General features: G+C 42.7%; 6 protein-coding genes, 2 long non-coding RNA genes and 1 other non-coding gene across 13 annotated transcripts; 5 read left to right on the forward strand and 4 right to left on the reverse strand.

The window, feature by feature from the left end:
• The first annotated feature begins 1,074 nt into the window (after positions 1-1,074).
• Positions 1,075-4,892, forward strand: LOC134072773 (proline-rich protein 15). Of its 2 annotated transcripts, XM_062529611.1 has the most exons (4): positions 1,075-1,185; positions 1,571-1,697; positions 2,559-2,632; positions 3,011-4,892. In XM_062529611.1, the coding sequence occupies exon 4, from the start codon at positions 3,027-3,029 to the stop codon at positions 3,471-3,473; it is 447 nt and encodes a 148-aa protein (XP_062385595.1). In that variant the 5' UTR covers positions 1,075-1,185; positions 1,571-1,697; positions 2,559-2,632; positions 3,011-3,026; the 3' UTR covers positions 3,474-4,892. The 2 variants fall into 2 exon arrangements, with proteins under 2 accessions (XP_062385595.1, XP_062385594.1); XM_062529610.1 differs by lacking the exons at positions 1,075-1,185; positions 1,571-1,697 and having other exon boundaries at positions 2,354-2,632.
• Positions 4,893-13,274: 8,382 nt separating this feature from the next.
• LOC134072453 (uncharacterized) lies at positions 13,275-15,718 on the forward strand. Its single transcript, XR_009937170.1, has 4 exons — positions 13,275-13,340; positions 13,850-14,008; positions 14,209-14,310; positions 14,594-15,718. It is a non-coding gene; the product is annotated as an uncharacterized LOC134072453 (long non-coding RNA).
• Positions 15,307-20,878, reverse strand: aste1b (asteroid homolog 1b). The gene is made up of 5 exons (XM_062529151.1): positions 20,683-20,878; positions 18,634-20,072; positions 18,121-18,334; positions 17,171-17,363; positions 15,307-16,904 (listed from the first exon to the last, which is right to left on the reverse strand). Exons 1-5 carry the CDS (start codon positions 20,744-20,746, stop codon positions 16,532-16,534), a joined length of 2,283 nt encoding a protein of 760 aa, XP_062385135.1. The 5' UTR covers positions 20,747-20,878; the 3' UTR covers positions 15,307-16,531.
• Positions 20,879-21,663: 785 nt separating this feature from the next.
• Positions 21,664-38,733, reverse strand: topaz1 (testis and ovary specific TOPAZ 1). Of its 3 annotated transcripts, none has more exons than XM_062529189.1 (20): positions 38,260-38,733; positions 36,129-37,641; positions 35,962-36,017; positions 35,286-35,368; positions 34,898-34,935; positions 32,956-32,999; positions 32,662-32,717; positions 32,163-32,252; positions 31,734-31,797; positions 31,403-31,554; positions 31,191-31,283; positions 30,326-30,441; positions 28,786-28,852; positions 28,484-28,655; positions 25,486-25,586; positions 24,515-24,680; positions 24,061-24,213; positions 23,083-23,286; positions 22,713-22,896; positions 21,664-22,299 (listed from the first exon to the last, which is right to left on the reverse strand). In XM_062529189.1, exons 1-20 carry the CDS (start codon positions 38,630-38,632, stop codon positions 22,089-22,091), a joined length of 3,936 nt encoding a protein of 1,311 aa, XP_062385173.1. In that variant the 5' UTR covers positions 38,633-38,733; the 3' UTR covers positions 21,664-22,088. The 3 variants fall into 3 exon arrangements, with proteins under 3 accessions (XP_062385173.1, XP_062385174.1, XP_062385172.1); XM_062529190.1 differs by having other exon boundaries at positions 35,313-35,368; positions 38,254-38,733; XM_062529188.1 differs by having other exon boundaries at positions 38,254-38,733.
• On the forward strand, positions 33,711-33,782 carry trnaq-uug (transfer RNA glutamine (anticodon UUG)). Its single transcript has one exon. It is a non-coding gene; the product is annotated as a tRNA-Gln (tRNA).
• Positions 38,734-41,742: 3,009 nt separating the features above from the next.
• Positions 41,743-45,022, reverse strand: rpl14 (ribosomal protein L14). Its single transcript, XM_062529191.1, has 6 exons — positions 44,907-45,022; positions 44,034-44,135; positions 43,842-43,936; positions 43,095-43,194; positions 42,262-42,315; positions 41,743-41,841 (listed from the first exon to the last, which is right to left on the reverse strand). The coding sequence occupies exons 1-6, from the start codon at positions 44,907-44,909 to the stop codon at positions 41,779-41,781; spliced, it is 417 nt and encodes a 138-aa protein (XP_062385175.1). The 5' UTR covers positions 44,910-45,022; the 3' UTR covers positions 41,743-41,778.
• A 700-nt stretch (positions 45,023-45,722) lies between these two features.
• sgo1 (shugoshin 1) lies at positions 45,723-51,441 on the reverse strand. Of its 2 annotated transcripts, none has more exons than XM_062529193.1 (10): positions 51,318-51,441; positions 50,570-50,741; positions 50,252-50,433; positions 50,097-50,140; positions 49,893-49,978; positions 48,782-49,714; positions 48,426-48,623; positions 48,020-48,172; positions 47,437-47,614; positions 45,723-46,022 (listed from the first exon to the last, which is right to left on the reverse strand). In XM_062529193.1, exons 2-10 carry the CDS (start codon positions 50,715-50,717, stop codon positions 45,887-45,889), a joined length of 2,058 nt encoding a protein of 685 aa, XP_062385177.1. In that variant the 5' UTR covers positions 50,718-50,741; positions 51,318-51,441; the 3' UTR covers positions 45,723-45,886. The 2 variants fall into 2 exon arrangements, with proteins under 2 accessions (XP_062385177.1, XP_062385176.1); XM_062529192.1 differs by having other exon boundaries at positions 48,020-48,175.
• Positions 51,442-53,312: 1,871 nt separating this feature from the next.
• On the forward strand, positions 53,313-59,506 carry LOC134072915 (uncharacterized). Its single transcript, XM_062529798.1, has 9 exons — positions 53,313-53,415; positions 54,588-55,373; positions 56,215-56,321; positions 56,464-56,540; positions 57,102-57,211; positions 57,598-57,736; positions 57,905-58,209; positions 58,896-59,293; positions 59,387-59,506. The coding sequence occupies exons 1-8, from the start codon at positions 53,397-53,399 to the stop codon at positions 59,282-59,284; spliced, it is 1,932 nt and encodes a 643-aa protein (XP_062385782.1). The 5' UTR covers positions 53,313-53,396; the 3' UTR covers positions 59,285-59,293; positions 59,387-59,506.
• Positions 59,507-62,139: 2,633 nt separating this feature from the next.
• LOC134073210 (uncharacterized) lies at positions 62,140-63,912 on the forward strand. The gene is made up of 3 exons (XR_009937252.1): positions 62,140-62,626; positions 63,282-63,420; positions 63,510-63,912. It is a non-coding gene; the product is annotated as an uncharacterized LOC134073210 (long non-coding RNA).
• Positions 63,913-69,877: the final 5,965 nt, after the last annotated feature.

The following is a 69,877-nucleotide window of genomic DNA, read 5'->3' on the forward strand; positions in this document are numbered from 1 at the left end:
GGGACATGAGGGAGAGGGAGAGGACAAATACTTTCACAAGAGGAGGGGGGCAGAGACAGAAAGAGCCAAACGAGTGCTTGACATTCACTTCATCCTAATAATGATACATTTGGCACATTCACACACTCACAGAGAGAGACAAGAGAGAGAGAGAGGGAGGAAGAGAGGAGGAGGGAGGGAGGGAGGGAGGGAGGAGTGTTCTTTGAAAATATCTCTGAAGTACAGTACTTCATTGTGCAAGTCTTGTGAACACAGTAAGTAACTCTACCAGTTTAGCAGGCTGTTTTCTCTATCATGATATAATCTTTGTGTTTTTTGTCTACAGACAAGCTTACCAGCCATGCACAAAGGGACAAATACATTCTCACTAACCTTTCTCTACAACCATTTGACCTCATATTGACAATAATTTACAAATGTATTGTCCTTTTGGTGAAGTGCAGCAACAAGCTTTGTGTATCACCATGCAGTAATTCTTCTGAGTAATTTGAGCTTTGGCAAAAAACTTCCCAAAGTCTTATAGACCGTCAATTTTGCCTGCACAAAAAAAAAACAGATCATCCTGCCCTGCTCCCTCCTGCTTGCAAAGAATACAACATCTTGAGTGGATGCAAGTTGCTCTTTGATGGATATGCAAATGTTGAATACTGCAGTTTCATAGAAATAATCATATAACAAAGAATGTGTCTGGTCTTCCCTGTTTTTTTTTTTTTTTTTTCAAAAGATACATCCCCAAGACAGACATCCCCACTCTCACATTCCATCACCAATGATGAAATCAGCACGTGTGAGGTGGGAGTGTGTACAGAGGAGGTTCCATCTAGTAGGATTCCTCTGTGTGCATGTGCGTATGTGTTTTGTGCGTGTGTGTGTGTGTGTGTGTGTGTGTGTGTGTGTGTGTGTGTGTGTGTGTGTGTGTGTGTGTGTGTGTGTGTGTGTGTGTGTGTGTGTGTGTGTGTGTGTGTGTGTGTGTGTGTGTGCAGTTTCTGTCCAGAAGGGAGTTCCCGAGGTATGTAGAAGGGCAGGTGCTGTGTAAATCATGAGCCGCATTCCACGCGCTCTATCAGATTGTTACCGAAACAAAACGTTGGATCCGTGACATTTCTCTCTCTTTCAACCTTTCTCTTTCAGCCTGGGAAATGGAGGGGGATGTAGCAACAGCTGTCACTAAGGAGAAGAGTCCTGGTAATTAATAACCTGACGGCATTGTCAGAATGTACAGTATAGGCTATCACTGGTTTCTTGTTTATAGTGCAGGGAATTTTCACATTTTCTAATATTGGTCAACTGTTTAAAGGAGTTGACTGTGATGCATATTGAGACAATATTCATTATTACTGCTGATGTTATAAATGTAAAAAGTTATTAATGCAATTTAATTGAATATGGTCTGTTTTGACAAATAATAGTAATAGGCTACAACAACTGAGTTCGTCTAGCTCAAGTGCCAGCATTCCGAGGTAGTGGTGTGGCACTGCCACTACAACAGTAGATGTTCGAGTTAGATCCATGCATTGCATTTTAAGTGCAGAATATGAGGATGTGTTTTTTTTCTCTGTTTGTGTCTTAGTGGGTGGCTTCTGGTGGTGTGCTGAATTAGGATATTTGCACCTGAATTCCCATCAGGCTCAAGCTGTGGTCTTATGTAGCCTACCCTCCAGCCAACCTTAATCACTACACTGCTTTAACCTTTGCAGGTGGGTTATAAGTTGAAATAAATGTAAATTGCAATACAAGGATTTATTTTAAATACACAATGAAAATTAGGACAATTCAGAGTCCCATTGCTGACCTCCTCAGGTGGCTGACTGAATAAATAAATAAATATCTCCCTCTGTGTGTGTGTGTGTGTGTGTGTGTGTGTGTGTGTGTGTGTGTGTGTGTGTGTGTGTGTGTGTGTGTGTGTGTGTGTGTGTGTGCGCGCGCGCGCGCGTTTGTGTGTGTGAGAGAGAGAGCGAGCGAGAGATACAAGAACCTACGCGTTTGTTAGTAACAAGAAGGAAACCCCGTCCTATTGGCTATCCGTCTGGCTATTTATTACAATGATAGCCTTCATATTCTTCATCAAACGATCGAGCACAAGATCGAGGTGTCAAGACTAGAGTGTCCTCATTTTGCATTTGCAAGATAGCCTCTCCATGCATATTTTCTAAACTTGGCATCTAGTATAAGTTTCACTGAAGACTACAGAATCACAAATTACAAGAGGTTCCTTAGCAACTGGCCCTGCCCAATCTGTTGTTAGAATACCTGAATGTAGACCTGTTCCACGTGACCGATTCTTTGGCCTCTCGACAAATGAGAAAAGAGGACAGGTGTTCTCGTGCTGGTTTCGGAGGCGGAATCCCGGTTAAAGTTGTCCGGTAAAATGCGATACCGTGCAGCTTATAAAGTTGTGGACTACATCGTAGTTGTTCAGTGATAACTCGGGTCTTGACTTATGGTGCAACTTCATCACATCAACTACACGCGTCTTTTAACTGTGACACTGTCACTATCAGAACAAAACATCAGTGAAGATTTTGACTGCGCCTGTCTCTCATTTCTTCAAATCTTAGTCCAGTTGTGATCTGGAGGCGACCCTATCAGTGACCTATTCATTGCATCCTGCTCTCCGATTGCAGTGTCTGAGGTAGGCTACTTTGTGTACGTGTGGGGGTGTTTTAGGCTAGCCTACTATGTTTATAGAACTAAGCTGACTTAAACTAACCACAGATTTGTAGACTATACATTTCCTATAATTTCCTATACATTTCCTAATCACTGATCACCATTGAATCAAAGTAGTTTAACACAAACATTTTATAGATACACATGGTGAGGATGCTGAGTGACATAACACCTTCTTGACAATGATGATGATATGGTAATTATATAGGCTACTATTGACAGTGGCATGCTACTACAGCCTCTGATTGTAGTTCATAGGAGTGATGATCTTAGGCCTAGGTTATTATTTTGATGGAGGAGAAATGTAGCTGAGTATGTGTGTGTGTTTGCATGTGTGCAGATTTCATCCCTCCAAGATGGCTGACAAAAGCCCTTGGTGGAGGTCATTCGTGGGCAAGAGAAGGAGTGCTGCCCGAGAGTCCGCCAGGGAGGCCATGCTCGCCCAGGAGCAGCAGCAGGCCCAGGCCCAGCTGCCCGCCCAGCCTCACACCTCCACACAGGCCCAGTCCGCCGAGAGCCCCCAGCAGGCCTCTGCAGAACTCACCCACACAACCGCCGCCGCGGACCACCCTCCGGCCACGGCCACAGAACCACAGAGGCCCTGCTCGGAGAAGAGGAGCAACAGCGTCGACGACCTGGAGCCCACCTTCAACGAGTCCACCAGCCGGCGCAACCTGCGCGTGTCCCGCTCGGGACGCTTCAAGGAGAGGAAGCGGGTTCGGGTGAGTCTGCTGCAGGACGAGGAGGAGCACGCCGAGAAGTCCTCCGATAAAGATGGTGCCAGCGCGCCACCAGGCCAATAGCACGGCTACAACTATACTGTCCTTCCTGCAGAGCGAGGCAGCAGAACTGTGCACTGTACCGTCCCCTCTGTCCCCCCAGGACTGTAGGACTAGCAGGGGGGGGAAGCCACAGCACACATCCATCCAAAGACTCTGTGAGCTATTTATGTACTTCTCAATTATACACTTAAATACTTAAATGTGTTTTTTTAATGAATGAGTTTGGAATGCTCCATACATCTGTCCATATGTGCGTTTAATTGTGAAAAGATGTTTAACTGAATGTTCAATTTAAAAGTGAAATGTTTTGAATTATAAGGGGTCATGGGTCATCCATGGGGTGTTACGTGTGTCCTCCAAACTCTCAACCTGGGATTTGACACTGTTTACTATATGGAATGGTAGATTATAATGATAGTCACGAGTCTTGAACAATTGTATTTCTCATGGACAAGACAACAGGAGTAGTCTACCTATAGAAATATTTCTGTCTCTGAGCCCACTACTAAATGTGTTTCTGTAGTCAGGGCTCTCTGGATTTATAAATCAAAACATGACTTGAAGATGCTTTGAAATTACATGACACTATCTTGTACAACTCATGAACTACTACACAGCTAACCTAGGGTTAATCTAGGATAAAGCGCTTGACAAATAATGTTAAACTATCATGTTGGTGCCTATAAATGTAATTGAATTGACATTTGATAGGATTATGTTTGAGAGATCTTGGGCACTGGTTGCATTCAGTAGATAGACTGTCCTAGGCCTGTGTGGGTACTTTGCTTTTCAGAAACATAATTTAAACCAAGTCTGACACAAAATACTATCAACTGTTTGTGTAACTCATTGTCTGCCTTTTAATTAGCATGTTTGTGAGTTATGAAAGTAATTTCATAGAAAAGCACTCAGAGAGCGCAGACCTCCGCCAAGCGAAAACATGACCGCCTCCTGGATCCAGACGTTGATACGGATCACTCCTAAAATGTAATAGTTTTTTCCTTGGGTTATTTCAAACCTTTCCTGAAACTTTCATCGAAATCCATCCATAACTTTATGAGTTATCTTGCTAACAGACAAACAAACCCTGATGAAAACATAACCTCCTTGACGGAGGTAATGAAATGTTATTAACTCATAAAGAACAGAAACCGTTCCAATGGACTGCACAGACAGAGGCAATGAGTAGATACAAGTTGCACACATTACCAAAACACAGAGATGCTTCAAAAATAGTACCTCAACGATTTCAGGAAGTTGAACTGTGACAAGTGTCCCTCAATATCAGACTGTACTCTCTATGGTCCATCCAAGGTTTTTTTTTATTTATTTTTTTAAGTGCATTCCCATTAGAGCAAATTTATTCTGCAAATGTTGGATTGACGGCACCACAACATTGGTGGATAAGAGTATCATTGATTAGAATGTAGACTTTGTTTCTTCATAAAATGAACAGCATAAATAAATGAGGGACAGATGCTTCATATGCTCAGCTTATGTCTCTTTGTGTGGCTCAAGAAATATAAACAGCTTACTTTTCAACTCAACTTCACATGCAGTGTTTTTCTTCCAGCATATTCAGGTCCTATATGGATTACTCATAAAACAACGTAGGCTATTACAATGTGTATTAAGAGTGTAATAACAGGTCTGCAGTCCCACATGAAAATAAGTAATATTGTAACCCCTGCAAAAGGTATAGGCCTATTTCAGCACCCCAGTCACGTACTTTACCTGTTGACAAAATGTGGACCAACAACAGTTTCCATTATCGCACACATTTACAATACAGTAAAGGTTAATCGTTTTACGTTTAGATTTGAAGGTTGGTGTCCAACAGACCGCAATGGCAAGTCATCTTTGCACACCCACTTGTAGCTTCCATTATTTGTTGGTGTGCAATGGTGTGGTTCAGGCCCCAGGAGTCGCAGTAGTCTACAGGCCCGTGTCGTTTATAGCATAGTGGTGCGTTATGTGGGAGAATTATTCAGGTGTCAGTGGAGCTGCCGTAGAACTGCGACAGCGTAGTAAGTGTAGTGTAATTGAGTAGGCTATATCATATCGGAAAATAACGTTACAGTCAGACGAATATTTGGGGCAATAACAATGCCATACGGTCTGTTTTGGACACGAAACTCGTCGTCGTGGGCTATTAATAACTCTGGCGTTGACACGAGTAAGTGAACTGTGTCTGGAGTGTCTGTTGCCTTCATCTCTATGCCCGGTTACTAGAAGCCGCTCCTGCTCAAACAATCTTATCTCGTCGACAAACGGAACACCGACAGTGTCTGAATTTAGGTGAGTGTTTTGAACACTTTTCATGAGTGCAAAATAGACCTGGAACGCGAGGGTATTCTGTTTCACATGCGAGCTTTCCACTCGTACGCTACGGGACAACTATGTCTTACCTTTCGCTTGGCTGCTGCAGCGACAGCAATGTCTATGGCAACAGTAGCCTAATGCATAGCTGTTGGCATAAATAACTTAAAAAGTTATGACAATTAGGCTACTTGTGAATGTCAGTGGCTGTCAGTGAACATGCAGAATATTTACGATTATTTGACGTATAGGCTACTGCAACTTACTCGGGCTTCGTTTCGACTATTTGTAATTTCACCCCCACTTCATGTCAATTAAGTTTTAGGAGTGTACGTGACCAAAGTTTAGGCTTACCTGAATACTGTCGCTAAAGGTATTCCGTGCGTAAATGCGCATTCCTTGAAACACTCGCAAACTTATCGAAGGGTGTTAATGTCGAAAATGATAGGAACTGACAGTAGTCAAAGCGCAAACCAACTTATTTGGTCAATGTGATAACTAGGTCTACTCAGTTAAATTTTTAATTAGTTTATTTGACTGAGTTGGGCCATCAACCCAGACCATCAACTATCATTCATTTGCAGAGCTAGCTTAAAGAAAAGATTGTATATTATATTGTATGTTTATTGCATTTCGACTTGTTTGGTTGTCTGTATCTTATCAGTAATTCCTTTATGCTTTAATTTAGGTCCAAATTCTAATGTTGTTATATTTAATCAATTTCATAGCCTTTGTGTGCATGTGTCTAGAGTTAGTCTTAAGAATATACATCTGCCTCTTCCTTCAATTGGGAACAGTTCCTATACGCCCACAAAAGATGGGCTCAAAAGGATCCAGTGTGTAGATTCTTCCAAAACAACCCTCATGGATTCGGACACTCACTGAATCCTCTCTGTATATGGACATCAAGTATGTGAGAGGCCTATCTAGAGGGCAAACAGCATCACTTCCCAAACAACACACTCCATTGTTCCCAGCGCCTACACTTCTACAGAGGGCCAGGGCCAGGCATTGTGGGAGTAAGGGGACGGTTCATCCTGAGACAGAGGGCGGTGTTCCTGCTGCTGATTCCTGTTGCTGTTGAAATTTCCTCCTGCCTCTGGTTCAATGGCGGCCACATAAGAGGCAGATGAGACCTGAGGGAGACCGTGATTGGCCCAGAGCTCCAGACTGTGACAGCTGACTCTAAAACAGCTACATCAGGTGTAGATCTGTAGCTGAGTCGGCTGCTCTGTGGAGTGTGTGCACTAATATATGCACTGAACCAGTGTGTGTGTGTGTGTGTGTGTTCTGCAGATTCTGGTGAGCTGTGATGCCTCTCCCACCACCACCACCCCCTCCTCCACCTGGTCCTCCTCCACCAGCGCCAGGCCCACCACCCCCACATCAGACGGCAGCAGCACCACAGGTAACAAAGCCAGGACACATGTAAAGACTATACGTGCACACAGCATGTGGCTCTGCTCATCCACCCAGCTAGAGTCTGTATTATTAATCAGAGATAAAATTACCTGGTCGCTCTCTCTCTCTCTCTCTCTCTCTCTCTCTCTCTCTCTCTCTCTCCCTCTCTCTCTCTCTCTCTCTCTCTCTCTCTCTCTCTCTCACACACACACACACACACACACACACAGTCAGTCAGCAGAAGGTATGCAGTGGCAAAGTGGTGTCAAATTTCCCTCTCTCCCTTTCCTTCTCTCTCTATCTGTGTGTCCCTCTCTTGTCCCTGTCCCCCTCCCTCAGCCATGGGAAAACGCCCTTTGCTTCTTAAAAGCCATTCATCCAACAACAGTGGAGCTGTAGAGTACTCTAGAACTAGGAGGTAGTGGAAGAACACTTGGTAACTGTCAGCATTGGAACACTGGGGTGTTGATACCATCCCGTTTGTCGTCTCTCATGTCATGTGTACAGTATGAGAGCAAACTCCAAGGTCCAATGCACTTTTGAGAAAACATACAAAACTGTCAAATAGCCACAATTCAAGTGTATGTATCTGTTTAAATAATACATAATATAATGTGTTAAATGTGTGATGGACATGTCAGATAGACCTTTTTGGTTCTCAGTCGACAAGCTGTGTGTCATAACCTCATAACAACACTGTGTTGTAATACTTGTGTGGAAAGCGTATAACGGTCTCTCAGCGTATAACTATCTCTCTCTCTCTCTCGCTCTCTCTCTCTCTCCCTCTCTCTCTCTCCCTCTCTCTCTCTCTCTCTCTCCCTCTCTCCGTCTCAGCCCAAGGCAGGCCATTCTACCCTGGGGTCATCAGAGCAGGGCGGTCGCAATGCTCTCCTGGCGGACATCCACAAAGGAATGTGTTTGAAGAAGGTCGCACAAGTTAATGACCGCAGCGCCCCGCAGCTTGACAGTAAGTGTCCACAGCCACTTCCTGTTTCCTGCCCACCCCTCCACAGCAGCTGATTGGGGGAAAAAACAAGCTGGACTATGAGAGCATGTTTTTAGATGGAGACTTCCTATTGAACTTCTAGGAAACCTCCCTTTAGTATATTTTTTGGCTTTTTGCCTTTATTAGTACAGGACAGTGAAGTGGTAGACAGGAAGCAAGTGGGAGAGAGAGATGGGGTGGGATCGGGACATGACCGCAGGCTGGATTCGAACCTGGGTCCCCGTGGGCACTCGGACCCGTAAATGGTACGAGCGCTGTAGCCTGCTGCGCCACAGCGCCCCCCGAAGAGTGATCCACTTCTAATACACATTTGTTGTCATACAAATATGAATATTTGATTAAAAAAAAAAGAAAACTATCTGCAACGATTTTAACGTATTGCTCCTGCTCATGTTGAGAAAAAAGTCAAACTCACATCTCCAGGTCTCCAGAATCAGCATAGTGCTCATGTGTACACAATACACAGACAATACATACTATTTTGAGAGAGGACACAATAAACAAGTAAAGCACAGATCGTATGCATGTTTTTTTCCCTTAAAATATCAGCTTCAAAGTCATAGATACCTTTAAGAGACAGAAGATAGCTGTCCTCACTATTGGCTGCAGTCTGTTCCTTTCTTGTCTCATGGCTGCTCTGAACCAGACTGTGATGGAAGTGCACAGGACAGGTTCAGTGTCTGCACTGTGTAACTGGCTCACCAGCCCCTATGGCGGACCATACTTCATCATACTTCTCAGGAAGTACGTCCTCTGCTGGGCTTTCTAAGGATGGAGTTAATGTGGGACCTCCTCAGGTCCTGAGAAATAGCTAGTTCCCAAGAACCTGAAGGTCGCCACAGTTAACAGAGGGGTGTCTTATTTTTTGAGTAGCAGGTGTGTGGATGCGACTTTACATTAATGAAAACATGTGATGTGAAGTGTAATATTTAGCAGTAATACAACATTATAAAAGTAATTAGGACTTGATGCTCTTTTAAACCATATATTTAATTCCTACTGCCAGACATGTTTCATGTTTCAAGCTCAATCTGTTTATGCATGTGTGTTGAGGTGTGTGTGTGTGTGTGTGTGTGTGTGTGTGTGTGTGTTTGTGCACACACATTCTAGAGATTCTGTATGTAATTGCTTTCACATGCTGTTGATGCCTTGTGGGATGGTGAGTGAGTCATGCGAGGGAAGGTTGGTTGCAGAGAGAGGAACACAGACTCCTTGTGGCATAGTTTCATCTCGATGAATAAATGTTAGTGTGCCCACATCAGCTCCTGGAAAGGAGAATCACGGCATGGAGTACGCCAGTGAAGCATAGCACGGGCACTCTACATCCCCCACGCTGATGCCAGTTACATGGGCATCTGTAATGCCCACAGGGCACCATATCAATACTCAAATGTAGGTTATAGAATAGAAAGAATAGAAAGAAACAAAAGAAAAAAGAAAGAAAGAAATCAAATGTTCTATTTCTTTACAATGTACTGAAGCAGTTACAAAAAGGGATATGGAAATCGAGTAGCACATTTCCACCCTAGACTGGGACCTCAACGATGGCAGTGAAGGCACTCTTGACCCTTTGGGGACTCAATGCCTGTTGATGTCTCCCTTCCCCTGTCCCTTCTTAGACTTGATCTTCACACCTCTCTTCTTTTTAACCCTGTGACATAGATATGGGTGTAGAAGACATTCAAATGAGATTATTTTTTTAAAATGGATTCATTTTGAATATTTTTTTAATTATGTATGTATGTTTGTATGTACAGTACCCTCCAGAATTATTGGCACCCTTGGTAAAAGTTGACTAAAAATAGGTCTAAAAAATTATCTTTAGGTGATTTATTGTACTCCCACAATGACAACAATGAGGAAAAATACACCCTGCAAGGGAAGCAAATTTATTCTGAGAAAAAGGAAAATCTCATAAAGAAATAAATGTTTTTAATAAAAACACGTCACTCACAATTATTGGCACCCCTACTTAAACCTCCCTTTGTCAATAAAACAGCATGTAATATTCTTCTCTGACACCCCATAAAGATTGAGAATGCAAAGTAAGGGATTTAAGACCATTCATCTTTACAAAACCTCCCCAGATCGTCCAGATTGCTAGGTCCATACTTGTGCATTCTTCTCGTTGACTCATCCCACTGTTTTTCTATGGAGTTTAGATCAGGGGACTGCTATGGCAATGTCTGAAGCTTGATTTTGTGTTCAGTAAACCATATTTGTTTTGATCTGTGCATTTGTTTTGGTTCATTGACCTGATGAATGATCCAATCATGACCAACTTTTAGGGCCTTGGCAGAGATTGTTTGATTTCCTTTGAAAATGTTCAGGTTTTTCTTGGTGTTCATGATGCCATGCACCTTAATTAGGTTCCCAAGGCCTTTGGGAATTAAAACAGCCCCACAATAGCACAGCCCCTCCACCATAATTCTGATTAGGCATGGGGTTCTTTTTAGTATAGTCATTCTTCTATGTACGCCAAAGACACCTTAAGTGTTTTTAGCAAAAGAGCATAATTTTATTTTCATCTGACAATAGACCACACTCCCAGACATGTCATGGTACCATTCAGTAACTCCTGCCATTTACATTGTTCATTAAATGACTCTACTGGCTTTAATCTGACATGCTGTCTAAATAATCTATTAGCAGTGAGGTCACTTTTGAAGATTTTTGGGGGGGACTTGGTGACCCCAAGATGATAGCTTTGTCTGTAACTCTCAACAGTGGTTCTTATGGATTTTTTTGCCTATCATACCATCCTCCATACTGTGCGTGGGAGCAAAATAGCCATGGGTCTTTGTCCAAGCATGTTTGCCACATTTCCAGATGATTAGAACCTTTTAGTCATCATTTTAACTGGAAATATAGGCATTTTCAACAAAATACCTAGTTTCCATAGACATTCTCTTACTTACAAATGTCAACACAATTTCTTTTCATTTCAATTTAGTGTATTCTCTTGTCTCTCCAATGTTGAAAAATTACTAGAGGATTTAGCCTCAGAGTGACTTCATTTTCATACCATAGTGAAAAAGAACGTCATGAACTACTTCTGAAAGTTCACAGACACTCTGATTTACTTTAAAACGTTGCATTTACATAGGAAAATGCTCCTGTTAAATGTTGTACATAATATGTTTCAGGGGTGCCAATAATTGTGAGCAAGCTGTTTTTGTTAAAAATATTTATTTCTTTATGAGATTTTCCTTTTTCTCAGAATAAATTTGCTTGCCTTGCAGGGTATATTTTTCCTCATTGTTTTCATTGTGGGAGTACAATAAATCACCTAAAGATTATTTTTTATACCTATTTTTAGTCAACTTTTACCAAGGGTGCCAATAATTCTGGAGGGTACTGTATGTATGTACTGTATTTGTTGGATGTTTGTATAGCTGCTGAAACACTTCAATTTTCCCTTGGGATTTATAACATATATCTATCTATCTATCTAATGCTAAATGTACTGTACATGTGTTGTTGCGTGCCAAGTACCATCATGCTTATTATTTACACAGTTGCATTGCGGGGCATGTCATAGAATACTTTGTAGTAATGGGTGTGATGGACTCGTGACAGTATACTGTATGTGTGTGTGTCCACAGACCCCAAAGGGACAGGCCAAAGATCCTTAATTATTGACAAGATAGAGCAACGTAATGCATCTCTATGGAAGCAAAATTCGAACAGTTCCGGTCTGCTTAAAGAGGCGTGTCGCAAAGACGTCATAGTGGGATATCGATCTCTGTCAGATTGGCAAGCAGTTCAGTTCGAATGTTAACAGGTCTGCTTAAAGGGGGATTTCGCCCCCCTCCCCTTTGCGAAGACAGAACGCGGAAATGATCGAACGTTTGCGCCTCTCGCTCCGCTTTAACCCTCTCTGGACAGGCCCAGTGCAGGGAGGCAGCTCAGGGTCAGGGGGGTCAGGAGGCTCAGGAGCGCCCCCTCTTGGAGGTCTGTTCGCTGGAGGCTTCCCCGTGCTCAGATCTGTAGCAAAGGGGGAATCTAAAACACCGCTGCACAACCCTGGTAAGACAAGCACACATGCAGGCGCGCACACACAACACACACACACACACACACACACACACACACACACACACACACACACACACACACACACACACACACACACACACACACACACACACACACACACAATGCAACAGCAAGAGATTACAATTATATGTCTATGTCTGTGTCTGTGTGAAGCTCTTTGAGTGGCCATTGTGCCAAAAGAGCATTACACATTCTTACTTACTAACACAATACATAGTTATACAGGCACATACACTGATGGAGGAAATACTTCAACTATTGAATGACTTGTGTAAGGGGAAAGTGCCAAAAACCTGCATGCAGAGAAGTTAGTCACAAGTGTCATGAGAATCTTATGTGTTTGTGCACTCAACTTGCTACTCAGACATAATAAAAAGGTGTGTGTGTGTGTGTGTGTGTGTGTGTGTGTGTGGGTGTGTGTATATCAGTATCCCGGTCAGGCTCATCTCTATGTCTGAGGCAGCCCCTGTGGAACCCTCCAGTGAATTCCGGGGATTTCCGTGGCAGTGCTCCAGATCTGTCCACGTCCCACAAGCCCCTGGAGAGGAGATGGTCTCGGCCCTCCCCGACTACGTCAGCCCCTCCACCCCCTCCGCCCCTGTCTGCGCCCTCCAGACCTCCATCCTCAGGCCCTCCGCCGCCTCCTCCATCCTATCTCTCCTTAGAGAGACCAAAGACTTGCCCTCCACCCTTACCCACCTGTCCTCCTCCTCCACCCCCACCAGCCGCCACCTACGTCACCAGACCCAACTGGTTACCCGTCCAGCAGCCCATCGTGCCGTCCACTCCCCCTCCGCCCCCACCCCCACCTCCAGCACCCTCCCTCCCACCCAACTACTCCGCGGGTGCCTACTACCCCTCTCCTGAGCCCCAGGAGCGAGTAGATGCATTCCCCCCTCCACCTCCACCTCACCCCTCCTCATACACCCCGAGCTGTCCCTCCTATCACCCCCCTCCTCCTCCACCTCCTCCTCCGCCGCCTCCTCCATCTAAACTGCCTCCTTCCCACCCGGCCCCCTACAGGCCTGCTGTCCCCCCCCTGCCCCCCACCTACCCCTCCACAGCTCCCTGCAGACGGCCCCCAGCCATACCATGCCTTTCAGGTAGGCCTACTACGCTACTCTACTCTATGGAAGCCTGTATATATTAGGGCTGTACAATTAATCAAATTCGTCAAATTAATCAAATTAATCGAGATTATGATTTCCAACAATTATGAAAATAACATAATCAAAATATAATGATTATTTTGCAACATTCAGTTTCATAACAATACTCTCCTTTTGTCATGAGTTGTCGTGTGCATTATATCTTAACATTTTTCCTATTAGATCATATTCCAAATTCAATTTAAAAATGAAAATTTTTTTTTTAATATGGATGATAGTTACAAAATCACTGAGCAAACACGTTTAATAATCATGATCTCAATATTGAACAAAATAATCGTGATAATGATTTTTACCATAATCGAGCAGCCCTAGTCTATATTGCCAGGGCAGCATGAGTAAATGTACAGTACATCTCTAGTGTGTTTATCATTTCCATATTGACTGGTATTTGTATGACCACTAGATGTAGCTTGATCATGTGCCATGTGACTGTGTAACAGGTGTTGCAAGACTAGGCCTGCCTCCTGCTCCACCTGCACGATCTCCAACCACAGAATTGTCTGGCTACGCTTTCTTGCCTCCTCCTCCTCCACCTCCCCCTCCACCTATCTACCAAACCCAGTTTTCCAGTCAGGGGAATGGCCATCTGCACAGCCTGGGTAAGCAATGCGTCTGCTGTGGAAAATGATTCCAGCATCAGCGGCATATTTACACGGCACATTTTTAATTGCAAGGCAAAGGTACTAAACGTATGCATTGCATATGTGTAGGCTGACTTATACTGTGAGCCCACAGAGTTAGTGAGAGTGAGAGACTTAGAATGTTTTAGACAGATAATTATGTTCTGATTCTTTTTCAGATGACTTTGAGTCCAAATTTCAGTTTCACCCCTTGAAAGACTTGCCGCCACCCAAGGAGTTCTTTCCATTTCCACGGATTTACCCGAGCAAGTTGAACCGAGGTAATAAAGCACAAAACCAGCTGTTTCTCTCTGTTTATAAGCTCATCCTCTCTTGTGGACTGATGAACACTCAAATACAGTATCACAAGCATTAAGATATGATGGGTAGAAAGCTTATTTTAAGACAGTCATCTTTCTAAACATTCCATGTTTGTCTCCTTGATATTAGATGGGATGATTGGTTGACAACATTGGGTTTGCAGTCATTGTGTCAAAGAGGTTTGTGAAAATGTATTTTACAATAAATCTGTAGGAGACGTAAACCCTTTTACTTTTTTAACAGTGTCACCAAAGCCACCGCCAATCAGGACTCACCTACGTTGAATGGCTTTTGGACTTACCTGCAGTGAAAGGCTTATAGACTCACCTGTGGTGAATGGCATGTCTTCCACCTCCTCCCCATCTCAGAGGCATCGTCTGAAATCAGCCAGCGTCTGAGTAACTGACATCCACATTTACAACTTCACAGCAAAACCAAAGAACTGCAGAATCTAGTAGGCAGATGAGTGATGTCTGAAGGCTGTTCAAATAAGTAGAGTGAAGTGAGAAATGAATAACCTCTGTTGATTTGTAGCTACAATCAGCACCTTGTAAGCACACAAGACATCTCTTGGGCCAATACTGACTAGCAACACTCAGGTCTACATGATTTTGATACTCTATGGGTTTTATGTAGTCAGTTAAATTGTCCAAAATGTAACTACTTTTATAAAAGTTACAGCAAGAAAGCAGGATGTTTCCATTTTATAGGTCGTTATGCATTTCAGCTCCTTGGATATCATGTGGTTCTGTAACAGTAGATTCTTTACACTGGCCATTAACAGGAATGATGAATCCTGCATTTTGTTGTTGTGACTGATGAATCTATTTTGTCTCTGTACTTATTTGTTTGTGACACATATTGCTTGTAAGGCAGAAACTGAACTGACTTCTGTATATACGTTCCCCGTTCCACCTTTGTGATAATCAACCAAACAGATTCATTGGAGGCAATGCCACCTTCTGGAATACATTTTTATTTCAGGGGATGTAAACCACATTTTTCACCAGAGTAGATACAAGTTTGAGCCCCTCTCATCCAAACAATATTGTACTCTGATTTAATAGCTGTATTGTCAAAATGGTAATGCAGGAAAAGCTGAATTATTATGAATACCAAAAAAATATGAATACCATTGGTGGTCATATGAATTTCTGGCTTGAGAGTTTATATTGACTATTTGTTTTCATCCATCCTCATGTAATGTGAAGTTTGTTGTTGATGTTAAGATTATTCGTTGACATAAAGATATTCATTTCATCAGTAATAATTAATTGTAATGACAATAACAATATAATTACATGATTAACATTTTTAAAATGTTTCAGTAAGAGAATAAATGTTAAATGTGAATTTGATTTTAAATAATGTGTTTTACCTGCTTCACAATGAATGCATTAACTTACATGTGATTGTGGATAAAGGCATTTTTGTATGACATAAAACATTGCAATAGAAATAGGCAAAGATCAGAGGCAAAAGCACTGGCATGGATAACCAGCCACATTTGGTCCATAAGATGCCAGTAATGTGTAAGTATTTTATGGCAAAGGTTCTATAATCAGGAATAATCAGGAAGGACATGAGGGATCAGCGCACCATGTGTTCTTTAAAATTCCCTTCGGAAGACTTGAGCTCATGGGTTAAATTAATTCTGAGATTCTGCACACTAAAAAGCAGCTATTCATGAAGAGCAGATGGAAGTACCACGAAAGGCACAACTGGCTGCCAGAAAAAAATTAATAGCATCAATTTGTAAACAAACAAAGCTTATTTGTAGGCAAATTCTGGCAGCTGCAGCCTGTGGGCACATCACGTCTGAAAAAGCACCTTGTACTTAACAACTCGTAAGGCCAAGTTGTAGACCTAAAATGAAAGACATGTAAAACCACAAGACAAGTAGGTCACTTCTTTTCCCGCAGATAAAGTGTCAATCCTTGGTTGATTAAAACATACAACATTGTAGATATAAAACCCACTGTATTATTTTAGCTGCCCAGAGATGCCCTGCATTAACCTACAGTATACCACTGAGCTGCTGTCATAGGCAGTGTGTATAAGACTGGGTTACTTTAAGAAACTTGATCGACAGTAAAGTCAGAGTCCAGCACGCCTCACAGCCCTGCTCTGAGAGAACCCGTTTCAAATGTCTGTTTAAAGGCACCAACAGAATTAACAAGCTTATTCGTCTTCGTCATCTTCGTCTTCATCACTCATCAACATGGCAAAGCGGTTGTTCAGACCACGATCATCAGCTCGTTGGCCTCTTCCTCTCTGCCCTTGACCCCTCCCTCTCTGCCCTTGACTCCTCCCTCTTGGCCCCTGGCCTCTCCCTTGCGGCGGTTGCTTCCTCTTTCCCCTTCCCCTGCTCCTGACCCCCGAGGAAGATGATCCAGGAGGGCCGTTGGGGCCCGGGTCACCCAGCTGTTGCGTGGCCTCCATTAGAGAAGAGAAGAGCTGCCCAGGTAAGGGATCCCCGGCCAAGAGAGCTTCTACAGGAACCCCCTGTCTCAGCGCTGCCTGCACGGCATGAAGCAGAGTCCCACTGAACAACCTTGAGGCCAAACAGAATGAGAACAAGGGAGATAAAAAAAAAAAGAGAACGAGTTGAACTTGTGTAACGGCAACCACTCGTCACAACAAAACTCTGCTCAGATAGACTTGTTTTCTTTGTAACTTGTGATTCACAGCCCTCTGGCTGAAGCACACTAAAGCCCATACAGAGCTAGAGAGTTGACACATTAAACCTTGAGAGGGCACAGTAGCGATTGGGTAAAGCATCACTGGAAAGTGGATTATTGTTGGGACTGGATACACTACCAGGCACATGGAGGATCTGGAAGGGGGCAACACAGCAGCTGGTTGAGACAGAGCGCTGCCCACATGCAGGACTGCCACTGGCTGAGAGCGTGGGCCACCTCCAGGTTCAGCCCTCGGCGCTCCTTCCTCTGGAGGCGGAGCTGATGGAGCCGCTGGAGAACGGAAGCAACACCAGGCCTGCTGCACACGGGATCTGACAGAGACACACATCAGAGAGAATGAAACATACAGAACATGGTTATGGTTATGGTTATGGTTATGGTTATGGTTATTTAGCAGACGCCTTTGTCCAAAGCGACATACAAATAAATAACAATACAAATTAAATAACAGTGAACAATTACAAAAAGGGGGAATAGCAATATTATCAATAAAACAATCAATTAAGCACTAACCTAAAGAGAAATAAAACAATGAAATGAGAATAGCAATCAAATAAGTCACTCAGTTAATTATATAATAACAATAACTATAGCATGGTAAGGCTAAATTTAAGGACAATAGCAGAATAAATGTCAAATTCTAACAATGGACAAATTATAACAAAACAATACTATAATACAAACCATAACACATAACAAACGCTCAAAAGACTACATACAGTATATAGAATATATACTATACTGTATATACTATGCTATATACAGAACACCCAGTGATATCCGCTACGGTTCTTACTTACACCAAGTTGAAAAACAATGGATGGTTCATCCACTAATAGGGAACGTGAGCTGGGTTTAGACCGTAGTGAGACAGGTTAGTTTTACCCTACTGATGGTGTGTTGTCGCAATGGTAATCCTGCTCAGTACGAGAGGAACCGCCGGTTCAGTGGTCTGAACAATGACACATACAGAACACCCAGTGAAATCCACTACGGTTCTGTCTCACACCAAGTTGAAAAAACGACTGCAGAGTAAAATCAGTAGGACACTCGGGCTATTTTTTTGACCTGCTGTGATGGTCCTGCGGTAGCCCAGCTCCCCAAACGTAAGGCCCAGAATCACGGCCTGTAGGATGGTGGGCTCAGGCCGAGGCTTGGAGTGCTGCAGCCAGAAAGAGGTCACACACATGGGGAGCCTGAGGGTGGAGGGCACTGTGGCCAAGGCACGCTCTTCAATATGAAGCACTCTCAGCAGCACCTGCACACGCACAGACACTGGCGTCTGGAGAGGGAGAGAGGAAAAAAAAACAAAGTCTGAAACCAGAGGCTGTTTTTTTAAAATGACACAGCTGCTCTGCCATTTAAGAGTAAAAAACATGTACCGATATACATTATTCACATAGCAGCCAGGCACATATTTTCTGTGCATATTTTCATACTGTTACCATGAGTCTGTGTATGAGTATTTGTATATTAGACCATACATACATACATACATGCACACATACATACGGCATACAACATTAATCAGTTGTAAAGAGTTCTGTGAGCAGGCACATTGTGTCCATTCATGCGTAGTACCTGGTCCATCATCTCCATCATCGCGTGAGGAGAGCCGCTCGGGTGAACAGGGTGGACTGTGCTTTTGGACAGGTTGAGATCACAACGGTCGTACTCCACCACGGCGGGGCCGATGTGACCACAACTCTCCGCTTCTGACTGGCCCTCGTGTCCACCACCACCACCACCACCACCGCCGCTCTTCCCCCTGCTGCACCGTCCTCCTCTTCCTCCTCTTCCTCGGCTCGTAGGAGCCTGGGGCGGTGATGAATGCGGGCGCCCGAGGAGAAGCAGCCCGTAGAAAGCCTGCCGAATGGCCAGCGAGGTGCAGTGGCTGCTGGGTAACCTGCAGTTTTCCACCTGGGCGAGCAGCATCACCCTCTGGAGCACCAGCACGTCCTGGACCACAGAGGGCAACTTGCCTGTGACGATCCCCCGCAAGAGCCACTGTGGCTGGGCAGCGAGTATTTCAGGGACCTCCATGGAGCCTGGAAGTGGGTTCAAACCTCCGGAGAAGAACTGCGCCAAGCTGCTTCGAGGCGGGAGAGTGTAGTCCTGCATCCCCGCGGAGAACACAGACGTGGCGTCTCTCTTCGGCTCTCGTCCTCCTCCGTCGAGCTCCAGCACCTCCTCCAGGGCCTCGGCAGGGCTGCGGAACTGAGCCAGCCACAGGAGGAGGCCCTCGGCCTGGGGGTTCCCCTTCCTCCCCGCCGCCACCGCGGGCAGCTCCACGCGGCTGAGGAACAGCTGTTTGAGGTGAGCGGGGGTGTAATCGTTGCCCATGATCACGGCAAACAACGGCAGCATCTGCGGGGTCAGCCCCTTGAAGTGGGAGCAGAGGCGCTGCGCGGTGTAGCAGCGGGCCGAGACGAAACGATGCGACGACGGGGCCTGCTTGCCTACCGCCACACTGGCCCACTGGAAGTGCCTGAAGGGCAGGTAGCCCCCGCGCAGGTCAAATATGTAGAAGTCACTGTCATTGGTCAGCACGGGGCAGCCCCACTGGCTTGCCAGGGTCGCGATCTCCATGTCGGCCTCTGCTGGGCACTGGAAGAAGGGAACGGACAACTCCGAGAGCAGCTGCATGAAGACGGCCTTGGTGAGCAGGGGAAGCACAGACCCGTTGGTTCCGCGGGAGAGGTTGTTGGCGTCGTGGATGGACCGGTTGGCGCGCTGCCGGAAGGTGGCGAACTTCTTGTCGCTCTCGTCCATCCCTCCGTCCAACACCACGAAGGGCTGGATCCTGCAGGTGAAGAGCGCGGCGAAGAAGTGGCGCACCTGCTCTGCGAACGCCTCATACTCCCCGCCGCACTGCTGGTCTGCGCCACAGCCGAAATACAGGCTGTAGTACAGGCTGCTGCCATCGATCACCAGCCGAGTGTCCTGCAGACGCACGTTAACGAGGAAGCGGCGGTCCTTCTCTATGTAGGTGGTGAGGCCATGCACCCCCATGGCATGACCTTGGACAAAAAAAGAGGCAGAGAACAGGAAACTCTCAATGATCAAGCAAGAAAAAAAATGCTGACTTCACCTGGCCAATCAACCAGTGCTGAGCAATTTATGTCAAAAATATAGAATGTCAGCAGCGAACAGGGTTCTTCACATTCATTTAAAAAGCTGTAGCTCCTGAGCCAGAGAGGATGTTCTTGCCCAAGACTTGCAACATGAAATAACACTTGGCCAATATCACAGTTAGGGAACTGAGGGGAAAAGGAGATAAATCGAATGCCACGGTTATCATATTATGCCACTTGGTAGGACGGATATACTTGTTATATCATTGTAATGGCTGGAGAGCTGTGACAGCACGTACACAGAACATAAACAACCATGAGGATCACGGTAAACTGAAATGTAAGCATACATTCAGGGACGTCAGGGTATGGTTTTACATGACCTTTTACCCATTAATTTAAGTCTGAGTATGCATTAACATATTGCATTGCAACTGTGTTCTCAAGTTTCTCAGCTTTAATGGTAAACGGTTAGTTCAGGTCATTCACCTATCGATCATTGTTGGAGGTATTGACCTAATAACGTTAAAAGAAAACAAGGGGAACGCAAACTTACAAGTATGACCGTTTCTATCCCTTCTGAACACTTTCCCCTTTTCCTTTGAGGTAACTCTTCGCATGTATTATGGACCCGACATCAGAGGACTTTTAGATATGTTTCGGACATGCCTAAGTAACGGACGAATAGTCTATCAAATGCCATAAAATTGAGCAATTTCGTCCTACCAGGAAATGTCACGTTTATTTTCTACTTCTAGTCTTCTTTGGCTCTTGCTTCAACTACATCAATTCACCTTACTGGACACTAGCACCACCTAGTGGACTGGAATCTAAGCAGCAGGTGCAGAAAGGAATCCAGTCAGTCATTAGAGCCCGTCTACGGATCTCTGGTGTCATTCAAAACGCTCCTTATTTGAAGTAGGCGATCATCACATACTCCATTGTCCTACTACTGGGAAATCCTACATTCCTTGATTTAACTTACAACCTCAAAAAACATATATCCAAAATCTAGTAAAATAGCATTTGCATAGATCATTTTTTCATTCAGTGTGTGTCTAGATATAACACACTTGGTGCTTTTATAAGAATTCAAATAAAGAAAAAAATAACATATTCTAGTTTCCAAAAGAATGTCTATTGGTTTCCACTCTAAATGTCCAGTTTGCATTTTTTTCTAAAAATAATTAACATAAAACATTCTATTTGGTTAGGTATTCAATGAAGTAACAGGAAACTCTACTGTGCTTCAGCCACTAACAAGGAAATATTTTACCAGATTCCACTCTGTGGGTGATACCACACGACTAGCCATGGTCAGAGCTTGTTCAAATATAGTGTGTACTGCACATGCCACTTTCCAAACCCTCAGGATTCCTTAATGATGACACGGTGAAAGTTTTGCCAACATTTCCGACATGTTGTTCATAGGTCTGCTGAACTCCAATGAGCATGGAGCTGGTACACTGACGTAGCTGTGTGTATGTTCTGGAGATTAAAAACAGCAATAGCTAAAGTTCATTCTTTAGCCAGATCATCCAAGAATTTTTTTTTTATTTATTAGCTACTTGGCCCAAACACAGAAAACAAAATAGGGCTAATCAGACCAGCGTTCTGGCGCTCTTAACATAGCTCCAGTTCCAGTAGATATGGCTGGCCGACTTAATAACTGAACAGGTTGGTATAATAATAAAAAAAAAAACACACACACACACAGCGGTTTAACAAAGATAACCATGGGGAAAAAATCATTAACAGACACTGCACATTTAAAGGAAATATTATTAACAAGCAGTTAATAAACAATACTACTTAGTATCAGTAAAACACTTAAAAAAAAAACAGCAAACAAACTAAAATTGTTCTTACAGTAAGAAAAGGAACCTCTATTCTATACACGTGAGCATGTCATCTTGAAGTGCATGATGGGTGGAGTATGTACATGCATGTCCGATTGCAGGATCACACAGACCACAGCCTGAGGGCCCAGCTATGGTTGTAGCTGAGCCAGTTGTGGGCGGAGCCTGCCTCGATGGTGTACACCTGTTCCTGCTGTGAGTTGACGGTGGTGTAGCTCAGTCTGAGTTTGGGGTTGGCCAGCTGGGCCGAGGACAGCAGCCGACAGCCAGCCGACAAGTACTCGCTCTCGGGAACAGAACCGTTGCTTGAAGCCCTAGACACACACACACACACACACACACACACAAATGTACATGTGCAACCAATTATTACCATAACATCCATCACGCCTGTGAAATGTCATTTTCTTGGATTGGTCTAATTAGGCCTTCGCAAGTGAGGCAGTGCCACTTAAAACCCTTAGAACTTCATAGAACTTCTTCAACTTCTTCTTCTTCAACTTCTTGAATTTCCCCTTGGGGATCAATAAAGTATCTATCGATCTATCTATCTAACTTACCCTCAACTCCCACAAGATCACACACAAACAGGATATGAAATAGCTGCTTATCATGATGGCATTCAATGCAAATTAGTCACACTAGCTATGCAGTCTGCGGCACACATGACACCATCTTGCAAGGCAGGGTGAAGGTAGAATATGCCATATGGGCTATTGCTACTTACCTTTTCAGGGTAACCACCGGAGCGGGACAGATGTTGGGGATCTCAGGAGAGTGAGGGATGTTGCGGGAGATGAACATCTCGAGACATACGGCCATCTCCACCTCGTTCAGAGAGCTCGGCAACTCCAGAACTAGGGAACCTGGTGCCACGTTCACCAAGGGGTAGTACCCCACTTTCAGGGCACCTACACACGACATTTCAACAAGACATATGGAATTTCTTTAGAAAAAAAAAAAAAAATTTATTTATAAGTTGCTAATACTGCTGGTTAAGCAGAGTAGGGACAGAAGAGGTAATCACATTGATGCTTACACACATACACATAAAATGATGTGAATTGGAATGTAAATAGTGTCATAATTTAGCCTACGTTGGAAAAGTATTCGGGCACGATTCCAGCGGTTGCGCTTGCCGAGGTCACAGATGAGGTTCTGGACCAGCAACAGCTCTGCGCGCAGTCCATTGGTCAGCATGAAGTCCAGCGTATCCGCGGCAACCAGCAAGGCAGTCCGCTCCAAACACGACCTCAGCAGGGAATTGAACAGGCCTGTGTAATCACCCACATCAGCCGAATCTGTCACACACATCCAGACACACACACACACACACACACACACACACACACACACACACACACACACACACAAACACACACACACACACACACACACACACACACACACACACACACACACACACACACACACACACAGGACAAATATGTCTTCATTTAGGCAGACTTATAAAGTGAAATTGATCTGTATGCAAGGCTGATCGACAGGAAATGATCTGTGCCTGAAAGTATCAAATACATTCAAAGACAAAATAGAGAATAGCCTTTCTTGACATTGTTCCTTGGCAAGCTCAAGCCTGAATTCAGGCACTATGAACTCCATCAGGCCTGTGTATGGTTTGGGAGATGAATGAATGATGGGGATGAATGGAGTGTAGTGCTGCCACTAACGACTAATTTTCTAACGATTAATCTTTCGACTAATTTTTCGATTAGTCGACTAATCTAAACGACTATTTTTTTTTGTTTTAAATCAAGTTTTCGTTATTTTGTTGTGTCCATTTTATTTTTAACTCAACTGAAGGGCCAAAACATGACATATAGCCATAGATATAGATATGCTCATATCAATATCAGCCTACTTTTGTAGAGTTAATAACAGAATTAATAACATTACAACTGTTAGAGACGGGAGACCAAAAATAAATAGGGGGTCAAAAGCAAAACGATTAGTCGACTAAAAAAATTGGCGTCGACTAATTTTCATAATCGATTACTTCGATTATGTCGATTAATCGCGGCAGCACTAATGGAGTGTACCCTGACTCATCTCACCGCCGAGAGGCTGCAGGCCGGGGAGGTGCATGAGGACCTCCAGCGCGTCCCGGTTAGAGGTGCACTGGGCCAGCCGCGTCTGGACCGCCACGCGGTGCACCACGTCCCCACGCTCACACGGCCACTTGCTGCAGCTCACAAACCAGTTGTTCTCTACGCACACACGCACACACACACACACACACACACACACACACACACACACACACACACACACACACACACACACACACACACACACACACACACACACACACACACACACACACACACACACACACACACACACACACACAGAGGTTGCTACAAAAATGCTACTTGACAAAACAACTGAATATACACTGAATGACTGATTATTGAGTTCATTGCAAATGCATTCATCAAAACATGCATTGATCATCTGTGTGTGTGTGTGTGTGTGTGTGTGTGTGTGTGAGTGTAGTTGGGCCCTTACCCTTCAGCACATTCAGGGCTCCCTCCATGCTGCCACAATGCAGGTGAAGTTCTGTTGCCATGGTGATGAGACAACACCGCGAGGTGCTATCCTCATTGCTAAAGACCCCCTTCATCACAGAGTAACATGGCTGTTGCTGAGACAATATATCCACAATCCTCTGCCCCTGAAAGACACACGTTTGGACACCCAATTACAGTCCACTCAGACAATAAGCAACAATACAGCAATAGACCAGAGCTACGTGGCCTTTGGCAGAGGTCTGTGCTCTCTGAGTGCCCTTGTGGTTCTCAATGCACGTTCATTGGAATCATCTAATGGGTCTTTTCCACTGCATGGTATTATCTCCACGCGATTCCACAAGCTTTTCTGGTTTTCCATTAGCAAAAACTGGTACCGTTTTTGGCATCATGCCCGTTAAGGTTCCAAGCGAGCTGAGACGAGACAAAAAGGTGATGTTAATGACGTCACCGTTGTTTTCTTCAGCGTTGCTATGGCAATCGGTTAGCTTATGAGGGTACTTTGCTGCAGTGAAAAACAAACACCCGATACCAAAATCGAGTCGCGTCGAGATGATACCATGCAATGGAAACGCCCCATAAAATACAAATGAGTAGGCGCCTTTATTACAGCAAATCTCTGCCTTATAAGTATAGTGTTTCTTATCGTTCAAGTGATAATGTGGTGATTGTTGATTTGCTTTTTAATCTTCCTGTTTACATTGTTTACATTGTACTGTATGTTGTGTGTGGTGTCTTAAGCTGCTGGGACCTTGAATCTCCCCTTGGGGATCAATAAAGTATCTATCTATCTATCTATCTATCTATCTATCTATCTAATGGAGTAACATATCAAACATCAATTGGTCTCTCTCATTTTCATCTCTATTCACCAACAGCTCTAGATGTCCAATAAATCTGATCAAGGTGATAGCAGTATGTGGCACATAACAGTCGATAAGACACCCATACCTTGCACCACTGCTGTGTCTTATAATAGTGGATCAGCATGGAGATTCCAATTCTGCCCAAGAAGTTCCGGTCCAGTCCTTCATCTGATACCTGACTGACCGCTGCACACACACACACGCAAAGCACGGACAAAATGATTACAGCACAAAACTATGGAAAAGTGAGTCTGATCAGTCTGTCTGTATCCGTTCCTACCACATTTCTCAAATTGTTCATGTGCGGTTCCATCCATCCTGACGCTTAATTACACAAATCAATACCTGCACTACCTACAAAAAATGGTACTTGCATCAGCCATGCACTTGAAACTGAAGACTTTTGTAACTCCTTTTTGAGAAGATAGTAATTAAGCTTAGTCAAATATGACAGTAAAAGTGTGCATTCTCAAGTTTTTTGATAGCATTTCACAGAACATTCCATAGACAGACATTTCTGCGACAAGACACAGCTTGCCAGTGAATCTGTTTCTACAACAGAATAGTACGTATAAGTATAAACCCTTTTGATCCTGTGAGGGAAATTCGGTCTCTGCATTTATCCCAATCAACGAATCAGTAAAACTCACACTAACACACACAGTGAGGTGAAGCACACACTAACCCAGAGCAGTGAGCTGCCTGCTTAAAGTGGAATGTATAGTCGACGCACCCGACCTGTCGCGCGACAATGTGACGTCAAAATGACGTAGTTCTCGCTGGCGCGCCAGGATTTAAACCTGCGCACCAGTCAATTTTTTTCAGAGTGGCACTCGCTTCACCACAACAAGAGGAAGTGGCCGGTGAGTAGTGGTGGGGGAAAAAATCGATTCTGTTCAGTATCGCAATATTTTGTGCATGCAATTATATCGATACTAGTAGCTCAAAGTATCGCAATACTTAATAATAGAATTTAATTATCTATTTTACTTTTATTTGAGTCCCCAAGGGGAATTTCAAGATATTACACTCACAAGGTGGCGCTTGTTGTGGCGGTTTATTGTGCATTCAACGGCAATTTCAAATAAAAATGGCTTCACAATCACAACCTGTTATAGACGACCCTCCATCCAGGGTTCGTACACCTTTTTCATGGCCAAATTCAAGCACTTTTTAAGGACTTTCAAGACCAGTTTTCCAGTACCGAAATCGAGTGTAAACAAATCCAAAGCCCTGTTGTTTGAGGTCACTGTAGGACAAAAAAACAGAAAATTTGATACAACCTAAGCCCAATATATAACCAGCAGCTATCATTAGGTTAACTGAATGGGGCATAGAAAATGGAACCATTTCATTAGTGTTTGCTGCTGCTCTATTTGGTCTATGTCATATCAAATTTCCTTGTTCTTTTTCTTACTGACAGCACTCGATAATGTTGAACAGCATGGATTGATTCACACCATATTTCAGGGGTGTGATTGGCAAAGGACAACATTTTTTGAAAAATAACCCCTTAAATGATGACATCTGATGACTTTTATGAGAACTATTGATAAACTGTGATACATATATTTCAAACATTATAACCACAATATAGTCTATATATAAGTCTATAACTAATTTATAGCAAAGTAGCCTAGGCCTACTCAAGACTCAACCAGATATGGCTGAAATATGTAGGCTATCATGATCATTTTGCCAACAATGATGTAGAACACATAGCCTGCCCCCTTACAGTCCTCTAGTCCTGATAGTGAACCATAGGCCTATAGATATTGATGCTGTTTGAAGAGGTTGCTCCGAAGAAAATCAAATTGCACCACTCCCTCTCCTTCCAAAGTATCATGTCCGCTACACCCCTCCTCCTAAAATAAATGGCAGGCCCTACTGTTATATGCTTCATCACTAGTTGTTCAAGTGCACACACTAAATGGAGAGCTATGATTAAAATTCAGACTGTGCCTTTAAATAGGCGACTTTTTTCATCTATCAGCACAATGCGACAGTAAGCCATTTCCACTATAAAATCAGCTCAATATTATGTGCAAGACTGATGTTTACCAAGCATGCCAGCGTGTTAATATCTCATCACTATCATACGTTTTCTCATAGTGAGATGGCTATCCCGAAATATGTTTTGAATGACATGGGGCGCACGGGGGTGAACGGCTAGACAAACGCGAAATGACAAGGTGTTAACTAAACAATTTAGTAGACCTAAGGTCGACAGGCTTTGTGGTTAACACGATGAAAGCCAGTAGGCTAGTCGGTCACAGCTAACTTCAAGCACAATAGCTAAGACTTACACGCGCAAAAATTAAAAGTCAATTATCAGCATCACGAGATTGCTGCTGTCATTATTATCGAAAAATCCACACACGTCAAACTGGACGCGAACGCGTGGCAAAGCCAAAACAACTTCATAAATGATGTCTCTTTAAATAAATAATTGTACCTTTACCGTTTCATGGCTTCTGCTAAGAAACAAATAGTTCACCACACACATCGAACTTGCATCAAACATTCATCAACACACGTCTGCTTTCACTTTCAATGAAGAAGACTATAGCGAACGGACATGTTTGCGGAGTGATGAATGAGAAGCACCAAACCCGTCGTCATTGTCAGCGCAGCGCATAGACAGCAAATTAATTTTATTTCCCTTCATTTAATAATTGGTCTATTTAAGTCAGACTGCCGAGAAATATGTAGGCCTAGCACTTTCAAGCATTCACAAGCACTTTACCCAAAATCCAAGTATTTTTCAAACCTTGAAAACACCACATTAAAATCCAAGCATTTTCATGGATTTCAAGCACCCGTACGAACCCTGTCCATCACATTGAAAGTGTGGGTGTACTTCGGTTTTCAACAAAAAGCCAATAGTAAGGACCTTGATATGCACCACGCCTTTGAATAATATGAGAGACATGAATAGCAATATATCGCAGAATCGAATCGCAATACTTGTTGTATCGCAATATGTTTAGAATCGCAATAATATCGAATTTTGGCCCAAATATCGCAATAGTATCGAATTGTCATTCTTTTGCCAATTCCCACCCCTACCGGTGAGCGGTTACCTGCTTCAGCAAAGCTGCTGTAGGGGGCGCTGCGCGACTGAGACGGCTCCACCAGCAGCGCCGTGGCAACGGACGCGCAGAACTTGAGCAGGTGGCTGGTGGTGCAGGGGCTCGCGCACACGCGCACAAACACCGCCGCCATCTGTTTCCAGTCCTCTTGCTTCTTACACAGCTGCAAAAACACACACACACACATTCAGTAATCATCTGAAGCTACAAAAGCACTGTCATCAAGGCAAGTGGACTACAACTTGAGCACAAACAGTGACATAATTGGGTATGTTTATGGGAGAGAAACCAACCTCCAAATCGATAAAGGCATGTGCTACGTTAAACATCTCAGGGGACCCACGGATGTTAGCCAGCGCCCTAGAGAGAGAGAGAGAGAGAGAGAATATACTTCTGTGAGAACAAGAAGGGAGATATTCCAAAATGAACAGATAACTAATTTCTGGAACCCTCCTAGCCTTCATATTCGGCAAGCAACATTTTGACACAGCCTAGCAAGCCGTCCGGAATCTTCCAATGAGATGTGATTCCTACGAACAACACAACCAAAACAAGCCCAGAATAGAATGGAGGAAGTCATCATAAGTCATTCCCCAATCCCAATATTAGAGTTACAGGTATTGTTAGGGGGCTCTAGATGTAATAACATCTAAACTATTACAAGTGTTGAACTTGTGCAATCACTTCATAACTTTGTGAAATGTGCATTTAATTCTGAAGAGATATACAGCAAAGCATGCTGGTAGGATGGAAAAGATGATAGATTGGTGTACGGATGAAGACGAAGCTGAGTGCTACAGGAAGAGGAACATTGAGTGGTGTGCGAATGCATCCGGTCATCAGTGTGCTTGCTCTCTTACACGGTTGCTGTAATCTTATCTAATCTTAAACAGTATTATGCCTCTTAGTTTAATGAGAATGAAATTAAGTTACTGACAGAAGTGTTTCTATTCCGAACGTTTCTCATCTGTCATCCCTCCTTGGTGGAAAGCACTACCTTTTCCTACTAGAGCCATCTTCAAAAATGTCTGAAAACCCAGCTCTTCAGAGAACATCTCCTCCCATAGCACTACTACAGACAATTGCACTCATTGATGCACTTAGTACAGTCATTGATGCACTAATTGTTGTAAGAATTGCACTTAAAAGCTTTAACTGTTTTACCATGTTGTAAGTCACTTTGGTTAAAAAGCGTCAGCCAAATGTAATGTAATGTAATGTATTCTTGAGGCACCTCTAGCAGGCATGTGTAGTAATGTTAGCGTCAGCGCCATGCAACATCCTATTGTCTTAGAATCTTCCTGACTGCTTAAGCTGCAGATCTCGGAGCAAACCCAGAGCCATATAGATACAGAGTTGCGACAACTCCATTGACGCTAATGTTCCATATTTTCTCAACAATAGTTCCCGGAAGTTAGGATCGAACACTAATAGCGTTCTCGTTAACAGACAGTAAAAGACGGTTATTCTAACGAACAGTCAATCGCTTCCGGGAACTATTTTGAACTATTTGAAGTTACACGAACCACGTCACAAACCGAATTTTCTGTACCCGGGTTGTCGCAACTCTTTTTTTTAAAGTATATTTTTTTGGCCTTTTTGCCTTTATTGTTACAGGACAGTGAAGAGTAGACAGGAAGCAAGTGGGAGAGAGAGATGGGGTGGGATCGGGATATGACCGCAGGCCGGATTCGAACCTGGGTCCCCGTGGGCACTCGGACCCGTATATGGTATGGGCGCTGTAGCCTGCTGCGCCACAGCACCTCCCCTGGGTTGTCGCAACTCTGTATCTATATGGCTCTGAGCAAACCGTCGGCGCGTACGCCTCCTCACCGGCATTTGACCGCGACGAACACATCCATCTGGGATTTGGGGGCGTTCAAACACTCCAGACATCTCTGCAGCCTTTCACACTGATCCACCGTGAGCACACAACCAGTCTCGACCACCTACACACACCAATACACAGCCGTTTCAAAACACAGACGTACTGTAATGTTAATATACAGTATTATAGTGTATGAGCCTCTATTATCTGTGCGTATTTGTAATATTGAAGGCCGTGTTTGAACATTAGGGTGAATAAGAATGTTCATTGCTGTATGGTTACATTCTTCTTAAAATGTTAAGTGACATTTTAGGTGAAAAGTAGTCTGGCTATCCCCATATTAAGCTCAATATTTTAAGATTGAACATTAGTATGGGGAGTCTGCGCTTTATTTTCTGCACGAGAGGCGTGCTCTCCTGGAGGAGGGGCGGGACTGTCGAGCTCTATTGGCATCGTTCAAATCAAGACTCCGTACGCTTAGATAATCCTTAAACCAATCAGACCAACGATCCGGTGCATCTTTCGGATAAGATAGTTTGTGATTGGAGCCAAAGGTTCTGGTAGGGAACAGAGGAGATAGATGTGCAAGTTTCCAGCCTGAGCTGCCGGGCGAAATCCAAATTCGCCGGCAGGTCAGGCAGGGTTCACCCAGCCTAGGTGAAAAGCAGAGAGAACAGGAATCTCTACTTTAAATGCACTGTCTGTGTTATCTTGGTGGTTTCCCTTTTGTCTCTATAAATGAATAATACATATTGTCTAATAATAGTCAATAATGCCCATCTTTGGCAGGATCCATGATAGCAAAGCTAACTGGTCTGGAGGAGAGGAAGTTGTGGGCACGGCATGTGTTTTGTGAAAGTGTGCGCTAACCTTGGAAATCAAGTATATGAGCTGGGGAACAGTGTTGTTAAACTTTCTCTCACGTGAATGCTCGAAAACAGCCAACACACATTCAGTCGGGGGCTATTGAGAAGGGGGGGGGGGGGGGGGGGGATCAGAGAAACAAATGGTGAGGTTCCTTGACAATCCGAAGTCACTAACCGAACACACTTTAACACACAAACACACACACACACACACACCTGTATATTATGTCTGAGTAGCAAGTTGAGTGCAAGGAATGTCTCTGACAGGAAGCCCAGTCTGATTAGCGAAGCCAGAAGTCCGGTCACCACCTCAACATTGAAACACAAGCCTGGAGAACACATCTTATAGTAGCCTGTAAACACGTCAACTGGGAAAGAGAGAGAAAGAGAGACCAGATGACATTACTGGAAGATCATATAACTTATTGATATAATGATAAATCAACGTAGTATTTCTTCTCAAAAATGTGCTAAATCAAAGCGCTTACAGTATGTATGGTTGGTGTGTCAGAACCAATGAATCTGAGTGTGCATGTATCAGTCTTACCAGCTCGCTTGACATACGCCGCGTTGGTGGACACTGTAAACCTCTGCACTGTGGACATGCAGAACTGCAGGAGAGCAGAGAGAGACACAAAAATGACAAATGCCTCATACCCAAAACACACTGGCTTGTTCATGCCTATACACCTATGCTAGCCATGGTAAACATTTCAACAAATCCCCCAAATGTTTCAATAAGCTGTCCTGGCACGCACAGACATTTCCTGTGTGCCAGGAGTCCATGTGTATAAGCCACATGACAGTGTTTTATGCAAGTTAAAAGAAACAAAACCATATTAATACCATACTAACTGCTCTCATGTATTAACCTCATAGCTGAGGAAACTTTGCAAAATCAATGTATAAGCCGCGGCTAATAGTTGGGAAATTACAGTACTACTTTTCTGTTCCGAGTTCTAGGGTGGAATATTACCTTTTCATCCCCACTCCGGGGCACGTGCAGAAAACTGCACTGAGTCATCCTCAAACAGGAGCGATTCTCGCTGAAGTAATACTTACAGTACTGAGGGAGAGGAGTGCCAGAGAAAGATGAAATAACAAAGGTCAGTGTTGTGAAGTGAATTTAATGCCTTTACAGTACGTGCGTAGTAAATGTCAAGTGTGTCGTGTCAATGTGTGTGTGTGTGTGTGTGTGTGTGTGTGTAAGTGTTTATGTGTGTGAGAGAGCACTACCAGCAACAATGCACTGAAAATGTACTTAAAAACACTGTAGTTTCCCCCTGAAAACATTGAATTTAAATCAAGCGCACCTTCATTTCCAAATCAGGTACTAAATTTTACCTTGTAAGGCCTTTTTCAGGTGTAAATGTAAAACCCCCTACTTTTGCAATTATTGGAGTGAGTGAGTGAGTGTCAGAGTGAGTGTCAGTGTGAGTGAGTGGTGTCAGTGAGCCCCTGAGTGAGTGACTTACAGGGCCATAGGGCGCAGGTCTAGATGGACCGCCAGTCTTCATAGGTGTGAAATTAACTTTGAATCAACAAAACACACACAGTGCATATCAACCACTTTTGTACGATGCTTCACTGCAAGGGGAATTAACAGTGGGCTCAGTCTGGCCCAGTGTGAAAATGTCTCTGAATCAACAACATACATTACTTTTGTACAATTTTTCACTGCAAGGGCAATGAGACGTTACATTTTTTTTGCATATTGTACAACCAAATCTAATCCTTTTATATAATAAAAAATAACCCTGAATGCATACCTGTGTTGCATGTGTTCTGCTTTACGTTTGAAGGCAAATTCCTCCTAGTCAAATGCAAAACATTTAACATTCAAAACATTGTACCATCTCTCTCTCTCTCTCAATCTATGCACTCTGACACCAAAAAAACCTACAGTAATTTCCTGTGTATTAGCCGCATTGTGTAAAAGCCCCAAGACAGTGTTTTATGCTAGTTAAAAGAAACAAAATCATATTAACACCACATTAACTGCCCCTGTGTATTAACCTCATAGCCGAGGACATTTTGCAATATCAATGTATGAGCCGTGGCTAATAGCTGGGAAATTACGCTAATAGAAAACATGCTAGTTATACCAGCCAGCTCACCTCATCATCATAAATAAGGGCATGGGATGATGGCCACAGATACACACTTGAGATTCAAATAGAGGCATTTGTTTTCTATCTCCTGGAACTGAATCCAACAGGATTGCTTATTTATTCAACCTTAAACAAACTTTGTATGAGGGCAAACCAGTGTGTCAGTCTCTCTGCACAACGGTCGCTGCCTAACGTTTTAATCTAAAACGTGTGCACAAAGAACTGAAACACACAGTTTACTTAACATTCCAAACACTCCTTAGATAGGAATGCCTAAATTGTACTTCAAATAGGTTAGGTAAAGTTAAAAAAAACAGCGTAAGATGAAACTCTCTGTGACCTTTCCAGTCCCTGCTACCAACTCACTGTTAACAGAGCTGGTGTAGAATTACATCTGCCGGCTTCGTCACCGTGGTTCTATGGTGTAATGGTTAGCACTCTGGACTTTGAATCCAGCGATCCGAGTTCAAATCTCGGTAGAACCTTTGCTTTGCTTTGCTTTGGATTAACCCTTTCATGCGCAACGTCCACATGCGTGGACAGTAACTTTAACTCTGTTTTCTACTTATTTATCATGTTGATATACACCAATCCACTTCAGGGCAGTTTTAGTAGGTCCTTGGCAATATATTAACAATATGTATCATCTTATATTTGGAATATTGACTGCTTGATGACATCATCAATTCAACATGAGTGACAGTAATGGCCATATGCTGAATGCTCCAGGCATATCTGTAAAAAGCTAGTACTCAAGAAGGCAAAATCATGTAAAAAAAAATATTATGCTGTACAGGAGAGTGTGTTGAACAACTCTATGTTTTCAGAAATTAAATCGGATGTAAAATAGAGTTTGTAGACCCTAAAAAGCAACTGTCCACGTATGTGGACGTTGCGCAACAGAGGAGTTAAATGGCCAAAAATTAGATTTTGTAACTAGGACTTTTTTTTTTTTTTTTTTTTCAAATATGATTTTAATTGCTTTAAATTACCAAGAAACAAACATTTGGTAAACATATTTATAAATAATGACCTAATTACATGTGGTAATGCCAAGGTGGTATGGTAATATGGTGGTAGTAGAGGGGTGGGTGGGTAGTAGAGGGGTGGGTATGAGAGTACTAGAGGGGTGGGTGGGTTAGTAGTAGAGGGGTGGGTAGTAGGGATGTAGTAGAGGGGTGGTTGGGTAGTGGTGGTAGTAGAGGTGGGTAATATGGGGGTAGTAGAGGGGTGGGTGAGGGTCGGTGAGCAATAATGGGGGTAGTAGAGGGGTTGGGTGGGTAGTATGGAGGTAGTAGAGAGGTGGGTGGGTAGTATGGGGGTATTGGAGGGCTGGGTGGATAGTATGGAGGAAGTAGAGGGCCATAGTTTCCACATTTTCTGTCATTACATTTTATTATTTTTTACCCCTTTGTTGCGCACTGTCCACATACGTGGACAATAACATAACTTCTATATAAAAGCATATTTTTAAAAAATTCCAACTGATTTTCAGTATTGGGCTCATATAGAGTAATACAATCACTACTAAAAAAATCTAGACACTTTTTTTCATAATGCGTGCATGAAAGGGTTAAAGCATCTGTAAACATAAACTTACCAGGAGTTCCAGCCGGATTTCTGATCCTCTTCACCTTCCTCCAAACAGACACAGCACACAAATAGTGTTAAGCATGATTGTCTCTGTGTGACTGAGGCATGCTACTTAGAAACACCCCGTATTCACATAAAACCAACTAGTACCAACTTTAGTGTAACTGTAACAATTTGGCAGACTTTAAAATCCTGTTGTATTTTTTATTTTTGAGTCCATCATTCATTCTTCTCTGTTCTCTTTTCTCTCTTGTATCAAAAATAAGCAAATAATCATGTAAAGGCATATTATACCGTATAAAAACCTCATGTACAAAACTATTGCTCTCTTTGTTAATGAAGCGCTGTTTTCTTTCTCTGTTCTACATGGTTTGCGGTAAATATTTATTACACACCTGTCCCCAAATGTACATGTCTCCCACCTGAGTCCAGCTGCTGCCTGGCACCCTTCTTGTTAGGGTGTAATCCGGTGCCTCCTCTAAAACACAGAAGCATCATTAAAAAAAAATGGAAACAGTCTGCAGAGTGAAAATAAGGAAATGCTTGATTCAATGAGCCATTCAGATTTGCTGGCTAAGGTGACATCCAGTCTGCCTGCTTGTTGAATAAGATCACCCCAATTTTGCCAAGATGCTCGTGTTTGTAAATGAACAGCCACACAAATAGGCTCTTCAGACAGGATAAAAAAATCTTTTTGGCATTTTGAAAAATGATGCTGCTGTTTTGGTGTTTTAATAAGACCTAAACAAACCTGCAAGTGCATGTGTGATTGATTACACTGTTTCAAGGTTTGAAAATTTCCTCTCCTTTTTTGTATGTACTTGTAGTTGTTTGAATGTATGGGACAAAGAAAGTGCTCACCAGGTAAATCCAACTTGTGCCTAAGGAAGTATTGGTAAATGTTTCTTTTTTGGTTTGAACATTTTTGGTATAAAAACCTTACATATTATGAATGTTGCAGTGCTGGCTGTAACACAAAAATGAAACCATGTTGTTTTTGGATTGGATTTGTACTTCTGATTAGATTTTGCCTAAACACATTTATCACATAAAAGGAACAAATGGACTTACCCTCACACTGAAGACTATTTGTCACCTCTGTATTGACAGTTGGCTCTCCAACATATCTAAACACACACACACACACACACACACACATTCAGTCATTTATAATAAATAAACAGAGCTTCCTGCCTCCAATTGTACTCCAATTGTACTAAAATAAACGATGCCCGCACCTGTCAGTGTCAGAAAGTTTCTCTTTGGTGCTGTTGGATGGATTTGTGAAGTGAACAACCCTTTTTTTTGTACTTAACTGGGTCTGCACTGGTTTTTCTTTGATTTCTGTCATCATTGACCCAAAGAGATCTGGGTCATCATCTATAACATCCAACACAATTGCATCCTGCTCGTGTACTTGAAGCTCATTCACGGCGCTGTCAGCAACAGCAGATGCTTCATGGCATGGTGAACCTATGGGGTCCAGCACATCGCTAAAAAGATCACTGCTGACTGTGTCTTCGTCCTCAACCTCATCATGTCCAGTTTTGTCCTCTATAGAGAGGTCATCCTCACTGGAGGTGGTTGACTGACTGTCAACAGCCAACCTCCCTCCAATGCTCCATGCCTCACTACGGGGAGGATCTTGGCACTGAGCTAGAGACAGAGAGTCTTGTTCAGCTGGTGTGGGCTTGTTGGTAACTTTTTTGAGCCACGGACTCTCTACCTTTTCTGACACTAGAAATTTACGTGCCGATTCGGAAAATGTGAGGTCATAGCAAGTTTGGTGGAATATTCCAGGCGTGCAAGTTAACTGATTGCCCTGGGCAGCTGATGATTTCACCCCGCTCTCTTCCAGCAGAGATGGTACAACCACTTGATCACTTCTTCCATGCCCTCTAACCATATTTTCAATGTCCTCTTTGTTTTCCCTTGATTCCGGAGAAGATACACAAGGTTTCCTGAGAGATGCAGAGACCCCTGTAGAAGATCTGCATGGTGGTGACATCACACAAGGCGGTGGGTCATTGCGGTTAAATGGCCAGGTGATGTACGTGCGCGAGCAAAGGTAGCGATTTCTCCGGACAAATACCCGTGCCCTTTGGCAAGTATCGACCTCGCATGGTAAAAGAAAATGGTCTTCGTCGTTGTTAGTTATGTGAAACACCTCATCAGTGATTTGTCTCTTTCTCTTTTTTTTTATATCCTCCTGTTCTGTGTTAGTGCTTGGTCTATCATTCGGCCCTGACCCTGAGCCGCAGCTGAACACGCTGGGATTGTCGTCCTGTGACTGGCAGACACTGCTTGTGCTGGCGTTCCCATCTCCAAGGAGCTCCTGGCACATTAGCGCTAAGATTTGCCTCTTGAAGCAGTGCACACCGCTCCTCTGCCTGAAGGTGAAAAGGGCCGGAGGGAGAGAGCAGGAAAAGTGACGTGAAATCTCAAATACTCGCGCTATGTCACACAGCTTCACCTTAGGATACCTCCTCAACCAGATGACCAGCTTTCTGGGCTTATGCTCGGAGTTACCAGACACCTGGTCGTCCTGCTCCTTCACACAGACTCTGCTTACTTTGGGAACCCTGCGACGGGCCAGCTTCCTTTTCACTGGAGGGGTGTACTTAATGACACCGCACAAAGCACAGCAGACTTTTCTTGCAGCTCTTTCTTTGCGCCTGCTTCTTGTGCACCGTGGCGAGACCGATCTCATGGAAGTCGGGCGCAGCCTTTTTGTCAGGGTCACATTAGTATCTGTAAAATTTCGAGAGTTAAATTTGTAAAATGTATTGAGACCGTGACACATGGTGACACTGCACTATAAATGGATTGATTGTACTGTCAATTTTTGCATGACAGTGCCACAAAATAGGCTACACTTACCTAGGCCCTAAATTAATTTTAAAAAGTAATCAATGACTGAGACAGCTGTGGCTCAATGAAGAATGGCATGTTGCTCTTAAAGATAGCACCCTTCCTCAATCACGGGCCCAGGGGTACAACCACAAATGTTGATAATGTCGCACAATTTAGCCTAGGACAGAGCAGTTGAAGTGTGGCGTTTACACACCAAAACACCTTGACTTTCGGATGATAGATGCTAGTTATTTGAATAACCGGGGTAGCATATCTGGCAATAACGTAATAAGAATGCACTTTAAACCCATATATTTAAAGTTATTCTTTATTTCCGAAGTCATATGAGCTTCTTTAGTGTTTAGTACATAAAACCCTGGGTTAGCTAATGAACACATCCACCTCCTAAGATCCTGACGCTAACGTTAGCTAGTTAGCATGTGGGCAGAACGAATGCTGGCCTTTTCAGTTAGCTGAGACAAAAGTGTTGAAAATGATTATATGACTTACGCTTACGTAAGCGATGGCTTGACTGAAGTTGAATCCGTTCACCACCTTCTCGCACAATTCTGTGAGATCTGCTTTGGAAATTTTCTTCAACACAGACACTTTCTCTACCCACTGCTATCTCAATGGTGCAGGTTTCCACCCCGCCATGCGCTTCCACAAGGGTAACTATGGCGTCATCTCGCCCCTTACAGAATTTCACACGTGTATCTTTATTTTCGCAAACTCCACACCAGCGTGGAGTCTGATCGTTATTTTTAATCCGTCGAGTCTCAAGCTTTAATGGCGTCATTAATATATGAAAGTTGTCCACGAGATTCGTGGACCTGTCACTTGTCCTGCAGATGTTTCTGGCGCTCACTCGGCCTTGTTTACAAAACATAACTTGAGTCACTAGTAGGGAAGAGGAAGAATTCCTACTATACAAAGTGCCAGAAGTTTAAGGCTACTCCAGCACTAAATCCTAAATAAAGTAGCCTAATTTTCTAAAAATGACCCCTTCAGTTTCCATCCAATTTTACACCCCTAGGTGTATGATTGGTGTATGGTGAGGCAAAAGAACAACTTCAAAAATGTCAATGGTTCCCTCACAGTTCCCTGAACAACACCAGAATGCACAGATAGACTTTACAAAAATGTGAGGCCTAATACGTCTTTCAAAACTTTTGGTTTTAGGTCCCAAGATTATGGACAGTGGAAAACCCAGCCCGATTCACTGATGGTTGGATTTAGCCCTGCAGCTCAGAACCTGTGTATTTATCTCTCCTGCTTCCGTTCCACTTTTGCTGGAACCAACCACACAATGGCTTATCCACCAGGCACACCTGGATTGTTGGTCTGATTGGTTGAAGGCCTATCCATGGGTGGCTCTCAAACTCTCTCATCGATCCTCGTTCCTGATCTATAACTAATATTGGATAGACTATATCCCATTTTGCCGCCCCATCATTCTTTATCTAGATCAGTGAGGACGAGGAGCGAGGAAGGAAACTCAGCCTAGGGCAAAACCTCAGAAACTCAGCCTGAGAAGAATCACCACGACACGGACTCCACAACGGAAACCTTTTTAACTTGTGATCTAAGCAAACCAAGAGCAGAGAGGGTTGAAGCGTAGCAGATAGTAATGAAGGATCTTTGCCAAGAGTAAACACTCTCGACTCTCTGATCATCTAACACTAATGTAGGAACAAATACATTTTATGTAGGCTATTCAAGCACTTTTTTGCAGTAAACTCAAACTCAATCGTCAATTTGATATTATGTAAAAGAATGTTTCCAAGTAGCTTTAGATAAGCACACAATATGTCCCTAGAGCTTACACAGTTCAACTTATTTCAACATAATTGGGGGGTGTGTGTAAATAATCAAATAATAATAAAAAAAAGTATTTCGATATACTGTGCCTAAAGACTGTGCCCAAATATGTTACTGCTAGATGAGGTAAAAACACCGCACAGCAATGCAATCCTATACGCTTGTATTGAAAACATAACTGCTGTAAAGGGATATATATCTATGTAAAGGGGTAAAGAAGTATGTAATGCAATGGGGGAACCATAGTGCAGTGGTAACGTCTGGTTTTCCGGTGCTCGCTAACACTAGTCTGGCTATCACCATACTAAACTCAATCTTTTAAAATTGAACATTAGTCTGGGGAGACTGAGATTTATTTCTACTGCACTATAGGCGTGATCAATGGGCATAGTTCAAATGACTCTGTACGCTTGGATAGTCCTTCAACCAATCAGACCAACAATCCGGGTGCGTCTTTTGGATAAGCGTGTTTGTGATTGGACCCAATTGGTTATGGACAGGAAGCAGGGGAGATAGATGTGCAGGTTTCCAGCCTGAGCTGCCGGGCAAAATCCGACACCGCAGATATGGATGTAGAGGGAAGACAATATCCTTACTGCCCCCTACTGGACAATGCAGTATAGTTTCAGCCTTTACTTCTTCGAGGTCTGACAGCTTTAGTGTCATGGGACGCCCATGTTTGTTAACACATGCTCTAAAGGTCTAGACTAAGGGGACATACTAGTCTGGTTATCACCATACTAGGCTCACTCTTGTAAGATTGAACATTAGTATGGGGAGGCTGCGCTTTGTTTCTACAGCACAAGAGGCGTGATCAATGGGCATTGTTCAAATGACTCTGTACACTTGGATAGTCCTTCAACCAATCAGACCAACGATCCAGTGCGTCTTTTGGATAAGCACATTTCTGATTGGAGCCAAAGGTCCTGACAGGGAACAGAGAAGATAGATGTGCAGGTTTCCAGCCTGAGCTGCTGGGCGAAATCCAAATTCGCCGGAAGTTCAGGCAGGGTTCACCCAGCCTAGGGACATACCTCAGTATTGCCAAAAGATTAGGCCTTGTGACATTCTAAACGAAATATATCTGACTTTCATTCGGCCAGTCCCACAATATGCTGACCCAGTTGGGAGTGGATTGAGGAACTGGACAAGATCCTGCGAGATCAACATTTCCCTGAAATGTCAAACTTCATTTACTTAAATTTGCACACTTGCAGATTATAGTCATGCCATGGTGTTCTGTAAGTTCTGTAGTTTTAGCTTCCACACTCATAGGAGCAAATTATTACTTGCTGTTTTTTTCTCCTGGTCTGCTACTGTGTATTATCTGCTTGTTCATCTGCAGCAAGAGACTGAATTTGGTGAGCAGATGCAACATTTCCTACAGTACATATTACATTCTCCCCTCTCGGGTTGAGATTTTGAATGTGACTGCCTTTTGTCTTTGACAGGATCTACATCTATGGTAAAACTGCACAATAACAGACCTCTGAAGTTCACCTAAAAAAAAACCCTACCATCTTCGCCCATTTAAGGAGATTTATCATCTCCCGTGTTAAACTAACAGAGATGAAGAAATCAGAAATGCAATGTTTTATTTTACGCTTTTGTCCTCTGCCCTTGAGTGGATACTGCGACCTTTGGTACAGTAATACAGCAAACTTGGGAGTTTTGCTACCCCAGAGCTAACTTGCCATAGTTAGCTTAACACCCAGATCCTGATTTGATCAAATGGGTAGCTTTGGTTCCTTTTCCAGGCATACTACAGAGGTCTACAGGTTCCTAACGTTCAGTTCCTATAAAGTTGTAAGAGCTCCATAAATATGGAAATGTAATAAATACTTGCATTTTCTATGCAAGCATACTGGATGAAACTACAAATGTTTCCTGGAAATATGATCATTTCTGTTTGTTTTAAAATATACCTGAACTTTTTGCCTTTAATTGAATAGGACAAAAAAAGTGTCATATGTGGGAGAGAGGGGTGTAATCAGGAAATGATTGCTGGTCAGATTCTAACCTGAATCCCCGTGGGCACTTGAACCCATGGTAAGGGCATTGTGGCCTCTATACCTTTATTTTAAAAAAGGTGCAAGGATTTATTTCAAGTCAAGACAAATAACTGTACATCTACTGTCCATATACAAGTTCTGAAAACAAAGACACAAAAGACAGAGAAACATTTAAGTCTTTTTTTATTAACGTTGGAAATGCTCACTGCTTCTTAGATGCAGCCTTCTGAAGCTTCCTGACTTCAACCTTGATGATCTTGTTCCTCTGCAAACACAAAAAAAGCACAAATGTCAATGTGTATATCACAGAAAGTGCCATAAAAGGTCCAAAGAGGCAGCGAAAAAAAAGGGAGATTGATCAACTCAAATCAGTCAAACATATTGACTGCCTAATCTAATTGTAATGCATTCAGTGTAATTCTAACTGAAGAGTTTTCATAGCTTGCACACAAATTGAACTTTTGGAAAAAAGTGTTTTGCTGCTGCATCTTCATAAAAGCTTGCAAATTGTTACTAGTCTTATGCCAGGTTCACAACATACGACTTCAGGTATTTCAGTCAGCAACAACATTTCTAAAGTCCTTAGTCCAAGGTGCTCCCCTTAGTTTTGAGTCAGCCTTTCATTTTGTTGTTACAATATGGATGGATAATGGATTATATTGTTGAACAGTTCACTTGTACACACCATTTTCTTTGCCTTCATAACCTTAAAGCGGTCGAAGTCGGTCATCTTGGCCCTCTGTTGAGACACACATGAGCAAATAATCAGATATACTTCCCCTCAGTCAACCATGCAGCATTACAACCCAAAACAGTATTCCCAGATAAGGAAATGTTAACATGCCTCCAAACAATGCAAACATTGACACTTGCTGGGAACTTTAAGATCAAAGATTTAATTCATAACAAGCCAAGCATCAATTGATCTTTTCACAACTATTATGTGCATTGCTGTGGCCAAGTCTAGGGGCAAGTTTTAATCAAAATGTGTGCATCAGATTAAAATGTTAGTCGTAGATGCAATTTAGAGTGAGGGCAAAACAACAAATCAACAAGAATTAATTTTAGAAACAGTCATAGCTGTTACTATAATAGCACAAGCCAATCGGCCAATGGTATTCATAATGTCCTTTATATCCTACCACCCATAAACAGAGTGACGACAAGGACAGAGCAACATTCCAGTGAGGAGACCCCGAGTCTTTTCCAACCAGACAAAGGTTGGTTTCTCAGATTCATTAAGAAGCTCTTAAGTGCTATGAACTTCTTAGGAGCATTCTTAGAACATTCTTAGAGCGCACCTAAAGCCTACCTTACACTGACAAGATTTGGGAAAGATTTTTGAAAGATTGTAGTCTTTTGAGTAAAGCTTGAAAGAGGGGCATTAGTTAGAAGACTACAATCTTTCAAGAATCTTTCCCAAATCTTATCAGTGTAAGGTAGGCTTTAGAAGTTCTTAGCACTTAAGAGCTTCTTAACGAATCTGGGAAACCCGGCCATAGTCAGTGGGCTCATTACCTTTTGTCTGGCCTCAATCTTCTTGGCCCAGCTGCTCTCAGCCCACTTCTTGGCGACCTCTGCCTTCTCCCAGGCTGTCCTCACGTGCTTCTGGCGAGCGCTGAAACACACCATAACACAATTGAGTGCCAAACAGACAAACTGCTCTAAAATGCCACTGCATGTAGGATGGGCTATACAAACGTTACTGATGATCAACTTAATGTGTGTGTGTGTGTGTGTGTGTGTGTGTATACACACACACACAAACTATTAATAGTATAATATAGCAAATCCAACCCACAAAATATGAGCATACATCAACTGCTAGGAAGAGTTGCACACCTAATCCAAACAGATTTTTGATATGGATTGGACTATACGAGACTTGCACATCACGTGCACTATAAAATAAAAAATAAAACCTGTACAATACAGCTTTGAGTATGGAACTAAGATGCATGCGAGGGAGACTGCGCTGCTTGCTTACTTGTTTGTTTGTTTTTTGTGTATAGAATTCACAAACCAAACTCCAAATTTACCTTGTGTGTGTTACTGAAAAGCCAAGTAGTTGACAAAATGTGCTATTTAACAGTTTAACTAGCCCCGAAGGGGAAGTCACTTTAATATTGGTGGGTGGTTACTGGTTATACCTTCTACACATTCAGACAAAGCACTCCAAAATTGGTATGTTAAAAACAATATAAGTGATGTGTTGAGCCTGGAGTAAAAGTCTCTGCTGAGTGTACTCCTGTTCAAGACGCTCACCTGTGTGGGACTTTGATGACATAGTCTGTCAGCTGCATACACTTGAATGGCATGGACTGCCTCTTCACACCAGTGCATGGACCATCTACAAGGGCCTGTCAAAGACACAAATGCAGTCACAATCACATCTTAGGACTTAGGTCAACACATTTTGACTCAAGGTTTCCTATTCAAATACTTAGCTTTACTTACCCTGTTCTGGTCAATGACATCCACGATAGCCACCAGTTTACCCTCATGGGGCCCGAAGGCAACGTAGGCGACGCGGCCGATCTCAACGTAGCGCTTGAACACCTGGGGGATACAGTCTTGAGTCAGAAATGATACAAGCAACAGGAAACACTTGGCACTGTCTAACGTTACACGGAATGATGGCATGTTGAGTCCTATTGCCAACTTAAATTCAAATCTCGAACATGATCTTTTAACCATCTCACAACAACATCAACACACGCAATGTTAGACTCATGCGCACAGGATCTATGAATCTCACTTCTCAGTTACATAACATCTGTGAAAGGTACACAAATCTTCTCATCGAGCACATTAACTGATTAAGTGAATTCAGCAGTGAGTAACGTTAAAAGCTTTAAAAATATCATGTTCCACGTTAGCTTATGTCAACGTCGGCGTTAAGTTAGCGTCTGTAGTTGGCTAATGCTAACATCAGCCAATTCAATAAGACTGCCTTAATTTTCAACATTGTCATGAGTGATACATCCACAACTAGTCTTGATCCGTTTTAAAATCTATTTTAATTAAGTTCACACACCCAATTATGCCATAACAAGAGGCCGCATAGCTCAACAGAGAGGCTAGCAAATGGCTATGGCAGCAAATGGCAGTGAATGGCTAGCAGGCTACACGACCACGTTTCGGGAAGCATACAGTACTTCCAACAACTTTCCACAAATAGACCAACTATTTGGTTATTTTACCACCAATTGTACCATTTCACCGGTGTATGGGGATATACATTAACTTTATGCTCTATAGAAGAACAATAACATACTACAATTTCAATAAAACAACATAAGTTTTCGCCGTAAAATGTCGAATGCCTACCATGTCTGCAGTCCGAGATCAGAAAGAAAGAACCCGCTTCCGTTCAGCCCAGATACTCCTTCCGCTTGAAAATAGAGTTTGCGCAGTGTGCAACCAGTGGCAGTGCTGTAGCGTAGGCACGACAGCAGTGCTTTGTACACTCTGCACTAACTCAATCTAAAGTGATGTGTGGTATGGCATCATCGGTTACATCTTGAAATTATCGATTATTATTGGTCATATTTTTGTTAATTTGGTTTGATCTGTTTCCGTTAATGTTACAGCAAACGCAAGAGTTCCTCAGTACGGTTTTACTGTGACACCCTCTGCTTTATTTTCCTCTCCACGATCCGTTAACGCATCTGTTCCTATTTGATCATTTTCCCCCTTAAAGTGACTACCACTGTAGGTGATTTATTGAAATAATTCATTGAAACTGAACAAATAGGATTTTAAAATTAGCCATGATATCAGGAACACACACACACTAGCTCATTTACTGTAAATTTGGCAAGTGGCACAAACATGGCACACCATGCAGTTTAATAATGTACATGATAAAATAAAATAAAAATATCAAATGACTGAAGTCAACTCCACACATTCAAGGAGCTCAATGATACTCTTTCAACAAATGTTGAACGCAGAGATATTAAGACTTTCAAATCAAAGACACAATCCAAATCATAGAGGGCAGAGTGGTGACATTTTAATTAATGAATTGGGATAAATGCAGAGACCAAATTTCCCTCACAGGATCAAAAACTTATATATACACTTACTTATACATAAAAGACAAGAGGCATAATAAAATAACTTCACAAGTGACCTCTAATCTGATGTTTCTATCAAACTTTAATGATCATGTTATGATATCATACAAGGTAAAATGAAATTAAAATGAATCATGGTTTTCTTCAAAAGGACAGAGATAATGATAGGACAGAGATAATAAGACGGGACGAGCAAACGCTTAAGAATGCATCTACACAGAAAGACAGTCAATGGCATCCGACAAATGATTCATTATATTTCCCAAGACTGGACATCCTCTTGAGAGAGCTGCGAGGTCTTTGTTTGAAAATGGGGGAGCGGAGAAACTTTGTGTCTGTGAACTTATCACCACGTCTCAGCTTCCTGTAAAGAAGAGGTGAAAAAGGAGAGCTAGGGTCAGCATAACAACTTCAACTTCCTATTACAGTTTGGTGACCATTACAAAATTACCCCAATTATGTGTAGGAGGAAGTTAGTGCCTGTAAATGCCAAACCTAGATCAGTGACACTGCTTCTGCACTGCAGTTGTTACACAGTCTCTGCTTAAAGGAATAGTTCAGAATTTTGGACATAGGACCTCATTTCCAACTTTGCCGAGGTGATATAGGTCGGTGGGGACAGTTTTTAATCGCGTTTAACCCCTTCCTTAAGTTGCAGCGTTCCCCTTTGCTAACGCTTGTTCTGAGCTAACACATTTCAACAGTAACATCCAAAACAGTCTTACTCACTCCACAGCACACCTGAAACAAGTTAAAATGTCAGACTATCCATATACATGTCCGTGTTGATAGAATCATTTTTAAAATAAAACTAACCTTGCAACTCAATGATTTATTACATTTTGAGGGACTAGTTTCTCAATATCAATCCGCTACTGCCATACAGGGAACAAAGTAGGCTATAGCAATGCGATGCAAGGTTAGTTTTATTTATAACATTGTTCTATCAACACAGACATGTGCATCGATAGTCTGACGTTATCATTTATTTGTTTCGGGTGTTCTGTGGAGTGTTTTCAGTGGCAGGCTGGATGTTACCGTTGACTTACGTTATCTCGGCACCAAATTAGCACGAGATGAACGCTGCAACTTAAGGAAGGGCAGAAAATCACTGAAAATGGTCTCCACCAACCTATATCACCCCGAGTAAGTTGGAAATTAGGTCTTATGTCCAAAACTCCGAACTATTCCTTTAATCTACTGTCTATGGGTGCCTCTCATTCGTCTTTTAACATGAGGCACCCAATGTCAATGTGTATCCTAGCCTGGGTGTTCCCATGCTGCCTTTCGCGCGATTTGATTCACGCTGCTAGGGCAGCCTGGAAACTACGGCCCTCATTTTTGCCTCAGATAGGGGACCAATCACAGAACAGGGGGGGGGAAGCCAGACGATGATGAGCTCATGGCGGATCCAATAAACGGATCTGGGCATTTTTTAAAATACGAGGAAATGAACGCTTGGTTCCCAGTCCACGTCTCATTGAGAAGTGCTGGCGCTAGCTAGGCTATGTGTATCCACTGATTTATGACACTATTTGGAGTGCGGGTGTCAAGGTCTTGACTAAACTGAAGTTCAGCCATGTTAAGTTATGGTGGTCCAATGTAACATACCAATTGAAAGGAGATAGCAATGGAATGTCTTTACCCTAGAGAGAGATGTTTTTTTCTAGCAATTTATAATTCTTTAATCAGAGTAAGCCTTGACCGTGAATCTTTAAATTATATCCATGTACAGATCACTAGTAAATGAATGTAGAGTATATAATTGTGAAACTTACTTGCTAATTGAAGGCTCCTTGTAATCAACAGCAACAGTGCATCTGCGTTTACGGATGATGGGGGAGTGGCCAGGGAGCGGGTGGCTCTGAACAGAGGGGAGGGCTCGTCGGGCCGCTGGGGAGAGATTGGTCATGTCAGTCAGAGCTACGCCGACCGCTGACCGTACCACTGTTCCACCTGCAGAAACACAGAAGACATGCTGTAACAACCAACACCGCTCACCACATTTAACAATCAAATTGTAGGAACAAATACGAATGAATGAATAAATGAATGAATGAATTAATAAATAAATAGATAAATAAATGTGACATGAGCAAATAATCAATTGTTATAATAACTTGACATAGAAAGTTGATTAATGTAGCCGAGTAGCGATGATGAATCATTCAACTGCACTGCATTTCAACCAAGAGTTTTCAACCAGTAGTTCTTCTCGACCCACTGGTGCTCTGAAGGTATAGCAGGTGCTCCCTCACTATGCATTCACATTTTATAATGCTGTGACTTTTCCAGGTTTTCCAAGACTGTGGGAACCCTGATTTAACCATACGAATATTGATAAGAACAAACGATCCTTGCCTGCACATCTCCTGAATTTCAGTAAGGGTTTTTCTCGAGGCAGCCCCATAGACTTGCTTCGGCTTGTCAGTCCACATAACGGATCCTCAATCAACAAAAGGTCCTCTTCCGTATCAGAACACACTGGAGACCTCAGCCCTTGTCCTTCCAGGACTGCTGAAAACATACAAAAAGATAAGCAGTGATGTTTAGCACACCTAAAGCCTACCTTACACTGACAAGATTTGGGAAAGATTCTTGAAAGATTGTAGTCTTTTGGGTAAAGCTTGAATGAGGGGCATTAGTTAAAAGACTAGAATCTTTCCCAAATCTTGTCGGTGTAAGGTAAGCTGAAGGTGTAATGTTTGCATATCTGCATACTGAAATCAAGAGCCGGAAGTGTCCAAGTAGTAGGAACTACACATACCTGTATCAGTGTCTTTGCTGTACTCGGACAGGTCAAGATTCTCAGAGTAAACAAACACTGGGGAATCGGGCGGTAATTCTGTGCCAGGAGAAGGCAGAGGCTCAATTCCTGTGCCAAAGGATTCTGAGACTCGCCCGTCTTTGTCAGAGGATTCCGTCCGGTCATCAGTGATCGCTTCTGTCCTTCTGGAATCCCTCTCTAGAACATAAATGGATTTCTTAAAGAATGACCAGAACAGTAATACCTAGACTGCTACCCCCCAAAAATCAAACTGACAAAAGTGGTCTGACATGCGGTTGTAACTCCTCCAGTTTAGTATTACCATGCCCTTCAAGAGCACTTAATACATTTCTTACCTGTCTGGTGTTGGGGCTTGATGTCCGAGGAGCGACGGCGGCCAATCTTTCCTTGTTTAGCACCCTGGAGTGCAGCCCTTCTCTTTGAACGTGCCCGTCTGGGGGGACTGTGGACCTCCTGCTTCCGGCATGTTCTGCTGTTAGGAACGTACAAGCTATCATCTTCCTCATCATCCTCAGACAACGAGCTGTTAGTCTTCGGAGTGTCCTCTCGAGGTGGATCCTGAGCGGTTTCAGTCGAGCGCTGATCTGCCTTTGGGCCCGCTCTAAAAGGGGTCATGTGCACTGCTTCCTCACAGTCAAAGTCAAATGTGTCGTTCATATTCAGGGAGGAGTTGGGATTGGGGGCTTGGTGTTTCTGAGGCTGTGTGGCACGTACACCTGCACGATCCCGGCTCTTGGAGCGCGCACGAGGTCGGCTGTTCTCCCACGGCCTTTTCAGTGGAGCGGCGACCACCCTACGGGCGTGTGGGACTGTCTGTAACAGCCTCCCTCTAACCGGGCACGGGGGATCAGGGACCTGGGGGGTTTGGGGTTGGTTCCCCTCGGTAGAGAGCTGAGATGTCGGTTTAGGAGCTGCCTGTTTGCGAGCTGCCGGTTTGGGAGCCGTCTGTTTGGGAGCTGCCTGTTTTTGAGTTGCCTGTTTGGGGGGTCGCCCTCTCTTTTTGGGTGGCTCAGGGGCGTGGTGCACCTTAGTCTGTACATTACTTGGTTCAAAACAAGTTTCCATCATCTCACTGCAGTCATGAAGTCCAGCTTCTTCTTCTACGTCCTCTCGAGTTTCAACCAGCCGAGATTCCTGGTCCTCTGTAGCAGCAAGGGGTGTATTGGATGGGTCAATACATTCTGACCTCCGTCCATCAGCTTTACGTCGACGCCTTGTTCCAACTGTTGCTGGTAACTGTGGTGATATTTCATCATGACAGTGACCGCCTTGAAGGGGAAACACACACAAGTTCTTGTATTATATTCCTTGTCCTGCAAAAATCAGCTAGATACTGGTCAGATTTAGATTCAGTTACACTGGCCTACAGTCCATTTCAAGCTTAGTTCAATGGAATGTGAGTGTTCTGAAGTGAAGCTTGCTGTTAGGATGTTTTATTCCACTCACCCGTGCTGACAGCCTCAACTGGTTGTGCAGCCATTTTGTCAGGATACTCATCACCTCCTAGTCCTTTCTTAGAACCTGACAGGCCACTGCAACACACAAAGTATGGCTATGTTGAAACACCTTTTTTCACATCTCAGGTTCTACTGCTTGCTTTTTTTTATTATTTTTATGAACTATCCTGTACAAACACTGCAATGTGCTGACCTGGAAGAAGAATCCAGTCGTTGTCGTGGCTCAGGGGTGGAACTCTGTAGCAAAGGAGAAAGTCCACTACCGGTATTAACAATCAGTGGTCGAAGAAATCATCCAGATCAATCAATAATCAAAGTTACTATTACATGCAAATGATGTGTACTGACCTGCGTGGTTAAGGCAGTCCGTTTCAGTAATAACAGATGAAAGAAGAGGGCCTGCCTTTCTCTTTTCAGCTGCAGTATGACTCCCTGGGCTTGTCGCACTTTCTCTCTCTCAGCCTGAAGTGCAAGAGCCAGTGCTTTGTTGTTCACCTGCACACTCTTCAGCACAAAGGGCTTCACCTGACCTGAAGCACAGGCACACACAGGTACATCATTAGGAAGTGACGTTTTGATTATATCCACAATCACTCCATATCAGTTAATATGAAGACCATATGGTAATAATATGTGAGCTTGTGAATTCGAGGATTTGTAGCTCACTATTTGTTTTGGTTTTTGTCTTCCCTCTTTTAACCGCGCACGCGCTTTCAAGGCGTTTGTTCCTCTTCTCCTTCATCTTCTCTTTGATGTCATCCAGACTCTGCTGGAAAGACTTTTTCTGGGGCTGCGTCGCCCGCTCCCGTGCCATGATCGTGCCCAACCAGCGAGGGACCTGAAGTACAACAAAACATCAACAAAACAGTTGTTCCCAATCTCACAATCACAACTACCTCGATGCATTAAGTAATGATAACATGTTGTGAATAATACATGAACTGATCCACGCTGGGACATGGCAGTAGTAAACACATGAAGTTAACACTTCATTAAGCACATTTAGAGGACTTGTGGTTTTCGAAAGATCAGTTAAATATATGGCTAGTTGAGCAGACAACTAGTAATGTTAGCTGTTGCAGCCTGACTAACGTTAACGTTAACCGGCTAGCATAACATGGCAACATCAACATGTTAGTCATATAGCCTCGGTATTTGCTATTACCGCTAACTACTTATGTTATTATGGTGTTGATGATTTCGTTGCTAGTTCGTATGGCGTATTCCTGGCTGATTAAGGTTAATAATATAGCTGTTTAAAAAGGGCTATAGTCGTAAACAGCTAACGCTAGCAGACCTAAGATCCCGAATGTCATCAAGACATTCGCGTTACGTCGTTGGCTACCAAACATCGAGCTGATTCCCACAGAAGACAGAAACGCAAACAATTGTATTCTTTTTTTACACAACTTACCGCTTTGTTGTACAATCGATAGATTATATCTGGTCACTGCACAGCTACTCAATTTGTGAGATTGTGAATAAAATAAACAACAGGCCCTTCACCTCCTTCGATTCGCGTTGATGGCTGGCTAGCTAGCTAGCGATAGCTAAGGATTCGAATTAGGCGCAGTGTGATATCATTGGTGGATGGAGACCAGATGCAACTACGTCATTTCCAGAGTCAGAAAGCCATGAAAATTTACAGTCGGAAAAGTACTGGGCAACTCATTCCACCAACATGGAACCTGATGAAAACTGTCTAATTTGACCCAGTGTTTAGGTCGACAAAACAGACATCAGAAGACCGCAGTGGGCGGTTGTACAATTTGATCAGGGAGCAGAGCCAGTCAATGGCTAGTGATAGAACATTTAATTCTGGCCAGTGGAGAGTAGCCTAATAGGAGAGGAATTATGCAACCCGAACAGTTATAATAATAATAATAATAATAATATTGTTATTATTATTAATAATAATCGTGATAAATAATAATAATTGATACAATTGTTGTTGATGTTGTTGTTCTTGTTATTTAATGAAGCCATCTTGACCCTCAGGGCCACAGAGGATTTGCTTGTGTTGATTGTTTATTGTTTATATCGCTATTCTCATAGTCTGACCAACTTTGATTATTTGATTATTGTTTTTGTTTGTATGTCGCTTTGGACAAAGGCGTCTGCTAAAGCATAGCCATAACCATTAGACCAAACCATTCAACAAAGACAGGCCAATATTGCCAAAAGTGCTCTGACTTTTTGACCATCCTTTCAGAAGCGCTGTGATGTAACTGAAGTTCATATCTGAGTCAAGGCAGGTGAGCAAATGCTTTTGGCAATATAGTGCATACATTGACTTCATGTTCATGAATAATAATAGTTCATGAAGGTTTTAACAGCAATACTAAATTGCTCCACAATGGGTGCAAAGGAGAAGATAGGCTAGAGCTGATATGGTGGTTGGCATTGCCAGTCCATGCTGATGAATGCATCACACAGGAGTTAGTCTGGGGGGTATTCCAAGTATGTGCTTCAGTGACAAACATTGGTAAGTTAACCCAGAGTAGGTGGTAAACCTTGCATCTTGTAGGAGGTTGTTGGAATTACTCAGACCATAATAACAAGGCCACTATAATTTCTCATTTTCTTTTAAAAACAAAGCCTGCAAACTAGGCCTAATAAACAATTTGGCAAACATGACTGGCACATCTATTTGGCTATCTATCTATTCCATCAGATTTAACAATCAGATGGACGTACATTGCCGCATATAAAACGCGAGAGAGGGAGTAGCAGCAAAAACTGTCCTGTCCTGAGACACCCAGCCACTGTCCTGAGGCTGTCCTGTCCGGTTAGAAGTGTATCAAGGCACCAGTCACCTGCATGTAGGACGCAAAACGTTGCACGCCATTATGAAGCAACATTTTAAAAAGTGCACCTCATTGTTTGATCGTCCCCATAATAGTGTTGCAGATTGCAGACTGCAGATTTTATCTTGCAGTTGGTGCATACAAGTCTGGCCTACATCAAATGTAATGCCTAGCCCTAGGCCAGGGGTCAGCAACCTAGTCTTAAAAGGGACATTTTTTTTTAACAGAAATACAATTAAATCTGTCTGGGCCCACAGAATGTTTAAAAGACAGTTTAAACATATATTTCTTTATTAGCCTCATAATATACTGCATGTATGTTGTATTGTACAGTAATATTTCCACTAACTGTTATTGTGTATAGACAGCTTGAAGTTTAACAACTAATTGTTAGAACATTTTCATAACTTCCATTTTTAGAGAAAGTCAGGGAGCCACTAAAGGGCCGCATGTGGCCTTGGCCGCAGATTGCCTACCCCTGCCCTAGGCTTCCGACCCCGATTTGGCGTGCGATTAGAATAGCAGGTGGATTTGTGTCACGTGATAATGGAATGGACTACCACCGTAAATGATGTCCAATCAAGCTAATGGTCTCAGGTCTTCGCAGACTGAGAGCAAAGTACCAAAGTGTGCAGAACTTGATTGCTAGTTTAGCCTACTGCTCATGAGGACTGTTGGAGGAGGAAATGTCCATGCACGACTTCGGTAAATGAATTAACGTTTTAATGACCAAATTACTTGCATGAAGCTAATTGCATTATTGGGCTAAGTGGAAACGTTGAAGTTGGAAACTGATATAGAGCGCTACAAACAGCATAGAAAGTTTTGGTATAGTGATATGTTACAGTCGTAGTCATTGCTTGGTAGTTGATTGCCATAGCGAATTGTGTAATTGTAGGTTATTTAAGAATTAGAAACAATCATTGAACATTGGGCACACTATGCTGCTTCTGCAGAAAGACCCTAGGGTAAACACGAATTTTGGGGAACCAAATCTTGTACTTCACCGGCCTGAAGGTTTACTAGAGTTTTAGGCTTTTTAAAAGAAATATTATTATTATTTTTAAAACGTATTATTATTTTTACAAAACGTATTGAACGTGGACTCAAAAACTCGCTCAGTATAGCCTATAGGCTACACACTGTAACTAAATGCAACTTCTCAATCCATTTTCATTGAATGTAGCAAATATACATATATTTGTAGGCCTATTTAGTTTAATTAATCAGATTATCCAAATAGTGTAATAATTGGTAGGCTAACACGTTGAGGTTGAAACGTCGTGTAGCCTACACGTAGGGAAAAAAGCATAGGCCAATTATTTCTGAACTCGGTCAAAGTATTGGGGGGGAAATGGTTTCACAAACAGTAGTCCTAAACTGCGTTTTTGCATAGCCTACCCTAACGTATGAATGTGCCCATTGTTTCCACTGTCAACCCTAATTGGTAGCACCTGGCTGCCACACAATCAGTGTCACAGCGTGGTGATTCCATGATCAGGGCAGAAGCATTTAATGTGGCATAGCTCATGCTGCATAACATTCATGGGTTTCATCAGGTCCCTTTGCACAGGTGCATTAATCAAGCACCATGCAGTTTGCATTCATCATCTAGGTGTTTGATTGTACACCTGTGGAAATGGACCTTATGAAACCCATGAATAACATAGCCTATTCTCAACAACAAATGGCAACAAAATGGTGAAAAATAACAGGTGTTGGTTGGGCGTGGACAGGGATGACTACCAATGTGCCATAGCAGCCTGGCCCCATAAGCTCCATAAATGTTGGCTAGGGTTCTACAGATGGAGAATAATGATAGGCCTAGCTAGCTGCTGTTGGTCAGTTTATGTTGCTGATTTCCCTGTTGCCTTTAGGCAGTCCATTCCTGATCTGTGATGAAGAAGGAGACTATTACCAAAGAAAGCAGGAGGCAGATGAAGAGAGAGAAGACGATGAGGAGGAAAATGAGAACGATTATGCACAGCATAGCAACACCCTGACACCAGAGATGGGAAAAGCAGGGGATGGGGAGAATATGAGTGGGAGAATGACCACAAAAAACATGAGTGAAGATACAGAGGAAAACATACAGAAGAAGCATGAGGAAACGCCAGAGGTGCAAATGGTGAAGCAAGAGGAAATCAATCAGGTAGAAGAGTCAGAACAGACAGAGGTAAAGGAAGAAAGAGAGGAGAAGTGTTTGAGCAGAGGAGAGATGGAGAGGAAGATGAGTGAGGAGACAGACACTGAGGAGAGAGGAAAGGTTGGGACTGAAGATGAGGAGAGAGCGAAGGCTGACGTGACCCTAGGTGGTGTCCTGTCTGTGTGTGAGCAGTCCCTAGAGCAAAGCGTCCTGAGTGCAGGCCTGGCATTCAGACATGTCTCACAGCCCCTCCAACCTCCCGATGGCCAGCCGGAGGCACTTGCTTTGGGGAAGCACCAGACGGGCATCCTCAACTCCCAAACGCTGGAGGTGAGCACGTTGCTGCCCCCGGTGGAGGTGCAGCTGACGCAGGTGTACACCACGCGCCAGTACACACGCTTCACTGGCCACGCCCCCCCAGTGCTTCCCCTGGGCACACAGGCACACGCGCCTCCCGTTGACCACGCCATACTGGCACCTGCGCCCAAGAAGAAGACACGGACGCTGTACTCAGCAGGTGAGTGTGCCCGAGTGTGGCTTTCTCTTGACATTGCAGTATCGTCATTACGTCTTGAGATAAAGCACAGTCTGTGGGCTGCACTTGGTGAAAGTGAAATCATGTGGTGATATTTGTTCATTGAAAATGCATGGAGCTATTCTTGCGAGCTAGATAGATTAGCAAAAGCATTACAGTCTGAAGTTGACGACAGCTGGATTGAGTGAGTGCCCTTACAAACTACCATCTTCCTCATAGAGAAATAACCTGGCTGAATTTGTCATTTTTTTTTAATTCGCTTCACTTGTCCCTAACAGGAAGTGGTTGCAATGTTGAGAATAGATACGATTTAAAGCTGTGAAACTATGCGAAACTAGGTGGGCGGGTGTGAAGATGAGGCGGGCACCATCATTATCAGCTAGACCATAAGTCTCTGTGTGCCATGTTGTATGTTCTCTATTCAATTCAATTCAAATCGATTTTATTTATAGAGCGCCAAAACATTACACATGTCTCATGGCGCTTTACAGAGTGTTAAACCTTCAAAGAGAGCCCATGAGCAACAGGGGCAAGGAAAAACTCCCTAGAATTGGAGATACATATACTGTAGGAAGAAACCTCAGACAGATCCACGACTCAAGGATGACTCTATGACTTTCACTGAAGTGTAACTGTGTTTTTTTTTTTGTCTAAAGGTAAGCTGGGTGCATTCTCAAATAGTGCTTGGTACTTGTGAAAGAGTTGAGTTTTAAATGAATGCACTAGATCGAATAGGCCCTCGTGTAATGTATGATGGCCATCGGTATATACTGTATGTGCTAGGATGTGTGTGCTTGTGTGTTCTTGGCTTGCTTGTGGGTAGATCAGCTGCAGGAGTTGGAGCGTTTGTTTCAGGATGATCACTATCCTGATGGAGATCGGAGAAGGGAGATTGCTGCATCTGTTGGAGTCACACCCCAAAGGATCATGGTTAGTGATGTTTTATTTTACCTTCTACTTTTTCAACTTTTCTGGTACCTAAAGTGTACCAGACGGCAGGAACTCACACATATGCTCACAGACGTTTGAATTGTGTTTAATAGGACATATTCCTTATATCCTGTTCTTCCAGGTGTGGTTTCAGAATCGCCGCGCTAAATGGCGGAAAACAGGGAAGGGACCACTAAAGACACACAAAACCACCCAGAGGTCTGTCTCTGATACACGCACGCACGCACGCACGCACGCACGCACGCACGCACTCACACACACATATATCTGCAGAAATATCAGTAGGGTTTTCTATCACACTTCAACACATTAATGGTTAAATTCTTTTGTTTGAACATTTTTTTTATGTTTCCTTGATTTGACCAGGAGGTTCCTATGATGCAATATCTCTTGTGTCAGGGAGTGTATTAAAATGAGAAGCAAAATTGTTCATATAAAAGTACAGTTAATTACGTGAGTTTTGGTGCTGCTTAGTGCTTAGATCACTTTACTAACATAATGTAATTTCCTGTGTATTAGCCGCATTGTGTATAAGCCGCAGGACAGTGTTCAATGCAAGTTAAAAGAAACAAAACCATGTTAGTACCATATCAACTGCCGCCGTATATTAACCTCATAGCTGCAGAAATTTAGCCAAATCAATGCATGAGCTGCGGCTAATAGTCAGGAAATTACAGTAGAGCATCAGTGGCATGAACCGGACCGGTCACATCGATGACTTGGCGTGTGCCTAACGTGTGCATTTGTGTGTGCCTCCAGAACGTCGTACTTTTCCGGCACTGTTCCGCCAGTGCTCCCCCAGCCCCCCCCACACACACAGACCCTCCCACCCTACAGCTCCCTCATTGGTAGCTTGAGCAGCCCAGCAGGTAAGGCCCATGTCAGTCTAACGTGTTTATTGAACAAGACCATTTAAATCAAATTGAAGGGTGGGTGTTTGTGTTTGTTATTGTGGAAAAGTATGTGCACATCCCAGGTCAAGGTGCAGAACAAGGGTAAATCATAAAAATGGAAAAAAGTTCGCACACTTGAAATCCTTCTTTTTTACTTTTATTTTCTCTAGCACAGAAAAACGTTTCGACCGTGTGGTCTTCTTCAGATTCCTAGGATTCCTTCAGATTCCTTCAGATTCCTAGGAATCTGAAGAAGACCACACGGTCGAAACGTTTTTCTGTGCTAGAGAAAATAAAAGTAAAAAAGAAGGATTTCAAGTGTGCGAACTTTTTTCCATTTGGGTGTTTGTGTTTCTCCTTAGCATGCGTTGGACAGGTGTATGTATCCCAGGAAGGAGGCCCTCTCCCCATGCACAGTCCCCCTCCACTGCGCAGAGCTTCTCTGTCTCTCTCTCTCGACCCTAATCAGCATATAGTCAACCTGCCTACTGTTGACACCTGGTGAGACCAACACATTTAAGGTCTTTTTTTTAATCCCCAGTAGGGAAAACATAATGTCTTGGATGTCTTCTTCTCTTTACATGTGTTATGCGAGTTACACTAGTTTGTGCAGTTTTTATACAGTGTTTGTGTTTCATTGTCTCATGGTTGTTGTTTGTTGGGTTGTAGGAGCAATTACACTGACCTGTCCACATTGAAGATGGACCCCCAGCACCATGTTGTGTTTGTGCCCATGTCAAACACAATGCACTATCCATCAAAAGCACACACTAACACGCAGCCCATGCAACACAACACAAACACACTCAATCAGCAGTATCTCTCCAATCTCCCCTACATGAATCCCGCGTACATCAACAATGGCCCGCCCCACGCAGGCCACACCCACACTCCTACCCACATGACATACGGCCTGCCATCGACCAACAGTCTGGTGCCTGCCTGCTGTCAACAGAATAATCAGATGCATCAGGGTAAATATACACCCACATGGCAGTGACCAAAGAGTAACCAAGTTTTAGGATTTTGAAAAAATTCCCAGAGAAACATGAAAACACTTGAATTTCCCCTTAGGGATCAATAAAGTATATCTATCTATCTATCTATCTATCTATCTATCTATCTATCTATCTATCTATCTATCTATCTATCTATCTCTATCTATCTATCTATCTATCTAATCATGTGGCATTTAAGATGTCAAGACTGTGTAGTTTACCACAGAGCGGTAGATAAAACAGAGTGGCGACACTCCCATAGACCTCCATAGGAAAAAATGGCAGCGCTTTTTCCAGGCTATTTCCTCGTTATGGGGCTTTTGGAACTGTTTACAGCCAATCTCTTGGTCAGTAGTCAATGAGTTAATTGATTACAGCTTCCAGCATCAGAAGTACATCCCACCCTCCTGCGATTCAGCCATTCAGCACAGGTTTTTTTGGAACTGTTGATCGTGGCGGCAACATCAAAGAGTGTCGCAACTCTCTCTATCTATGGCTCTGGTTTACCAGTAGTACCCCCCCCCCCCCCCAAACTGCCTCAAGCACAGTCTTGTTGAAAGGAAGTTTTGTTGAGAAATTACTACCCATTGTAATTTGTTGTTGTGTTGTGCCTGTGCCTGTTTCCCTGTGTGTGTGTGTGTGTGTGTGTGTGTGTGTACCAGTGCAGTCACGTCTGTGCTCCAGTGAGCAGGCCCCACCCCAGCCTGGGACGTTTCAGGGGCCTGGACGCGTCTCCCTTCACCTGCAGCCTCAATCCCACTACATCAGCTCACCCCTCCCTCACACACACACACACACTCACGCAAACACACTCTTCCCACTCCACACCCCTCTGACCAAAGATAGCAACCCTCTCAACTCCGTAACCATGGGGACCCAGCCAGGGCCCTCGCAGACCGTGCCCAGCAGGAAAGAGTCCGACACGCACACACACTCTGACATGCACAGTCACACACACTCTGACATGCACAGTCACACACACTCTGACATACAGATTCACACACACTCTGACATGCCGTTCCACTGTGACTTCTCCCCCATCATCCTGTAGCTGTCAAAGGTACAGTACCACCAACATGTCAGTCAAAAGTTACATGAAATGTGTGGTCATGTGATGATATCGTCTCCATTTATTTACTTTCTTATTTCTTAGGTGTTTCAACATTGACAGAGAAGCTTGGCACTTGACTAACACTTTTTGAGATTGTGTTTTTGTATATAGAGATATTTTTGTTTATTTAAAAACAAACAAAGTGAATGTTGAAAATGCTGAGCTTTATTAAAATGTTGGTATAGTTTGCATGGGTGTCTGTCTTACTCTTTCAGTCAACAGCGCATCCCTTGAGTATCAACCATGTTGTCAACATAACCAATCACACCCACCCTCATGACAAATTATAAGTGCTATGCTAGTCATCTTCTGTTCAGGATTGTTTCACCAGGTTTGGTTCACAGTTGGCTGGCCAATTGAATTGTGAGTATGAGCTTTTTCTAAAGAAATGTATTTACCATCAAACGATAAGACTTACCTTGGACAGCCAATAAACTATTAATGTAGTCAGTGTTTTCACTTAAAACAATGTTTAGAAAACACACATCATTGTGAGGAAAAAAGGGTTGAGTATAATGTAGAAGCTGCATGTAAGGCAATGTATAGTCAAGACCACCAGAGGGTGCCAACTAGAAGCCAGAGGCCTTCACCAATTTATGGAATTCTCTGACTTCTCACCCTCCATACAGTCTCACTTAGCCTAGAAATCTAGACGCACCCTAGCGGCAAAAAATATGTATAGTTTGGCTTGCCAGGCTAAGTCTCACTTGGAGATTACAACTAACTCATAAACCACTAAATAGAGTCTTGTGTATGTCAATGACTGATTTACATCATGAGCACCCACCATCCCAAAACATGTCCCCTTGTCAGAAATGAACGCCCTGAAGCAGCATATCTCTGAGTAGCACAGCATACTGTATAATCGCAGAAAAACGCCATCGAGGTCTTCTCAGAAGACCTAACCATTTTCATGAGGAAGAAACAATAAGGCACTCACACTAGTTAATTGTTCAACTATTGTCTATTGGTTTTCCCAATCGCTTTTCAATATATTCAAGTGGCCATTAGCCAACACAACAAGTAAGAGGTTAGGAGAGATGGGTTTTTATCCAATCATATCTTTGTAAAGCATGAGTCTGAACTCTGACCTCACAGCCTTCACTGCATCCTCAGCAGGCCATGACCATGAATAAAAAATCTTCTTTTGACAGACATATCATGATCAGCCAAATTGTTCTTTTTGCGAATATCATTGACCAAGGCCTTTGCAGGTCTCTTGGTTTGTTTGGTGAAACCTGACTGTAGCCTAATGCTGTAAGGTAAGTTCTCCACTTCACTTATGATATAGCTATTGTTGACCAAGACACAATCACATGGATCTCATCACAGTGCCATTGTTGTTGGCTGTTATGTGAGTGAGGAGGGTATCCACCTCTTTCCTTAACCCGGAAATATGTATCGTTGCGATGGTTACGATACTGTTTTCAACTTCCGTTCATTCTGTTAACATGTGCGTTCTCCATAGCAAACTAGATTATGCCTCAACTTAGATTTCTTTCGAAATGTTGACAATTCTGCCCTCAGCATGTATATACTGCATCACATATAACCGATATAAAATAGAAAAGTTGCCTTTTATATGCGTTATGATATGTTAAGCACCGTAAACCGTCACGTTAAAACAGATACAATGTAGCTTCGCCGGAAATAGAAAACCGTCTCGGTGTCATGGCGACACCCATTGTTGGGCTGCGGAATATCGTGGATAGGCAGAGGCTTTCTGACGACACTCAAAGAAGTACGGGATAATGGACGACACGCCGTGCGGTTATTCAAAGTTAATGCACGTTCTAGACGGTGATACGGCCCGACGCGAAGCGGAGGGACGTTCCGTCTAGAAAAGTGCATTAACTTTGAATAACCGCACGGCGTGAAGTCCATTATCCCGCTTATTCCACTGTTGCCACTTGGGTTGTGTTCGTTTACGGTGCTAATTTAAACGTTTTAATCGCTAGAACTGTATTGTTTGTAGAACTACTTTTCCCAGACACATTTCAGCTAATTTCTCAAACTGCGGTTACTAGTTCTAAATGGATGGTTGCTATGGCCAAAAGCCAGTCGTTAGTTCTAATCTCCCGTTGTCAAGCTGGCATATCCCAAGATTCTGATGAACGTTAACTTTGAAAGATTGCTATTTGTCTTAGCCTACTGCTACCTAACTAGCTAAATGACACCTCTGTCATATGCTAAACGTTACTATGATCTGAACGTCTGTATTTTACAGCTTGTATGTAACGTGACAGTGCATTTAAACTTCACAACAAGTTTGGCGAATTAATATTCAAGTGTAATACGGCCAACAAATTGGAACTACTTCATAAGTTAATGCACACCCTTCTAGAACGCAGGACAATGGGGAACTCAACCGAGCAGTGGAATAAGTAAGGGATAATGTATAGAACGCCGGTCATTATCGGAAAATAATTCCCGACAGGACGGACAGAACCCCGACAGGCAGCGGAGGGGTTTTGCTTCGTACTGAAGGGAATTATTTTCAGATAATGACCGGCGTTCTATACATTATCGCGCTTATTATATGGCTACTTGCCAAAACGAGAAAATCAACTTATCTCAATGTGTCTTTAGCAATAACTTGGCTACCGTTTCGTGGCTTCCGCAACAACTAGCGGAGTGCTATTGGCAGCGGTCATTATACCTTCGGAGCGGTCAATATGCAGATATAACGGACCGGTAGAACGTTGAGAGGCCCATTCAAAGTGAATGGGAGCTCCCTCAACATTCTAGAGAGCCATATAATAATCCTCCCATAGACTGTATATATAGAACTGGACAGTGTGTCGTCCGTTGGAATTGAAGCAACCGCTAGTCCAGAGCCCCCTGGTGGCTGGCTGCAGTACAATTCGTAGCTCCGCCCATCCCCATGTATTTCAATGGCCAAGTAGCCAACTTTCCGTGTCACTTTTCTCACCTAAAACTAATTTTATATTTACAACATGTTATTCGAAAAAATAGTTTTCAATGTGCTTCAATACACACCATTTTTCTTTTCTCTGTGAAATTATTTTTTTTAAAGTTATTTTAACAAATCTAAAAAGGGCGTTGATTGACAGTGCGTGACCGCAGCGTCAGCCGCTTGCAGCCGTTCAGTCCGTGGAGTAGCTGTAGGCTCGGCTGTGGTGGTGTTCGTTCGTCAGGCAACTTATCATATTTGTTTTATTTGCTGTTATTACACTTTATACATTGACAGTCATGTCGTGCTGTGCTGTTGGTTGTACTAACGGGCCATCCCAGAGAAGCTCTGTGCAGTTTTTTTTTTCGGTAAGTGAATATTAACTTAATATTAGCTTGCTAACTTACAGTATGCAGGCTATGAAGGCTTACCTCTAGGGATCGCTTAGCCATTTACTTTAGCAAGGTAATTTAATTTTACAGTCATCTGTGTCAGACATCCTTAAAAGGATTAAGTACAAGAATGGTTGTAGCTGCTAGTTATTAGTATATCAATGTGTCTGATTGTGCCAGGAATAGCGGTCCAGTTAGCTGACGTTAGGTTACCGGGTAGCTAGCTACATTACCTTACCAGGTATTTATCTTAGCCTTGTTGTCAGTTTAGCTGCTCGTTTATTTAACAATGTTGTGATAGTTGTGATAGAAGCCGTGTACGTGGTGTATTGCAAACTTTAACATTAATAGTTCTTGGTTATATTTAATGAGATTAAATATGTTAACACTATCATCACTATGTAATGACCCTATGGTTATGACAGCCGTTTTTCCGATGAAGGCTGTCTAACTTAGCTAACTCAAAGCATGGCATTACAGTCATCAGCAGCCCGGAGGCATTATGAGTTAAATGTTTTTGGCCTTTGTATACAGAATGGCAGGCATATGTACTGTAATGGTTGTAATAAATACACTATGCCCCTTCACAACCGCTTGACATATGAATGTTTTTTTTTATTTTTTTTTACAGTTTTCCTTTAGGTGTGCAGCATGCAGACAGACTGAGACGATGGCTGGTGAACATAAGACGACAAGACTGGGAGCCCAGCAAGTCATCTCATCTCTGTAGTCTTCATTTTGAATACCATGAATTCACCATTGATACCTATGTAAGCCAATCATTTTCCTGACCAACACTGTGTGGTGATGTAAATTCCAACTCAACCCATTTCATGAATACCCAATTCATTATGTTAAGGGGAATCGTCTGACTTGCACTGCAGTACCAACTGTGTTCTCCCTTCCTGACCACCTGGTGAAGAGACCTGCTAGTAGAAAGGCAAGTGGTTATTTTCTTATCCTTTCTTTGTCAAGTGCTGCAAATGAGAAGGAATGTGAAATGGTGGCTGCTAATACATCAGATCAAAATGTGGCTTGTCAGTAGTGATCAGTTACATTTTTGTGTCACCCAAGACATTAAAACGAAAGAATGATGTCATGGTTGAGATTGTGGAGAAATATTAAAAGAGGATGAGAAAGTAAGACGTGTAAAGTAAGTTTCATGGCATAACACAAACTTAGAACTTTTTTTATGTGTTGTCTGTAATGCTATACAATTGTAATACCTCCTGGAAGTTTTGATTTTATTTATGTTTTTTCACATGGCAGTGGTGGTGCAGGAAGGGGGTATTTTGTCTTTCGCCTCCCTCCTGCACCACCACCACCATCGCCAGAGCTGAAGGTCCACGCCACCATCGCCAGAGCTGAAGGTCTACACCACCACCATCACCAGAGCTGAAGGTCTACGCCACCATCGCCAGAGCTGAAGGTCTACAACGCTGCTGCCACCAGAGCTGAAATCTCTCTAAGTTAATGACTAATCCCCCCTCACCCCTTGGCAAACACAATAAAACATGGTCATTTGTGGATATTTTGTATCATCATTATTTTTGCTTAATGTAGGCTTACCAACCATTTAAAACTGTTTACTGGTAATTTGAACTTGTTCATGTTATATCATGTTAAATTCTATAACCATGACCCATATATAATGTGAACATGTCAACGTTTGAATAACAATGGTTTTGATAGCAAGTAAACATTAAGTTTTTCATTTTTATTGTCAGTTTCCAATGCACACAGAGTCCAGCAACCTTTACAATGAGGGCAAATGAGAATAGTTTAAGTTTGAGTTCAGGGATATACTGCAAGTTTAAAATATGATACAATATGTTCATGATCATGAACATAGCAAGTGTCCTACTCTGTTCAGGCAATCTACACCTTTCAATATCACGCTCGACATGTCTGAGGTTGTTCCTGTCAAAGTGGATGAGATGGACGTCCGGGGACTGGAGAAAGGACATGGGAAATGCCACCTACAAGTTAGAAAAGGCAACGTTTTATAGCTGATCCTTTACTGTTAACACATACTGGTAAGCATACTAAGCATGCAAAACTAGCAGTAACGTTATTAGTTTGTTTTTCAATGCGGACATTTCATTACTCTGCCAATGGGCACGACAACAGGCAGGCTGTGTTTTAAAATTAACTAGCAGCTACGCCAAACACATAGATTCACTCTCCATGTTGAGGCGGCATATTAAAACAGCCTTTTGATAACGGCAAAACAAAATAGGCCGAGCCAAACATAACATTGTCAGCGTCTGTGTGCTAACGTTAGTCTTAACTTAACCAACTAGCTATCGCTACTAACGTTAGCTTCTATGCTAACGTAAACGGTAGCAGCTAGCAGCTAGCTGCTAATGTCTGATGTGCTTGGCAAGGCTTTTGAGCTGACAACGTTAATATAGCCTAACATAGCCTACGTTATTTAAATGAAGTTATTAGCTAGTAAACTGGTGGGTACAATATAAAATATAAGCTGTGTATTTCACTAACAGACAAGAGGTTTGTGTTACATACGTTACACACTTACCAGAGAAAGTTCACCAACGTAAACCTAGACACACGAACGAACTGTCAACGATACCGTAGCTAGCTTCTCAGCCAGCGCGTCGACGCGGTGCGGTGAGGGGCGTGATTCACTCGTTGTGTGGGCGTGTCTGCTCCGACATCCTCATCACTGCGCATGCGTCCAATCATACTGCGCAAGCGTACTTCAGACTGGCTGCAAGATGGCGTCGCCTCGGTTGCTTCAATTCCATAGAACACTGCTGAATGCAGCCACACTGTCCAGGTCTATATATACAGTCTATGAATCCTCCTTAATGTATGGGGTTAGTTTGTAATGCCAATAGGGCAGCTGTCCACCATATCCTGCCCCTATGTAATGTAGTAACAAACCCCATTTTTGTACGTTTTATTTTTGGCCTTATTTTAGCATTTTTTGGAAGAGATATGTTGTCCAAGTCAGATTTCAACTGAGATTCACCTTTTTATGTCAATATGACCTCCCTTACTTATTTGAATAGGAAAGCCCAAATGGTTGCTAAGTGGAGTGAGTTGCCTATAGTGAAGGTTATGTACAGAGGCCTCTTCAGCAACATGTTGTATATTACTCAAACTGGCTATATGAGTTTCTGGATTAGATCAATGTATTATGTAAGGAATAACTTGATTAATGGCTGGTTTTCTGGAGCGCTTATGTAAAAATCACTGGGACCTGATGTATCCAAATCTTGATACACACACAACTGATTGATTGTAAAACTTGATTTTGTGCTATACATGTTTTCAATCATAAAATTATACATGTATGACCCTGCATAGTTACAAATGCACACTCACACACACTCTGACATACAGATTCACACACACTCAGAAATGTATGACCCTGTATTGTTACAAAATTACCATGCTTTGAACCCTCTTTGTTAAATCAATGAAGTAATAACCCTCATTCTCTAAATAAATGATCAAAGGTACTTTGAAGTGGTCCCTTCAGGTTTGGTAGATACATCATTTGTTTTGATGGCAATGGAAAAAAAGCTCAGGAAACGTGCAGAATTGAATAATATAGAAATACCCATCTAAGATTATACGTATGACATACATGGAGGTTTGAATCTTATACATATATTTTTATGCAGTTGCAGCATCTGCTATAAGGCTACTATACCATCATACACTGAGTGTATCTGAGGCTCTTGCTGTGAATGAAACCACAGAAATCCTCCCAGTAAAACATCCATTGGCATCTCCACCGCATTCTGGCCCACAGAGAAACAGTTATTCATGGATTCAATCACTCGTGCACGCGCACACATACACACACACCTAAAATGCATAAGAGGATTTGTGGAATTTTTCTCTCTCTCTCTCTCTGTGTACGCTTGCATATATTTGTGTGAAACGGCGTGTGTTTTGGCTACAGGTGTGTTTGCATTTAGGTCCTCCTGCCAATACCAGCAAAGAAACAGAAGTCCACTGAGAACCCCCTAGGACTGTGAATTACATAACACACACACACACACAGTTAGTATTATTCCTGAGATCTAAAAGTTGTGCTTTCTTGACAAGACACTTCCTGTACTGAGTGTGTTGAACAGGTACTCTGTTTCTCGGTGTGAGGGTAGGCCAATAACATTATAAATATACCGACATGGACATATGACATAGACACAAAGACATACTGTTCATACACCTGTACAGCCAGGTATACCAAACTCGGCTTTCTCAAACTGTTAACGACCAGAATAAGACTGAACAATGGAATAACAATAGAGTCCAGAAGATAAAATGGCATTTATTTGCATTAATCAATGGTCTATGATCTCTGATGATCATAATGAAAGTGAAAGGGAGATTGTCAATAATTGATGTGCTACAAGCCAGTTTACACCAAAAGTGTTTTTGAAGTTTTATTCAGTTGCCTGTCCGATTATTCTTCAGTTTTACTTTTAGGGCATAAGACAAAGGTGTAGATTAATTAAATTAAATTAATTCAATCCAAAATACTTGGTGCCACATTAGTTGAAGTCACTGACCGAGGCAAACGTTGACAAGCTACATAGTAATAGTTCACAAGTAGAAACATATATAACATATAAAATAAATACACATAATAAATATATAGGCCTTTAGAGTTACTTTTACAATTTAGGCTGCAACTACCGGTAGCTCTGTGCCTCCACTCCCACCACATGCGTCACACGCTCTGTGTACCAAGTGTCATGAAGGGGCAACAGAATTTCCCCTATAATTAGGAGTGGCTTTAAATGAATGTAGCACCACAAAACAATTCTTCTTTGGGAACCCAAATAGCAAGCAGTGGCCCTGACAATAGTTCAACCAGAACACACTGGGCAATATGTCCTCTGTCGAAACATTAAATCAAGAATGTCTACCCAAGATAGACCAATGAGTGATTTGGCATTAAGTCCCTTAACTTATTAATGTGGTGGTGTCCACAACTTGGTTGGTGTGTCCAGATGTATGTTGTTTTAATGAAGGAATATCTGGAAGGTCAAATCAATGACACCTTCTGTTTCTCTCTCAGTTGCTGGCCACTCTCAGCACTACATCATGCTACATCGAGTAGAAGGGTTAGCCACTACACACACCACACGCCACTGATTCCTATGAATCTGATTGGACCTGGATTTCCACAATATCAGGTGTGTGTGTATGTGTGTGTGTGAGTACACGATGGAAACAGAGGTGTGTGTGTGTGTGTTGGGAAGGGGGGTTCCGCTGCCGAGACTAATATTTAATCAGTGAACTCAGACTACAGAAAGAGGACTTGTTTCAGTATTTATGGATGTGGTCAAACACGAAATCCTAGAAACCTTTCCAAACCCCCACACTCTCTCTCTCTCTCTCTCTCTCTCTCTCTCTCTCTCTCTCCCCCTCCACACACATTCTCTCTCTTCTCCACTTATCACATTAAAGGATGACCAAGGTATAACTGATTGACTTTGCACAATGATCAGATTTACAAAAGGAGAATGTATGTCTATCTCTATATATTTAGATAGATATACTTTATTCATTCCCAAGGGGAAATTACAGTGTTTCAGCAGCAATACAAACACAACATTCAACGAAAACATACAAACATACATACATGCAAATTATTTTAAATGTTATTCCTTTCTCTCTGCCCAGATGGGAGACATTATACAGAAATAAAGTTAAAATCTAATCCGGACAGATCGATTGTCAGTTGCTGTTGTCACACGGCTGCTGCCTCCATGCCTGCATACTCCAGATACCGTGCAGACAGACAGTAACATTTATTTCATGCTGCTACTATATGTTTAAGTTTACCGTTATAATGCAGGACAGGTGCAAACATTATTATTATTATTTTTTTGTGTTATACAAGTACAGTACCATATAACACTACAGTATTACACACTGTATGTCTGTGTGGCAGTATCATGCTGTTTGGTGGCAGTCATTGTCACTTAAGTATCTGGCATCCACTTTGAAAATCCACATTGTTGGCTTTTACTGATGTCATTGTAAAGTTCATTCCACAGGAAGATGATCAGTTTATGTAGAGGAGTAGGCCTACGGGTTGTATGGACATACTGTAGGCCTACACAGTCTGATTTGTAGTGGTACAGCAACCGCTGTCATTTCTCATCATTGGGTGTAAGATCATACATACTACGTTAGACAGATGCCAAAGTAGTGATCCTTCTTGAACTGCTTTTGTTTTGGTTTTCCTTATGAGCTTGCTTTAGGGTCTTTTGAGATACTCTTGATTATGTGCATTCTCTCATAAGCAACTTGGATTTAATATCCATCTTTATCCCAAGCCTAACTCTCTCTCACAACCCCCCACCTCTCCTCTCTCTCTCTCTCTCTCTCTCTCTCTCTCTCTCACTCACACACGCACACGCGCGCACACACACACACACACACACGCACACACACACACACACACACACACACACACACACACACACATACACTGATACTGGATACTTGACCGCATTTGAGGCCTTGTGATAAGGGCGTGGCAGATATTCAGTGATATTCAGGGTGTCCCTTGAGTAGACTTTTCAGTGGGCATTGCCTGTCGAGTTACCTCGTTCAATCAATCTCACTTTCGACAACACCACATCTTAGTTTTGGTACAACTTTCCATTAAATACTTCTTTATTATTAAAGGTATACAGTAGCCTGGCTAACGGCGAGCAGCATGGGTATATCCAGGCTAAGTATACTATGCAGTTTCACATATTTTTGCAGATTCTAGTGCTCCCCCTAGAGTTGTGATAAATTTATGCCGTTGTAAATAGCTTACTTCTCGTGTCTTGTTCCCCCTGTACTCAATGATGCCTTTGTTGTGGAGGCAAAAGACTACCAACAGGCAAAAACTATTTTCAAAAGCTATATCTACTGACAAGGTAAAGTTTCACAATTCTCATGAGATGTCTTCAGGTTTTCAATTCTTGAAGTTGCATCGCTGGTTCTCTCAGTAGCAACCTGCTACGTTCTAAGGCTATGCTAGGTGAATTATTCCCCTATCCCCCCGTTTACCATCAAATTGGCTTCGTAGAGGTTATATTAAGGTATACATTTTTCATAGTATACATTTAAAGAAGAAAATGAAGCTTATTCAGGTAATCAAAAAAGGTACGATACTTTCGGCAATTGACATAATATTTTGCATATCATGGCAACATTTTTTGGGCATGTCGCCCAGTGATG

The sequence above is a fragment of the Sardina pilchardus genome, chromosome 24, assembly GCF_963854185.1.
Source record: "Sardina pilchardus chromosome 24, fSarPil1.1, whole genome shotgun sequence".
Classification (NCBI taxonomy): Eukaryota; Metazoa; Chordata; class Actinopteri; order Clupeiformes; family Clupeidae; genus Sardina; species Sardina pilchardus.

Bases quoted from the DNA above. Each gene is read 5' to 3' on its own strand.
- LOC134072773 (XM_062529611.1), top strand. From the start codon at position 3,027: ATGGCTGACAAAAGCCCTTGGTGGAGGTCATTCGTGGGCAAGAGAAGG.
- aste1b (XM_062529151.1), bottom strand. From the start codon at position 20,746: ATGCGAAGAGTTACCTCAAAGGAAAAGGGGAAAGTGTTCAGAAGGGAT. The intron at 18,335-18,633 runs GTACTACGCATG...CTCCCTCTCCAG, and splicing joins TGATGGAGATGATGGACCAG to ACGCCAGTGTCTGTGCGTGT. The intron at 16,905-17,170 runs GTAGTGTATCCA...TTTGGCCTCAAG, and splicing joins CCAGATCCTCCATGTGCCTG to GTTGTTCAGTGGGACTCTGC.
- topaz1 (XM_062529188.1), bottom strand. From the start codon at position 38,632: ATGTTTTGTAAACAAGGCCGAGTGAGCGCCAGAAACATCTGCAGGACA. The intron at 31,555-31,733 runs GTAAGACTGATA...TCTCTTTCCCAG, and splicing joins GGCGTATGTCAAGCGAGCTG to TTGACGTGTTTACAGGCTAC. The intron at 22,300-22,712 runs GTAAGTAGCAAT...GTGTGTGTCTAG, and splicing joins CCGGTGGTTACCCTGAAAAG to GGCTTCAAGCAACGGTTCTG.
- rpl14 (XM_062529191.1), bottom strand. The intron at 43,937-44,033 runs GTAAGTAAAGCT...TGTCTTTGACAG, and splicing joins ATGTCATTGACCAGAACAGG to GCCCTTGTAGATGGTCCATG. The intron at 41,842-42,261 runs GTGTGTACAAGT...TTGTGTTTGCAG, and splicing joins TTATGAAGGCAAAGAAAATG to AGGAACAAGATCATCAAGGT.
- sgo1 (XM_062529192.1), bottom strand. From the start codon at position 50,717: ATGGCACGGGAGCGGGCGACGCAGCCCCAGAAAAAGTCTTTCCAGCAG. The intron at 49,979-50,096 runs GTCAGCACATTG...TGTGTGTTGCAG, and splicing joins CGACTGGATTCTTCTTCCAG to TGGCCTGTCAGGTTCTAAGA. The intron at 48,624-48,781 runs GTAAGAAATGTA...TTTATGTTCTAG, and splicing joins CAAGCCCCAACACCAGACAG to AGAGGGATTCCAGAAGGACA.
- LOC134072915 (XM_062529798.1), top strand. The intron at 55,374-56,214 runs GTGAGTGTGCCC...GCTTGTGGGTAG, and splicing joins ACGGACGCTGTACTCAGCAG to ATCAGCTGCAGGAGTTGGAG. The intron at 57,212-57,597 runs GTAAGGCCCATG...GTTTCTCCTTAG, and splicing joins TAGCTTGAGCAGCCCAGCAG to CATGCGTTGGACAGGTGTAT.